Below are 61,079 nucleotides of genomic sequence, written 5' to 3'. Positions count from 1 at the left end.
TTGGAAGTTCACCTTCACAATCACACATAGAGATGATTAAAATAACTGGGATAGTCCATTCATAAAAACGATGAACATCTTTATTCTGGCCAGGATTGTTCCTGCTGGGATCATATGACTTTTGAGATTGCATGGATTGTATGGATTTTTGGCAAGGCTTTTTGCTTCACAGCCCTTGTGCTCTAAAAGGACAGATAAAGATTTATATCTTTCTACTGAATCTTTACCTCCCTTGAGTAACTGCAGCAGCTTAAATCCAGCAAATAACAATCAATCAAATTAACAGTGCGAAAATACAGAATTGGAGTAATGCTCGTTAAATTATACAATAAATTTGCCTTAAACAATAATCATTACTTGGCCCAGTCCTCTGGTAGACAAGCAGGTGTTCTGTTTGTCTTTTACTTGATTATATAAAATATTGGTTTGGTGCACCTTTCCAAATCATGGCTTGATGATAAATAGATAATAAATCATTGCTAATAAATGTTCCTCTCTTCCTTCCAATGTGCCTCATTGCACACAATCAGTTCAGTTCAAGACATCGCTTACTCATGCTACAATTCAATTTGATCTTATAAGATAAGATGAAGAGATGTGACCACTCAATGACCTCACCTTCTCTGCTGCACAGTGTACTATGTGAAATGTACAAACTAAACTTGCCTCCCTCAGACAATGCATTGGACCTGCACTGTAAATTGTCAGAACAGCCAATTAATGTCTTTTTTCGCTCCCTGTTCAGTGAGGCATTGTTATTCAGGTGCAAAATCAATTTCACCCTGGTGAATACAGTCCAGTTTGAAGAAAATAAGGCAAACCAAACCGCATAGATTGCGTGTCCAACATCAAGCTAGATGTTGGACACTCTAGATTTCTGTCATGGATTTAGGCCACATGCTATTCTCCAATTGCTTTTCATCGCCCTTGGCAAATTGCAAAACTTAAGATGCCGTTTGCCGGGTTTACCTCTTTGGAATAGACAAGGCACCGTGCCATTGGCATTTTGTTCTTTCCAAAGCTGGGGACCACACGTGCCGTTTTCACCCAGTTTGAGGTGGGAAGCGTAGCAGGGCTCCATCGTGCGCGATCGTGCTGATGGCATCATTTATCACTGCCACGGAAAGGCAGTTTGCTCTCCTCTGTGGAAAATAAGAGAACATCAGCGACGTGCCTCATTCCCATCGCCATGTATAGCTGTGTGCTGCAGATCCCATGGCTGCCAAGCTGTGGGAATGAATGCCTCATCTACCACCCCTCAGTTACTCTCTTAGCAATCCTGGGAGGCCAAGCCGAGGTCACAATTCCACCTGCACAGCTTACTGTGCTTTCCAAACATCCCAATTAGATCTACTGAAATTACTCTTTGACTGGTTCACTCATCAAATGCAAGTGTGTATATGGTTGTATGAGGAAATTTTTATAACGACCAATGAAATTACATTCACACATCTGGAGAAAAAAAATGTTCAGCAGACGTCTGAGTCTCAATTATATATAGATCATCCCTTTCCAAAACCCTAATCATATGCACTTGTATCATTGGATACACTGGAGTGATTGCAACAGAAGTAAAGTGAATGGTAATGCAGGGAACTTGGGGTAGTGTTACAGTTGTCAAGGTAGATCATTTTAAAATAAAATATTTAACATTTCAATGAGTCACCCACTAATACAATGTATGACATAAACATATTAGACATTGCTGTAAATTCAAATAACTGGATTACCACAATGCAGTTTGAAGCTTGGCATGTCTGAAGCTAAATAAGGCGACACAAATGCCTCAGCAATACATACTAAGTTGTTTACAATGCACAGTATTTTCAGGAGGGCTGAAAAAAACAAATCTTGTGATAAACAATCACATTTATCAGCTTGAATCATGATCTCTCACCGAGTGTTGCATTATAACATTTCCCACTGCAACTAATGCTGTTCTGGAGAGTATCCCCCAGGATTGTCCTGAAAGCTTTGAAAGCCCTGTGTCCTTATAGCGAGCCCACAAAGGTGTATTAACCATTTAAACAAGCAGGAAGGACTTAAGTCCCATGTGGAAAGGCATCACGCATTAGTAGATTACGTCCATATGGTGGGGAGTGGCCAGACATGGTCAAGTGAATGTCAGGGGTAGATATACAGTTGTGACATTTACATGACTGTGGGTATGCCTCTAGTGTTTACCTGTCTCTCCACTGTCATGCCATTCATCCTGTTATCTGCCGGCAGCGCTCTTTAGGGGCAGTGCGGTCTGACAGACAGTGTGATGCCCTTTTTGAAACTCCCTAGTGAGCTGCCAAAAGCCAGGGCAAGGGCAAACGCCAACTGACCTGAACACATCAATGTGACTGCTCCCAGAACTGTTCATGCCAACTGATCTGCCCCAAGCGATCATCAAGAAATGAGGGCTTCAAGGTTTATGAGCAGCATTTGTTCCACTCCGTGAACTTGTGAGCCCAGCTGCCCGCTGTAGGTGAGAAAAAATACTAAGAAATCCGAAAGAACACATTAATATTTCACCTCAACTTGAAAGTCATGTGGTGGTAACGTCCTTAGTACAAATACTGACCAGAGAACACACCATGTTAGACTTTTATCTCACTTGAAAAGACACAGTCAGCCAAATTCTGATCACAGGTCAGAACTGTCTGCCAGATTTTGGTTTAGCACATGCATTTCAAAAACTAAAAAAGAAACACTTTTAAACACAAGTGGGCAAACCAATCATGGCCTAAAAATAACATTATGGAGGAGAGCCGCTGATTCATGGCTGTTTTATACCATCATGTTTGAGGCCACAGAGGTACAACGCTTTACCCTGTCTTCACTCATGAGGCCAACTAATGTCCCCTAAGCAATTACCAAGAAAGTGGATTTCAAGGTCTGAATCCCACGTATATAGACATGTTTATACATGTGGGAGGTGCTTTTCTCTGTCCTATGCCATTGTACAGCGGCTTTGTATTACCTGCACTTTTAATACAGATTTAAGTTCAGTTCACATACAAACTGTACTCATGAGTGTCACTTGCTGACAGTGCCCAAAGGATCACACTGCCCACACAGATGTGGGAATGGTAAAGCTTTTGTTTTCTTCAGTATTCCAGCTTCAGTCTGCACATGTATGAATGTGCAGCGGTATGGCCGCAAGAGCGCTCACTTCTTCAAGGTGACATCTGAGGGGCCCCTTTTGACATCCCACAGTTGTAGTGTGGCTGACATTTGTTCCTCTTTTACCAATCGCTCATCTACATGTTAAATGCCCTTAGATGTTGCATTGAATCTTGGTATTATAAAGGTATTTTATTTTCTTCAAGCAAGCAAACAAATTTCAAAGAAATTCATTACTGCATGGTCCAGATCTGACATTTCCACACATACAACCGACTTAAAACAACTGAAAACAAAAAATGCAAGTTTCCACACTGAAAAGAATGGAATGCCCTAGAATGGTTATGGACCCATCTGACATATTGACTTGATAGAAAAAAAATCATATTATGGACCCATCTGACATTGATAGACAAAAATCATCTGTCTTGTTATTGTAGACATCACCAGTCTTAAAGTTATACCCTTGTTTTTGACACCTTTGCCTTAGTTACTGAAGGCTTTTGTTTGGCCCATTAATGAAGAACCACAGAATCTGCACACAGATAGGAAAAAACCAGGATACAGAACACCTCTGTACAATGATTACACACAAAAGTGCAAGGTCTTGTTTTTCAACACTGAACGCACAGTTGCCTATTCCCTTCATAGACAAAATAATAATGAAACACACCATGGTGAGCAGCTCCCATTTACAAAAATTGATTTGTATGTCAACAGCACTCAATAGATTATATACCATACACCTAAATGCTATTGTGTAAAAGATACATAGTTCAAGTGAACACAACCTGCATGTGAATGGCACAGGCATGAGGTAAGGTTGCTTGTATGGTTATTTTTTAAAATGTGTTTGTTTTGTGTGTGTGTGTTTGTGTGTGTGTGTGTGTGTGTGTGTGTGTGTGTGTGTGTGTGTGTGTGGGTGGCTGTCCTACCCCTTGTTGGCCTTTGCATTATGCAAATTTGGCTGAAAAAAATCCACATATACAGACCTAAATTTGCAAGATTCAAGTGATGCTGAATGTGATCTCCAGCTTCTAGTACTTTGTTTGGTTTTTAAGCTCTCCCTTTCATTCTTTTTTTATAAATCATAATAACACACTTTCAGCATTCAGACCTATACAATGACTCCTTTCTCACCTTACATTAAATGATACGACGTAGAAAGACATGACATGAAACTCACATGAAGCTTGCAAATGGCAAGATAACCCTTGCATTGAAAAAAAACGAGTGCCAACCCACCCCCCTCAGACCTCCTTCAATTTAAGGTAAGCTTACCTATATTACAACTATTATGTACATTATGAATACTGCACATAATGAATTTATTTGTTTCAAACAAGAGAACAGGAATTTTAATAAGCCTCCTGTTTGGAGACTTTCCCTCAGTCACAGCACTGCAAAACACCAGCAGATGTTTATGACGTGGACTGTTCTGATCTGTATGTAGTATTGTACATATCACAGTCACGTTGAAGCTATGCAGAGTCTGTGCACTGTTACTTGCTCCCACTGCTTGTTTATCTCCACACATACTTTTTTGTGAAACTTTCCCTTAGCCTCTCCAGACAGATCCACTGTGCATCCACAGACGCCCTCTTCTGGCCACATCTGGGATCAAGCTTGTGGGCACCGCTCTCTGACAGAAGGGATGTGCCTTCAGAGGACACACTCACATGTAAAATCTCACACACCTGAAGCATCCTGAATTGTAAGTTTTTTTTTTTTTGTTGCCTGCATAAGCCAGTGAAACCCACCCAGATCCACTCTACAGTTCAGAAGCAGAGAACAGTCTCCAGTATCTTCTGCGCAGGTCACTGAAGAACAATGACTGCTCTTGTCTCATGCACTCCAGTTAATGACAAACCTGTGTGGTCTGCTAAAGGCTTATTTCTGGGTATCATAAATTGTCACTGCACTGAAGCACACCCAGAATGTCCCTATGTAACCTACAGGTGACTTGCTCCAGGTATCCCATACACATTTAAAAGTACCGCATGGTGAAAAAGAAAAAAAGACATTACCAAAAATCCAGTCAGAAAAACCCAAATGAAGACAGGACATCCATGTCCAGTTTGCTTTACATCACAATGGTCACACGTCATTCTGATAAAACTCTTCACTCTATAAAACTTCCAGTGGAAATAGGAATCAAGGAGTCTGAAGATATTCAAATAAAAAAAAATGTGTATCTGCCTCACAGGCAAAGCGTCTGCATACGACTTGTGACCCCTTTTCCTCTTCTTGTGTTTTTCTATGGGAAGGGAAGGAGTCCTGCACAGCGTGTGCCTGACTGAGGGGTCAGCGGGCAGTGGGGGGACACGGGTCAAGAATGGGGATGCAGATACAGGATGGCACCAGAATCCTCCAGCCACTTCAGAGCCTCTGCCTCATGGTTGAGGTCATGGTAGGAATCCTGGGGAAAACCACGCCATGAAATCAAACTCAGACACTCCAAATCCCCCACTTCTTAAATCAAACAGATTAGCACTTCTGAATAGAGGGACTTAAGCAAGATGCTCCTTAAGCAAGTAATTAAATTTAATAGATGCACAGATTGATGGGATCACATGTATAACCTCCATCTCATTTCACTCGGTTACCTTCATGGATTTCATAGTGTCATATCCGTAGTAGTGAATTGGGTGCTTCTGGTTTTTTGTCTCTGGGTACCCGAATCCAGCGATGTGCACTACATCGCAGTAGTTCAAGGCAACATATATAGCCAGAATCCCTGTGGTGGGGTGTACAGGATTCTACAAAACAGAGAGATATAGATTTCAGGACATGAACACTGTAAACATAATTGTCCATTGAACCAACAGGTGGCAGCACAAGCACGCTATCTCAAGACATACTGAGGGCAGAACTAAAGCCTTCAAGCTCCTCTCCATTTCGGGCACTCTGGCCAGCATCACAAAAAACTAATGCAGTTTTCTCACACAACGTTAGACAAAGGGTTCAATGTCTCGACCTTGATCCTCTTTATAATACGTTCTCTAGGAAAGGAGAAGGGTTCTTTGGTTTGCTTTATCTTGCTACCTCTGTCAATGATTTCCAAATCCCGCATGAGGGTTAAGGACAAATTGTTTCCACATGAAAGCTGAAGGAGAAGCTGATGTAACCTTCCTCTCCTCTTTCCAAATACATTACAAGAATCACATTGCCCTGAAGTGGACCAGCTCTTGCGAGCTGTCAATTCTTGTAATCAGAGCATTTTGTATGGATTTGAGAAGGTCTATCTCAAAAGGTTTTGATCACTGCGAATGATTGATTATTTTGTCTGGGATTCAGACTATCGGCAACAGATCTTTCATTTGCTGTTTTAATATGTACCAGGTGTTCCACGTCCGTGGTACACAGTTAAAGCTTACAGAGTTGCTTGCTGTCCCTTCCTTGAATAAATGCCTTCTCATTGGCAAATTCATGACAACACCCTCTGGCAGAAACAACACAGTGGACAGAACAGAAAATTTTATTGAGTCTTCCACAGCTACAAGTTATGTCTGGAGAAACAGCCTGGAGTAACACAGCAGTGTTACTCAATAAACAACTTTGAATGCTGTGCCATTTCATATATTCTCCATTTTCAGTGAAGAAGTATGGCTGGGTTTGGAGCCTGCCTCACCTGGTTGCTCTTTGGTGGCAAATTGAGGGGAATTTTAAGCAGACGGCTGGCCGTCTGGCGCAGGAAGAAAGGATCCAGGATACGGATGTGGCTGGCTTTACCGAGCCATATCTGAGGTGGGGGTTTCCAGAAGCCCTTCCTTACCTAATAAAGATATGGAGGGAGAGGTGGGAATTAGATGGGCATTGCTACTCACACTCTTCCTCAATATTTCTCTGCAGACATTCACAATTGCCCTCCCCATCTGCAGCGACAGTAGTGCCCTACAGTGTGATCAGACTGTATTCACAGTACCCTTTTCTCGTCATATAAAATCTCCTTCAGCCAGCGCAGGTCTTGCTGCTTGAAGGGCACCAGCACCATGATAGTATCTGGGTCATTGTGGATAGTGGGATTGTAGGATGCAGATTCTGGGTAGAAGAAGCGCATGGTGGTCTTGTTGCCCACATCCTCCTCGTAGCCCCTTATAGGGGCATCATTCAACCTGCACGTGAGCAGAAAAGACTGAGGATCAGCTGACCTCCAACCCAAAAATCAGGTGAACCATACAGCTGCTGCACTTTTACAAAAAGTTCTAAGTGCTAACACTACCATAACAGACTGTCCCAAGGTAAAATAACATGTCTGCGATAAAGCAGGAGCACTGCGAGCCAAATTTCATGGTGTGACCTTGGGGGTTAAGCGAGTGTATCAAAACACAGGGGAAGCACCTGCGAAAAGAAAGCAATCTCCTGCTATTACAGTGAAAAACAAGACTGCAGACTTTTCCCACCAATATTACATCTGTATCTTCTCGTCTATGGCAGTCAAATTTGCTAAAGGAGTTCTACCTCTTTTGAAAGGTTTATTATAGAATCATTTTGCAGTGTTTTCGAAGCCGTCATCGGTTTTTCCTAGACTGGCAGATCGCACATCCTTTTAACACTTCAGCATGTGTGTTCTAAATATTTCAGCCAGGCCTCTGACAGTGACTTTAAAGCACAAGGATTTTATTATAAAATTATACTGCTTCATATAGTCTGCTAAATGGATAAACGTAAATGTAAATGTACTTGTCATACTTAAAACTGGAGAAAACGTTTTCAGCATCTTTTATTGCGAAGGTTAACAGTGACAAAACAGGGGTAACAAGCTAGCTAGCATGTGACCTCAGACACCAGATTTCAGCAAAACAAACAAAACATTTCTTGAATACTGTATCTATTTATCTCCTTTTCATGCCATGAGAGACAATTCCTTCATCAAAAAACAAAAGAACATAATTTGCCTCAGATGGATTGAGTGACTGAGTGGATATTTTCATACTAGATTTAGACATATGAAATATAACTTAGGCTAGTGGTGGAAAGTAAGCAAGCCTGTTCATTGTCATTATCCTCTGAAATATATTACCTGCTGTTAGCTATGGTGCCTTGCTAACTGACTGGATAACCAATGAGTTTCAATGTCACTCACTATCAAAGTTGCTAACCAAATTGCTATTACTTATTTGCCAAGAAGAAATTGTTTACAGAGATTTGACATGTTTAGATAACTAGATAGCCAATTAAGTGATGGCCCAGACTAAGCACAGTAGTCTCATGGTAAATGTAAGATCAGACCTTACTGTTGAAGACTTCAATGTCACAGTCAACAGTAGCTACATAAAAATGGCTAAATGTTAATGTTTTGACTTTCGTAATGCTTTCTATGCAAAATTCATACTGAGTGTGTTAATAAAAAGGACAATAACCAACCAGATAACTTGTTTAAATCATAGTGCACAGCACAGGGGGCCACATGACATGAGTGATGCTGGCTACTGTAGAATAGGCTGAAACAACCTTCCACTTAAGAGACTGCAACAATCAGACTATAAATGTTAAATGCTGAATCTGTGAACAAAAGGTAACAAACACAAACAGAACGAAAGAATCATTTTCTGTGTTTACCTGATCACCACATCATACTTGTTGATAGTGCCCCCTAAGGAGCTGTTCTTGATGCCAAACCCATTGCCAATGACTACGCAGGTTCTGCAGCTCAAGCTAAGGACAAAGCAAAAACAAAAAGAAATTAAATCTGTCAAAGAGGTCCACTCACTACAGTCATGAAAATAAAAGATTTCCTGTCCCAAACAAAATACCAACTAAGAAATCCACTCAAGTGTTGTAACACTTGAAGGAGCTGGATTTGCTTACAGCAAAAATATTTTCATAAATTATTCGGTTATTTGTTAACTGTTAGTGTTGGATGTCTCACTTACTTCTCAATGCTGGCTGGCATTTCATAGCTGGTCATGATGGCTAAAACCTTCAAAAGGTAAAGCTCTGGAAGGTACAGATCAGATCAGATCAGACTTCTGCACACTCAACACTGTACACCACTCCTTGAAGCTTCTTTTTAGCTTATCTACATTTGATCTGTCATTACACTGAGAAGAAAGTAGTAAGAAGTACTAAGAAGTGGCTGGAAAGAAGTGACGTGACATCACTGTTTGTAGAGAACATTCTCGAGCAAGGCTCTTGCGATCCACCCAGACATAAATATATTACAGCAAAGCACTGCTTAGACATGGAGCTAAGCACCAAGTCAGACTACCGGCACATATGGTCAGCAGGGACGAAGCAAAATATACATATTTAATAAAAGTGTCACCACTGGGGCAAAATTACAGCCATGAGCCTTGATATCACAACAAGAAAGTGGGGGAAACATACCGCTGCCCTTAATACCATACGGTAATGGCAAAGTTGACGGACAGTCTTTCCAAAAGAAATCTTCCAGTCTCAAGAACAGCCGTGTATTCCTTGTGACACTGGTATGTTATAGAGGAAAGACAAAAATGAAAGAATTATATAATTAAATATGTGTAAACATAGGCATAAATATAAATTATTTGATTTTATGACTTCAGATGACAAAGATGAACAATGTAGCCATAACTGACCTCACTTAATATATGATTAAACTTCAAAAATTACAAACTATATAAATAATATTAACAACACATAATTATGCAAGTGTTGACAACTTCTATACTTGCTTATTTATATAAACAATCCACAGAAAAACACAAAGAGATTTTACGAAACAATTGAACACTCACAGCATTTCAAAAAGAATTTAAGATGCCGTGAGGACATGACATCCTGCTTCAAACAGGAAATGTGCAGAGGAAGCAGCCCTATCATATAAATAATTGTGACCAACCACAGAACATTCCAGAATCAACGTGTGAATCTAAACATGCAGAGAGATTCGTGCATAACTCTTTCAATCCCACCCGGGAACACCCTGCCATGTTATTTCTTACTTAAAGCTGAGGTTCTCCCACTTCTTTGACGTTACCCATCTGTCACACACTGTTTTGCTGGGGGGTGGAGACTTGCTGGTTGCTGAATAGCTGAAAGAAAAGTAGACTCCAACTGTATCAGGCTGGCACTGACACAGACATTACTGAATGCAAAGGCCCAAATGGACAAAGCGGTTATCAGTTACAGCAGATATCTGCCTAGGCCTATTCTCTGGTTATAACCCATAGCCTCATACTGAAGAACTACACTGTCACTTACAATCAAACAGAATCTATAGCTGAAAGAGCATCTATCTGCTATAAATGCTATTCTTACATGACTATCTAATTTCTAAAAATATATTTTTGCACTGTTTGGCATATCAGCAGCACAATACTGCCATGTTACAATCATAGTCAGCCAGAGCTAGAGGAAAAAACAGTTTACATTTTTTTTGTACATACTTTTTTAGTTGCCAAGATGGGCAACAATGCAACATGAAATGCTTGACAAAACCTCTTCATCAGTGAATTCTGGTCACCTCAGGCAACTGGGTAACCATTAATGTCGAGCCCTGATATATGAAAGGCTAAAGGATAGCTAATTTCATAGCTGACTGAATTGTTAGCTAGAGAGAAATTTGGTGAACCTTAAAAATCACAGTATCAGGATTCTTCATGATACATGGACTCATAACTCATAATTTCCCCTAAAATAGCATAGCTTCCATAATCAGCATTTATTTTTACATTTATTTTCTTTTAGTTAATTTATTTCTAATAGTGGGAACGGCATTTATGACTGACAGAATACTATTTCAAATGCAGGTTTTCTTTCATTTTAATAGCATGCTGCTTATACATTTACTGTGCCATCACACACCCTGCCAGAAACCCCCTCCAGGGGTAGCCTGTTAAGGCAGTTTTCTGTTTATATCCCTAACAGCCCCTTCTACAGAGAGAAGAGAGCAGTTCATGGTGAGGAGATGGCAGCATAACGGGCCTTACCTTTGAAGAAAGACATGGGAGTAATAGAAGGATATGAAGAACAGGACCGCAGATATCAGCCTGATGGACCATGCTGCAAGGGAGATTGAATTGATTGAGGGTGATTAGAACGTGCAAATTCCTCTGAGGTGAGAGCAGTACCCTCTCATGTGACACAACAAATTTATTTTTTTGACAAGGACAGACTTTTTTGATCCAAAAATTGATTTAGTCCTTTTGATTTAGTCCTAAATTTTCGACCAGCGCTTTGCTGATGTCCCGGGCATTCCTCTGCTCACACTCCAAAATCTTTTCTTCCCCTTGCATCCACTTCTGTCAGAATTGTTTATGTCTCTAGATCTGAGAAAATACCTTTTTTTCCCTTTTGGCAGAATCAGCTATACCAGTGACTCAGAATGTCCTTATATGGGATTTTCATGGCATTTACTTATGCTAATCAGAGATAACATACACAAGAACAAAAGTGGGTATTTATGCATGTTTCACGAACCCATGAACATTTCTATTTTGATGAACGAGGCCAAAAATTTTTAAATAAAAAAAATCTCACTTCTCCTTTAACAGTCTTATCCACTTTCCACTGGTGTGACATGATGTGCTGTCGCATGACAATCATAAAGCAGTAACTGATGGTTAATGGACATTATGATTTCTCACTTGCTGTAATTTTGCAGACATCATAAAATGACATGTTTCTAAATTTGTGATCGTCACTGTAGAAATGACAAAAAACTTGAGACATATTTCTCAGCCTTAAAACCATTCCTCTATAAGGCTGTTAGCTCATGTAATAAGCGTCAAATGGTGTCCTCATTACTGCTCACAGCAATGATCTCAGTCCACCAGAAGACAGATGAACAGACATGGCTCTATTAAAAATAATGATGATTCTGAAGGAACTTGCTGGTAAATTACACAGCACATTTTCCAACAGATCTGTTCCAGGAATACAAAACAAAAACTGGCATTCAGTACTGGTTATTATAATTGTACCGATTTCTAGTACCAAAGCAAACATGACCTGCTCTGACCCTATGTTCCACCAACACTGGGGGAAGGGGTATTCCACCAGCCAATCTACAATTAGAAAACTGTGGCTTTATTTCTTATTGTGGCTTTATTAAAAGTAAGTCTTAGCCAGAACAAAAACACCAGTGATCAGAAAAAAGGGTAGTCCATGCAGTTACAACTAAATCATGTTGACCTAAATCATGTTCATATCCATGTCATGTCATGTGAAACCTTGGTTTCAATTTGTCAGGAAACTCAGTGCAAAGCTAAAGGCGTAACTTTACCTACCCTACCTACTTTATGTATGTTGTGTATGTTTCTTTATATACTACTTATAAAATATATATAAAACATACATACATACAATGTGTCTTTAAAGAAACATACAAAACTGTAAAAGTAACAGGCCTACATACATGTACCATACCTTCATACAAACATGAGATCGCTAATATACTAACATGAGATCACTAATAATACCATCATTAATTAAGAGATTTAATACAATGCAATCTGCCGAAATGTACCAAGGTCATGACACAATGCAGACTGTGAAACAATAGCACAGCTAGTTTGGGTTAGATTAAGAAGTGAATTGTATAAAAAACAGTTTCTCCTGTACCTACTCAGTTCTTTATAACGACACAGTGAGAAAGAATTTCATTAACATGTAGATGCATTTGACAGTAAAGTGGTACGCCACCCAACAATCACTAATCAGCGTTTGACCACATGGTATGCAAGTGTCATCCACTGAAAAGAGTACTTACTTTTCGCAGCCTTGAGGGACATCTTCACATGCTCCTTCGTATTCTTATCTCTGAACTGCACATGTTGTTACCCTGCAAAAATACAGGAACACATCAGCTTCAAGGACCAAGGATCAAGGATATCTTTATTATCCCCGAGGGGCAATTTGTTGTACAGGCAACAGTATGCACACAACATCAATTTATTTATTGAATACTAATACTAATATTTTTATTATTATTATTATTAATTTAACATTATTATTACTGTTATTTTTATTTGTGTTTATTATTAATAAACACAAAAATAAAAAACAACACAAAATCTCATATAAATCCCACTGGGTAAAGGACGATGACTACAACATAAAAATCACATTGAGTTATTTAGAATGCCAATGGCGGCTGGGACAAATGAGTTCTTAAATCTGTTTGTCCTGCATGTTGGCAACTTGTATCTGCGGCCAGACGGAAGCAACTTGAACTCCTTGAACAAGGGGTGGCTAGGGTCAGCCAGGATTGACTGGGCCTTCTTCAAAGTCCTGACCTTGTACAATTAGTTAACTCATTCAGGGTCATATCTGCAAATTTTGCTGCACACTTTGATGATACTCTGCTGCAAACTGTTTCTGTTTTTGAGATTAAGTGACCCGTACCAGCTGACAAAGGAGAATGTGAAGACAGATTCAATAAAACAAGAATACAACATTTTCATAAAAGTACTGTCAACATTAAAGCTTGCGATAAAAATACATACGCTGATGGGCTTTCCTACACACAGCATCCACCATTTTCCATCAATTTCAGTGCCAAGATATTTATAATGCTGCAAAAACTCAACAGTCTGGTCATTGATCACTACTGAAGAGGTGACCGAAGGATTTTTCCAAAAATCTATTGTCATCTCTTTAGTTTTAGACACATTAATGTCTAAGAAGGATGACTTGCACCGATCTGTGAAATTTGCCACTACTGGGCCATGATCAGGTCATTACTGCTGAGGTGAGACACGATCACCAACTCATCCACAAACTTAATGATATGGCGCCTCACATATTGGCTTTGGCACTCATTTACGTACAGCACAAATAATAGAGGTGAGAGGATGCACCCCTGCGGCGATCCAGTGGAGGAGAGAAGAATGTCTGATAAAACGCCATTAACCTTCACACGTTGCAACCTTCCTGTTAGAAAATCCATCAACCAACATATCAGACCAGGATCAATGCTATGAATGCTCGCTAACCTTCCTGCTAAAATATGAGGCTGGATGCAATTAAAAGCTGAGGAGAAATCAATAAAGATTAGTCACACAAAAGTGTTTGCATCCTCTAAGTGTGCCAAAATCATATTTAATAGGGTGCCCGTCCCATCAACCACACCCCTGCCTGACCTATATGCAAATTGGAACGGGTCCAAATTTGCCTGCACTGAGTTCAGAAGCGCATCCTTCACAATCTTCTCAAGTGATTTCATTAGAAGAGAGGTAAGCGCTACAGGCCTGTAGTCTTTGAGTTACTTTGGAGCATTATTTTCTGGCACAGATACAATGATGGAATCCTTCCAAAGACAAGGAACCCTATGGAGGTGGAGTGACAACTTAAATATAAAACAGAATATGTCTGCTAACTGTTCAGCACAATTTTTAAGAATGCCACCTCCAATGCCATCACGGCCGGGACTTTTCCTTTCCTTTACACCCCGTCATAGTTTCAGGACCTTGCCCTTATCAATGTGTACACTGTTCGGCCTGGGAGCAGCATCTTCGAAGACTGACCACTCCTCACTAAAATCATAGACATTAAAACGATTATAAAAAGTGTTCAGCTCATTAGAAAGGTCAAGATCAGGTCTGCCATTAAGGGAGACCGGACATTTCTTGGAGTGCATCCCTATCATAGATTTCACACCCTCCCATGCAGAGTGTGAACTACCAGTAATGAACATGCTCTCTACTTTGTCCTTGTAGTTAGACTTAGCAAGCTTTAATTCTTTTTTTACTTGTTTCTGTAATTCCCTGTACTGAGTCACATCCCCTTGATAAAAACTGATATTTCGCTGGATAGTTATGTTTTTTGACAGACTTGGCCAGACCCATGGTTTATTATTTGAATAAATGAAATTGATTTCCGGGGATGACTAAATCCTCAGAGAAGGTGATATATGCTGACACAGTCTCTGTGAGTTCATCAACATCAGCACAGAAATTTTTAAACAAGTCCCAATCTGTGCAACTATAACAGTCCCAGAGACATTGAATAGACTCTTCCGACCAGACCGGAACTAAACGTTGTTCCGGCTTCTTTCTCTGCAGGACCGGTTTGTAGGACGGAACCAAACACACAACATGGTGGTCAGACATACCGAGTGGAGCTCTACGAAGGGATTTGTAAGCTCCCTTGACAGATCCATAACAAAGGTCCAGACATTTCCTGAGTCGTGTTTGACAAGTCACATACTGATAAAAGTTACACAAGGACTTTCCTGGTTTGCAGTGAATAAAATCACCCATAACAAAGTTTGGTATGTCCGGCGCAATCCCTTAAAGCCGTTGCACTGTTTTAACCATAGCCTGAGTTGCCATGTCAACATTGGCCGTCGGGTGAATATACACAAGCGTAACAAATAACTGTGGAAATTCCCTTGGCAAATTAAAGGGTCGTAGGGATACAGACAAGAGTTCGGTCTTAGGTGAACAGGTTAGGTTAGAAACCACTACGCACTGCACAACTGCTGCTGCGTGTCACCACTGCCAGTGCCATGTGCACGCATTTCCGACCCATGCAAGCATCTGCGATCTTGCCTGTCTTCATGTGGTTTTTCTATCTCAAAGCTCATGGAGCAACACCTCATATTTACACAGAATAGCGAGTGACACATCGACTTGGACCTCTTTAAATACACATGCAGAAAAGGGACGTGGCATGGTGATGGTCACATGCCATACATCCAGGTCACTTCAATCTTACGCTGTCACACACAGCACAGAAGAATCTGCTTGCTTTAAATTCTGCTCTAGAAGATCCAACATTAGATCATGGATTAGATGGGATTATAGTGCCTTTGATGTCATACATAGCAGACGGATTCATACAGATTACAGTCTGGAATTACTGCATCCATTCAGTGGTTTTCCTCATTTACACAGTGCAGCAGTGAACTTCATCATCATTATTTACATAACAATGTTTAATAGCTGAAAATAATTTACACATTTTTTAACACCAGACCCCTATGTCTTTATATTAACTCCCTCCGTATCAATTTAGCTGTGCAGAGCAGATATGTGATACTATATGGGGCGCAACTTCAGCACCGTTCCACTATAATCCAATGGTGCTGCAATGTGGACTAAGAACAGCAATTTGACCATGCTTATTCATGGATTTTGCAGTTGCCTAAAAATAACCATTGATGCAGCTGAAAGATCCGGATCTTTGGATGGCTGTATGGTAAAGTATGGTATTACTGGTTAAATCATTAATTTTGAAAATATACTGAAAGAGCTGATTCAGTATATTGGAACCAATGCTGTATGTAAGTGGCTTTGAAAAAAACAAAAAGGAAAAAAATACATCTGGTGATCCTAATGAAGATTTATCCAAGCTTATCTGCAGTTATGCCTGATATATTAGTGAAACTCTGTGCGGGTGTGTGTCTGCGCGGACAAATAAAGACCTATACAGTCAGTTTTTATGAAAATTTTTTATAAATGTATATTTTCAACAAGAGATGTTTTGCTAACAAAATGTTTTGGCACAGTACTTTTGCTAGCCTAATTATCAATAAGCACTCTTCCAGCAGATCCTTGTTCACTTGAGTATCAGGGTAACATTGTTTATCAGATATGAAAAAAAAGTTTCAGTCTGACAGCAACAAGTTCACAGACACAAAAATAACGACGCTGCTCTCAATGTTTACTGATGTAGACTTTGCTCTTACTCTTTACTCTTATTCTTACCCTCTGCGGAGAAACCACGTGCAAGCGCTGCAATGTAAAAGCAAACCATCGGGCTACTTTAATTTGCAGGCTGTCGCTGAATGCAGGCTGCATGGTCTATCAAAGTGACCATGAAAAATCTCTGTGGATTTAACCCTGTTTCTGCACTGCTTCCTGTCAGCCCTTCCAAAAAATTAGACAAAAAATACAAATGCAAATGGTTTCATTTTGAGAGTATCTGGGAGGTGAACTTTTCTATTGATTAAGCTGTAGAAATCAATGGCAGAGCTCCAAGTCCAGTGTGAGAATCTGATATACATCTCTTGTACTAAAGTGCACGTAATGATTCTCATGTAACAGGTACAGTAATTCAACAAGGACAAAGTTTTATTTAACTTTAGCCCATTAGTCAGGTCAGTGAACCCATTTTGCAAATAAGTTTGACTCACTTCACCTTTAATGTCAACAAGGAGTTTATGCCCTGCCCTAAAACCTTCTCTCCACTTCGTGTCTGACCTTCTGTTAGAACAGCTAATTAACCACTCAAATATTTCACTGGGAGAGTGATTTTTCCACGTACAGTCATTTACTCACTCATATTCTCTGCTGCCAAGAACTGCACTCAGGAACTACAATCAACATGTGCACAGAATTAGAATTTGATTGTATGCCTGAAGTAAACTTTTCTGTGTGCACACATGGATGGGCTGAAGGAATAAACTATGCTTATTTGTAGTTCTGTGTCAAATTCAGAGTTCTTCACATAAACTGTTGTGTATGTTGTACACTACAGTGTCGTCATTAATTTGTATGCTAAATGGGGTGTTCACTTCACATCAAATGCTAGCACATCATTTGGTAACTTAAGGCACATCAATTTTGAGTTGTTACTTCTCACATATACTTAGTACACTGTCCATGCCACTGCCCATATGCTTTGGGTGACCTCACTTAGCATGCAAGTGTCCACTTTGCAAATATGAGTCATGACACATGTGAACATTCACAGCTAGTGCGTTGAACTACTACCTCAGAGACGTCAAAAATGTCTTTCTTCATGCTTGGAGTGTCTCATCACCATGCTCAGGTTGTGTATTTTGTTCATGAAAACAAAAAAAAAATGACTCAACAGAGGAAATACTTCCATTGTGTTTTAAATTCTTCCAGGCTGTACAGTTTACAGGGATTCAACTGGCCCCAGATTTGTCAAACTGCAGGACAGTTTCATAACATAATTTGGAATTAAAGTAAATTACTTTAAAGTAAAGAAGCTTACTGCGTGGGAAGTTCTTACAAGATCTGTTAAATACAGAATGTCAGTATTAAATAACTGCATCTACTATAAAGTCAACACAAGTAAACTTCAGTCCTGTCTACTACTGGTTGTGAAATTCCCAAGACACTGAAGGTTTCAGACAGTCCCTTCATGCATAGGTAGGCACAACAGAGACCAGTTCGTTCAAAAATGCTGGGCTGACTTAAGTATCAATGTGAGGTGTGTGAGCTGATTGTACTATGAGAAACCTCAGCTTTTATTCCATTCAGCTAGTACCTATTGGTACTGCCATCCTATACCACGAAGCCTAATAACCTATGTAAGAACATGCCTATGTTTATTTTGGTTCCTCCAAAATGTAGATCAGGGACTTTATCAGTGGCGGTGCGTAATACCACTCTGCTCTTCCTTTTCTTAGCCCCGAACTAACACATTCTGAACAGTGACAAAAACCTCTGCTCAACTGTGGTCTACATCAAGTCGCCACTGCAGCCATTTGACAATGGAAGATGATTCTTCCGGCACTTCAAGCAAATCCTTCTCCTAGGGACATTTATTACTCGTTGATGCACTTTAGATGACTTTGCATTGAGCAGAGTTATTTCCTGGTCAAAGACACGCAAATTAAGATTCAAAAAGTGTACGGAGGGTCGCCTCATCTCCCCGACGTCATCCAAGCAACTCATAGCCGGGATGAGTGGCATGGTGCCGAGAGCGGAGCAATGAAGGAATCCTGGTCAACACACTCTGCCCTATCTCCAGCAGAATGACATCAGCCTGTTCTGCCACTGTGGGCTCCTGGTCATTGACAGCAGATGACGCGGCTCGGATCACCCCCAGGCTGTATGCCTAAACCTGGAATAAGCACATTTACTGTCTGAGCCATTTTGGAGCCTGCCTCATTTTCTCTGAGCATCACAAAATTAATGCAACCATCACGGTATTAACTCTGAATGCATTAAAAATGAAAAATCACCTCTAAAAGTTTACGGTGTGCTTCATTCTACTTTGAAATAACTCTGTCTGAAAATGAAAATTCCATTTCCATAAATCAATTCCACAATCCTTTCGCTGACTCCGCCATGGTGGAAAAATAGAGCTCTAGTCTGTTTGAGAGTGAGCAGGGACATGATTGCTGCTGTACATTCTTTTTTCATTCTCAGTGTGGAACGCACGGTAACCTCTGCGAAAGCAGATCTGTAAACCTATCCTTAACCAGCACATGTCACATGCCTTAATCCCCCACTGAAAATATGATGTAGACTCTGCTCCAGTTAAACATCCTTTTGATTGAACCTTAGGGGACTGAGACTAACCATCTGCCACAACGGCGTGTTCAGCTGCTGAGGAATACTAAACCTAATTATAGAGTGTGCTCAGCTGTTTCAGAGCATTTGAGGCCCATACTCACACCCTCACATGTCTTTGCCTTTGGTCATTTCCACCTCGCCCTGGAACCCAGGCGTCTCTCTGACCCTTGTATCTTCCCTGCAGATAGGAGTCACATCTTTAAAATGGAAAACAAGAAAGAGAGTCTCTCTCTTTCACTGAGGTATGCGGTGCAGATGTGGTGCAGATTGTAAATAACAAAAATGTTCTCAACTTGTAACGATGAATCTGTCTGAAACTGGGGGTTGAGGAAACACTACATAATCCCCTAAAATGTGACCTTAGTGGCAACATACCGCAGATTACAAAAAGGCCCAATGATTATACTATCTATGGTAGAATGACCAGAAAAAAAGGAAAGAAAAAATATGCATTTACATATGTGATATAAAAAAGGAAGGAAAAAATAAACATAACACAATTTTTTTCCAATTCAGGAATGGCTATGTTACTGACGCATTTTGCCATTCTGGCAACCCTCCTGATTGAGCTCTGATGTGTGACCACCAAAATGGAAGCTTGTGAGCATACAACATACCCAGGCTTGGGAGGGTTACTTTTAACATGTATTCCACTACAGATTACAGAATACTTACCCTACAATGTAATTTGTAACTTATTCTGTTAGATTACTCAAGGTAAGTAACGTAATCTAAACACTTTGGATTACTTTCTGAACACCGTGTTTTTAATCTTTAAGGTTCTGAACAGTTATTTTTAGAATGTTCACTTAGCATAATTGTGGCTAACATTTTGGCACCCCCATGTTAAATCTATGGGCATTTCATCGCAATTTCTTCAGATTGTAAATGTTAAAACTGTCAAAAACTGTACATTACATAAAAACATGAGTTAGAAAAGGCACAAGCCACCCTAAATACATTGTGAGTGAGAAAGGAGTAACTTAACAATTTAAGGTGTAATATGCATAGTGCAAAATTGTTGGAGTAATCGCAGTTTTCAACATGTGAAATTTCACTTGTTTTGTCACTGTATCTACTCGTTAGCTAGTTATCTTTAATACTATACCTACTAGCCTACTAGGTAGCTGAATAGCTAATCCAGTGCAGCCAAACTATGTAAGATAGCTAGCGATCAATATTATCTTAAATAATGAAAAAGAGAACTTACTTCAAGATGCTTCTTCAGGTTAGAGGTCGACTCTTTTGAAGCGGATAGCAGTTTGGTTGCTGGCAAACACAGCTTGCATTGTACTGTTATGTTGTGACCTTTGCCAAATTTGAAAGTAAAATGGTCCCGGTATTTCCATGACATAAACACGTTGCGCTGGTTGCTTTCTGTCTCACTTTCCATTCTACTATCCTGTGCATCAGGCAGGCTGCATGCTTTTTTCTTCTTCTTTTTTTTTTTCATGAGGGGGGATATACACCCCGGAGTTGCCTATCATTGGATACATTTTCCAACTGAATGAACATTAAATGAAAAAAATTTATGAAATTAAATGAAAGTAATCAAAATATTTTTTAAAAGTAACTAATTTGATTACCATCAATTTAAATGGTAACTGTAACGGATATTTTGTATTTTAAATACATAACGCTGTTACATGTATTCCATTACTCCCCAACCCTGAACATACCCATGACAGACAAAACCACATGTTCATGAAGGAAGCACAGGCATCCACACAGCATTGTGGACGTGGAAGCAACATGTCTCTGGCATTTGGAAAACATCTGAAATTCAGAGCGGAGACAATCTGTCATTTCAAATACTTCTGCAGCTGTTCCTGGACACACACAGCCTCCACCTTCCTTACAGGTAAGCATCAGATTTCCTCTAGACTGTGGTGCTTTAACGCCACACTCCACCGGGCTAAAAGATGAGTGACACTCCATAACAGACAGCTACTGCACAGTAACAACTTGTACGTCACACTCACAGAACCAAGTAAGCCATGGTTCAGTAATGCTACTCTGCAGTGTAAGTGCAATGGAGAGAAAAAAAAAAACAGAATGCAAAAAATATAGCATTATACCTACAGCAAAGACAATGTCTAATACTTCAGTAATGAGTGCTATTCGGGACATTGATAATTAACAGGACCAAAGGCCAGTTCAGACTCTTGGTCAAGTACTGGGCAGTGAAGTCCCACATGCACATGCTGTGTATGCCCTGCAGAGATACATTTATCAAAGCAAAGGACCACACAAATTGTTCCTCACAAACTACAGCATGGAATCAGTGGTAATGCATTTAGCTTGCAAGGACATCCTGCAGAATCTGCATGCTATATGCTGGTAATACAAAAAAAAAAATAGCAGCCATATCACCTTTCCAAAGCCCAACTTTGGGATTTGTGTCCACATGAAAATTTAGTTTGACTGTCTGCTGAACAAAAGCTTCTAATATCAGGGCTCGCACTCTAACAGCAGGACCACTTACAAACTTACTTAGAAGATCGACTCCTTGTCTGAGTCCGCACTGCTTGAGGGTCAGTTTGTGTTCATTCACAAGGTACTTCATATTAACAGATCATCCAATCTGATCTGTTCATCCCTACCATGACAGTCCCTGTTCTTTTTCATTACCCCATTTCATCTATGGGATTTTGAGCAATACAACATGAGGCTTGACTGTCTGAGCAGACCCATGTAATGGCGAGAGTCGCGTCTGGGGTTGTGGCAGCAATTTTGGAGGGGGAGCAGAGAAAGGCCCTTTATAGGAAGCTACCCCTGCACCCCCTACCCCTGTGTGACCTCACATTTCCCAGTGGACTGAAAATGAAGACCTATGCACATGCTCGCAAACACACACGCAAATACCCCAAAACCCAACTCCGGCCTCCATGAAGGTAACTACAGAGTCTCAGATACAAAATGGTGCTGAAATCTACAATTTACAGCAGCTATTAGTTAGTCACCATTCACATAATTTTACATAATATCTGTTACTTGCACAGCATGACACCTGGTATATTTAAATGGTGGGGAGAGCAGAGCCAAACAATTATGTGAAGTGGAAACTGGCAACTGGTGGCAACTCGCCTTAAACGCTTTTAAACTAATAAATATATAAATACAATAAACACTCTTGGACTCTTGCCTCCACCATGACAGGACTCAAGCCTTAAATATCCTGCCAAGGCTGACTCGACACTTCTACAATTCCCACAAGGGCAGCTACCAGCCTATAACTCCAGATTCCCTCCTCATGCACTTTCCATGACGCGAGGCCTTTGAATGCTTCATTCAGGGAGAGCTAACCAGCTCCACATGCTCCCACTTGAGGAGGAACGCTTACCCGGAACAACAGGTACAAGCCCGTTCACAGTGACCGGCTTTGTGGCGTGTGGCTAGCCATCATAGAGAACAGAGTGTATGTTATTGCCTCTACAGTAGGGTTGGCAGTTCTCCAAGTCCGTTGGCTGTGGAGGAACTCCTGGGGTCCACCTCTACGGCTGGGAGTCGGCTCGGGCTCCAGTTCCTCAGCTGCAACTGCAACTCTGTGCTCTGTGATTATAGGGATGGATCGAGGTCCTCTGGAGATTCTCTCTTTTTGTCATAGCTTTACACTCATATACATGGTGCAGACTAATTAAAACAGACATCACCTTCTGCTGAGACTAACCCATAAAATGTTTGGGTGAGATGTGCTCTAATAATAAAGTGTTCTTTGGTCTAGGGCCGAAGGGAGAGGGCAAAGGAAGCTAGCAAGATTATGAAAACACTGATTAGCTGATGTCATCTGTAATGTTGCTTTCTCATGGGCCATGCTTCAAAATAACAGTTCATTTCCTTGGAGGAAATATCAACCATATCCAGACACTAAGGATCCCAAGTGTGTCATGGCTGATTATACCAGATGATTCTAATGGTAATTTCACATTTCACCTTTGATTGACTTCTACACTACTACCCTCTACTATATCACCAAGTGACTACAACAAGGTGTGAGATTTTTGTTTATGTTATTTATTAAATCAAAAACAATTGTTTTGGAATTTGGAAATGTAATTCTCTTTAAACAATGTGATCTAAACAGTTTTAAATTATGTTTGTGAAGCACATCAGACACTCCTAAGTATATGGCAATCCACCATACATGCCAGAAAATATATATTTTTTAAATGACATAAACACAAACCAAAGAAGACAAAAAAAAAAACTGGCACATATGGCCAAGAGAGGCAGTAGTGTCTTCATTAATAGTCAGCATTTCCTCCCTGGGGATGTCACGTCACACTGCCCAGATAAGGAAGATGGCTGTTCTTGACAGTTTGATAAATTTTACACTGCACAAGCCTTTTTTATTTAATCAATGCCTTCGGAATCAATTTTAGTTTAATTCTGCTTGAAAAAAAATTGTACAATTAGTTAGTTTAGCGACTACAGCAATTTTACTCTAATTTACAAGAAACAAACCCCTTGATTTAATTAATAATTGTCCTTCACAGTGACTTCCAAACAAATGCAAGTGATACTTATTTCTTAACAAACACAGTGTGGAATATTCAGCGATCACTAAAATTAATTTAAATAAATGTGATTGTATTTAAAAAGTACCACTTGCATTTTTAAGGTAAAGTTAAGGACAAATGTTGATTGAATCCAGGGGTAAGCATTGGGCCTGCTATTGTGCTTCTTGCCAACTGGGTGGTTTGCCATTTTGGACCAATTTAACACAGTGAGCTGCGCTCAGTCATGAAGTTATCAACAGATCAATGTAAACACTATACTGAACAGTTTTACCAGTTTCACCAGCAAACCAGTCAGCTAAGTACATACAGCATATCACTTTATGTTCCAGTACAATACTTCCTCTATGTAATTATTTGGAAAGAAGATTAAATCCCGGAATCCAGTCAGACATTAAGGGAAATGTGTCATACTAAATACACTTCAGTATTTGAAAAGTTATTAACAATGACTAAAACTATCCCACCTAAAACAATTCACTGACATGATGGCCTACATGAACACGAACATCACACAACTAGAAAAAATTATCACAGCGGATTTAGAGCAGTGACAGCCAGGCAATGGCATGGTATGAACTGTGCTTCAAAGAATAGCTCACAATACTGGACAAGATGTCACTGGTGTAAGTTTCTTAATCATGATATCTAGAAAAAAAGTGCTGGTATTAATTTAAATATGTGTATTTATCATTTAATCAGTGATCTGCAGTCATGTTGTGTACTACTTTCAAGACCAAAGAGGAAGTAGTAAACAAAGTATTTCTGTTGTGTCTGCCTGCCAATAATGCTTAGAGCAGCCTTCTGATAATCCTTTTACCAAAAATGAAGTTAAATCTGTTCCTCTGTGGCAGATTTGTTATTAACCCCTGATCTGGCTCATGTGCCAACTTTCCACAATAAGGTAATATTTTCGTGTTAAAGCAATGTCTATTAAACCAGGTAATGACTTAATTACCAAGCCTATTTTGAGTTAAAAGTAGTAGTAGTTAAAAGTATCCTTTTATAATGACAACATAAAGAAAATGTTTGACATATTATTGTACATATATCAGGTTAGGAAAAAGCACCAACATTTTTTGGTGATTATAAACTGAATTTTTTTTTTCACTTTTGTGAAAACAGCCTATCATAGTCCAGCACTAACCATTTCAGCTACATTGGGCGTAACAGGTTTCTAATCTTACAAAAACACCTTATGTCTTAAGAGTGCAACAGCCAACCTGGTTTAAACAGGACCACATGTGATCGCCTTCTGTATTGCAGTACACTCTCTGATTCAGCAAACCGAAGACTGATTTCTATTATTCTTCTTTACTATCACTAATATCATATTTCTTTCAATCTTTTATATTTTAGGTATTTTTTTTACCCATTAACTTTTGACACATGCCAATATTGATTTTTTTTTCCAAGTCACTTTACCCTTGCCCTGGGAGCCTCTGAGCAAATGAGGCTGGAAAAACAACTAAATGGAATGGAAATGTTCAAGATACTAATTTATTCAATTGACTATCATTAGCAGACCTTCACATTTATCATGACACAATGCTGCAGTTTCATTCCATGTGCAGCAACGGAAGGTATGAGATAACACTCCTCTCTCTCCACGACCCCTCTGCAGGGGATAATTAGAGGGAAGTAGTGAAACCTGTGGTTTCACTCTAATACTGTAACTGAAAGCAGTGACATTTTGTGTCTGAACCATCACTGCCTAAATCTGTCACATTCCGTCCCATGGAATCTTCACTGATTAAGAAAGGATGCACGCTACAAAACAATCAGAAGCACTAAAGAGGATATCTGGGAGCAGGAAATATGAAAGTAACAAACAGCTACACTGAATCTACCAGTACACTGAACAAAACAGGAAAACTACAATATGAGAAACTTTGCAAAAGCATATCCACACGAATGCAGCCAACACGTTTAGATGATGTGGAGACAAATACAACCACTAAGTATAACCCACCTTTGTAGTATGTATACTGTACAGTCAAAGGACATTTGGATCATTCTATGTATTCTCTCCTTATGGAGCTGCAATATTTATTTTGAATGAGCAGACACACAATAAAGTCACAGAGAACGTTATTCGCTGCCCTGTGTCGTTGTAAGTGTACAAACACAAAAATTATGCCCTCTGTTCGAGTCCCAAAGCAGGAACTAGGCGATCACAGGTTGTCTTGTTTTATTTCCCATCGCATTCTCTCCTTACGGAGCCACGGTATTTAAAAATGGTCTCATGCCCCTCCAGAAGCAAAGAAAAGCTTAGCAGCATACAGCAAGAATCCTCCCAGAGTGAGAAACTATATATTTTACCCCTCCTCACATCACTGGTGCTTTACAAGCATTGCAAATAGCAATTTTGTTATCTCTTTCAGATATTTCAAAAAACAGCTGACGTGTTGAAGCTTGTTGCTTGCGCTCATAATAAACATTTAGCATCATCGCGTGCCCATTGTTACGTGCTGCGCACTGGGCGTGTGGAGTCTGGGTCGCCTGCGTCTCGGTTCCCCCCCCCCTTCCGCTCTCTCCCCTGACGCAGGTATCGTCAGGGGAGAGAGCGGAAGGTATTGTAAATATATCGTGCTCCCCTACATTGCTCCCATGTCTGGTTGTTTCCTTTTGTGTTGCGTCCCACATACATACCCCTGGACGCCATTACCCACCTGGGACGTAACAGCGTAGTTAACGCATCACCTTATCAGTCAGGCACATTGGCAGAAATTTTCATATCTGCCGATGCCAATAATTAACTTGTTAAGTTTTTATCGGCCGATACCGATACCATGCCGATATCATTGTGCATCCCTAATTCTATGCAAAGTGTACAACACTGGTAGCCAGTACATCTCAGATTTGGAAAAAGGAAAACAAAAGTCATACTGGACTTTCTGGACATTCTGAATTCAGTAATCATGTAACCAAAGAAAGGTTGCACCAAAGTACAGTTGTGATCGAGAAAAAAAATGACCAAATGTGCAACAGGGACCAAGTACAAAAAACACCTGTTAGGCTCAATACAGACTCCTCACATGCATCACCACACCTAGCTTTTTGGAAAAACTAACCCCCTGCATCTATGGCACACATTTGGGGAACTGCAAGATGTTGGGTCACCTGATGGGTTTTTCTTTTCATGAGAAAAAGGTGAGTCAGAGTCGGTAACACTACATCATGCCAAATTCTCCTCTGTGGCCCTGTGGGTGGCGATGTCTGGCACCATGCATCACGCACCACCTGCACACACTGCCTCCTGTGGGTAGACAGAGGAGCCTTGAGGGTGGGGAGACAAAGGTCAGGCAACACGTGGAGGGTCTTGTGACTGCGACTCTCACCACTGAATGCAACACTGCTGGTCCTAGGAACTTTTGCCTGGGAAAACTTACAAAACACAGAGCAGGTGCATCAGAGAATCATCTTTCACACATCTTTATCTGAAATTTTATGACGCTGTTTCTTCCCTCAGATTGCGACATGGTTTGTTTCTTCACATAAGGGAAGAGGAAATATTAATCTCTGAAATATACTCTATTGAAATATCTGATGACATCAACTTTGTGGTGCCATGAATTTGGCATGTGACAGAACCCAAATCAAAGAACTGCCCCCATTTACCCCTCATTACAAATCCAATAACAATACCTAAAATTACAACAGTGATGATAACATTTGTACACTCAGAAATAATCAACACATGGAAGTTAACCAGTAACATTAAATGCAACATAAACTCCAAACGCTAGGCTGTGGGCAAACTTCATCATCCATGTGTCAATCCAAAAGCATTGTAGTGCAGTCAGTCTTTGCATGTAACTTAAGAAATAACCCTCATTGTTAGTCACAGACGTGCCATTTATCAAACCAGCTCAATACATTTAAAAGCAGCCATGCATTTGCTCGTACATGGCGAAAAATATCGCTTCACTGTGGGGGAATTACGTTTTACATTTACATTTTACATTTATTTATTTAGCAGACGCTTTTATCCAAAGCGACTTACAAAAGTGCATACAGCAAGTATAGCGGCAGTACGGGGACAGGATGTGTACAGTTCCAGTTTGAGGCGTTTTACGCCTCAAAATATACTATTGCTCTAACTGATGACGATATTGTAGTCATCAATATAATTAGCAGAACCGGACATGGGAGTATTGCTCGTTTCATACTATTATGTAATGCCTACACAGAATTTCACCTTGCACTACCTATAACTTGTAATAAGTAGGGAATTCATCAGTAATTAACATCAGTGTGAAGTAGCTGAAGTTGTTTTCATGTGCACAAACCAACAACTTCCTACTCAGCAAACAGCTAGCCAGCTATCAAAGTAGTGTTGGCTCTCGTTAAATGGGAGTCCCACACACACACCCAAAAATATGCATTTTAACGTTACCTAAATCGTCATTATTTGCCTTTTTTCTACGATAGGCATCCAGCTATCCGATTCCTTTCCGATTCAATAACTAGCTCGCGATCGCTATTTAGTTAACGACCGTTAGATAGGCGCAACATGTTGTCTCATGGGATGTGGTTTTCTTAGAATGGACTGCATGTAACTTAGTTTATTTTGTCTCTAAAAGTAAGGTGGGTTGTGAAAATGTAGCTACTCGTCCGCTATCTTACTCAAATCGCACAAAGGGGTACGTAAAAACACATTTTAGGAAAACCAGCTTGTTGGCCAGCTAACTATTGCTTCACATGAACCTCACAATAAAAAGAACACTAGCGAGACTACTAGTTGTCCAGCTAATTTTAGTTAGCTAAGACAGCTAGCGAGCTCTTTGGGCAAGAAAGAGGGTGGATTGTTCGCTAGGTATCTGTCTATAGAGATAACGTTAGTCGGCTACATTTGCCTACCAAGCTTGGAAAAAATGTAGAAACAAAATACAGCCTCACATCAACAAGACTGAGATATTTTGAAATGAATGCGGTGCATCACAGAAGATGCAAAAATGTACTGATATGATGGATCGCAAAGAAACGACAATATTTAATAGTAGCCAATAGCTAGCTAGCTAGAACACTGTCTGGACTTATCTGCGATACTGTTTGCTTGTTACTAGCTATAGCGCAGTCTAAGTCCTGACAACGTGAAATAACATCGCCAACTCACCAGTGATTTGTGACTAGGGCTACCATCAACCAGCTAGTTGCTTCTCATACCAGGGTTCAGCTGTGCCAGATGAGTACTGGTGGCTTTGTTGTCGGTAAGACCTCCTCTGTGATACGCTGTGTTCAGTTTGGGTTGCTTCTTCTTTGAAACGACAACCCTTCCTGGTGAGAACGTACGAGAGAAAAATTGTTGCACGAACCGCCTCTCATCTCTCACAACTCGCGATTAGAAGGTCTGTTGGAACGTACCTAACGTTACTTCGGATTTACGCCTTTGCCTATAGACGCATGCGCGTGTGTGATAAAGGGATGATTTGGCACTAAAAATTCTCTTGATGAAGGACCAACTCATACACTGAAGGGAGTCCTTGTGAAAGATTATACTGTTCTTACATGCTTATACAATCTTAAAATTCCAAATGATCTTTTTGTCATTCGGACATAGTAATTACTTAGCTTTTTCTTCCTACCACCATACACCAGCTAGTCAGCTATAAAAGAGGGCAAGAGAAAAGAAGAGCTGACACAAAGCAATGTGAGAAGCTAGAGTAGCAGAGTGGCATATCTGTTGAAGGGAATAGACTTGTAACCAGCTGGTTGTAGGTTCCACTCTCAGATGGGGCTTTGCTGTTGTATCTCCCTGTGAGGGACTTGGATATCCTGAATAAGGGTGTCTGTTTAGCAAATACTGTATATGAAAAGAATTTTAAAATGTAGTACATTTACCAGCTTAGCTCTCACCAGCTTGGACAAATTAATTAAAACTGAAATCACTCAATGTCTTGAAGGAAAACTGTATTAGCTGGCAAGCTACCTATGCATCGGAAAAGAGTTTTCCCCCAAGCCAAACCCCCTGGACAGTTGACTTTGTGTTAGCAATAAGACTTTAAATAAATCCAGAATCCAGAAAGGCCAATAGATATTTTTCTGTGTTTCAGTTCCAAATACTTGTAAGTACCGAAAAATGTGTATCTGAGAATCTCAGCACAACCCTTTTCTATACAGCATTATCTGATAAAATTCAAGGACAATGGTTAAATTCTTTATGATCGTGTTACTTTGCATGATCATATGGACTGGCATGTTTGCAACGTTGTGGTTTAGTTTTCATTTAGACAACAGTGGGTTCTCTACAAAGTGGACAGACATGTTTTCTTATTGTCCATACAAAGAACTTCATATATCGAAGTTCAATTGCTAGGTAGCCAAATTCTGGATTGCATTTAAATTCTTAAATAAAATGACTGCTTGCTTCACAGTTCAAATAAAGTCTAAATGTTCTAAAACTAATGTCCTTAATTTATGCAGATAAGGAAAAGAATAAGTTCAAACAACAATCCCTACAGTACTTCTCATTAGTCCCTGATAACATGTGAACTTATGGTCAATACTAATAATCCACATTGAAGCCAATTCGATATAATGTTAAAATAACTCCTTAATTCCTGCCAATTTCATTTTGATAGTGAGACACCAACATAGTACACTGATTTTTTTTGAAAATCTAAATAAGTCCAATGAGTAGACACATTTCAAAGCTTCCTTGAAGTGCATGCAATTTGTTACACAGTATCCAAAAAACCAGTTCCAAAGACAATTATGGTCCTATACCAGCAGACTGCAAAAACCTTACATGAATTACATGTAACAAACATTTAAAATTTTAAAATTAAATTAACTCGCCTGTGGTTACCTGTGTATTAATGGATCAATGCATCACATCCCTTTTATTGTTATTATACTGCTTTGTTTCCAATCACCAAGAGTCTCTCAAATTCAAACAGATTTTCTCAATTTTTGTTTATGGATCATACACAATCTTTATGCAAACCCTGGGGTGAACTGTCCAGAGTTTCACAACATTCTTAAGATCTGCGTATGGTTGGAATATTATCCAGACCTAATATATATTCAGTAAATCAGATTAGTATGGAGCCACAGTAAGTGTGGTAGTTTTATTCTTCACAATTTAAAATAATTTTAAAAATAACTTTACACATTCAAAGACGCTGACAGTAGATCAAGTGAACAGTAGCTAAAATATAGCTAATGCTCCATCTACAGACAGGATGTACCAGACATCACCATGCAATGTTCCTCTCAACTTCATATCCTAGTTACCACTGAAATAAAGTTGTTACACACTACACATGAAACATGCAGTTACCCATTTGACATAATTCTATAATCCTCCCCTTTCATTAATTACTATTGGGTATATGCCATCAGGACTTTCTCACTTACTTGCTCACTAAATTCTCCAATGCTTTAGTCTCCCTTTTTTCTTGTCATCAGATGGAACCATAGGTGTACCGATATCCTCATTTGTGAATGAGTAAATCGGCAATATTTTTGTTATAAACCAAAACCCTTTTGCTAGTTCAATACACTTAAACTGTCATGCAAGTCTTTTTCTAAAACTATAAGAATGTATTAGGATTACTGTGCACATTGTTCATAGTTCCATTTTTCCATCCATTGATAAACCAATTTTTTTTTTAATCAGCTTTATTATAAAACAAAATGCCTTGTACAGAAGTTACGTCTGGGAGAAATGAAAGCTGAACAATACAACTGTTTATTAGATACCACAGAATCACATTCTTGTTATTCTTGGCAGCGAGAACTGTTGGCTCTACAGCCTGCCTGCATCCTTGAATCTGCTGAGGAGACCATCGTCTGCCCTTAAGGGGAAGGACAGGGTGCGGGAATGGTAGTACTGGGGCTCATTCTGCAGGTTTTGGATGACATTGGAAAGCAGGTGTGCCCTCTCCACTCCACAACCAGGGGCATCATAGCTCAGTGATGTGAAGTGGACGTGGAGGTGGTAGTAGGACGGCTGGTAGTGCAGGTACACCCGCAGCTTGGTGGCTGGGAAACCATAACGCTTCTGAATGGCATCCTAGACACAAACATAACATTTTCGGTTAGAAATCTGATAAAATCAAATCTGGCAATGCCTAATCCGTCTGCATCTGGATCACCTACCAATCCTGACTACTGACAAACACAAAATACCTATAATTCTGACACAAAGTGCTGTATATGTTATTTCTCTATTGCCATGTTCATACCTGTATGTTGAAGACATCAATATTAACAAGTGGATGAGCAGTCAGCTGATGGGGGGGAAAGCCTAAACATACATACAGACTGTCCCAGCTTATATCCTTGAGCACCATAAAACTTACCACATGAATAATATATTTCAAATGCACTGTCACCACTCACCTATGCAAACCCTGGGGTGAACTGTCCAGAGAGTTTCACAACATTTTAAAGACATAACATATATTCATATAGCATATGTTCGACAAGTCATATTACTATGGAACCACAATAAGTGTGGTAGTTTTATTCTTTATATTATATTAACAGTACAGTCTCACACAGATCTACAAGTGAACATCTCCATCGCCTCACTCACTGGTCGCCATTCAACATACACTAAAGTGCATGAACTTCACAGCAACAAACTTAAGCTCACTACAAGTGTAACTGAAAATCAGAAGTAGGAAGTCATTACTGCAGTCATAAGGCAAAACAGGTTTGTGCGGTAACCCCAGAAGTGGCTTCAAGCCACAAAACTGCTTACCTGCTTAAGTGTGATCCCTCTATCCAATAAGAAATGTAAATCCACAGTAATACCAATTATCTAGAGGTTCATTTTCTCTTGGGGATAGTTTTACAGATTCTTACAAAGATGCTGACAGTAAATCAAGTGAACAGTAGTTAAAATATGCCAAGTGCTCCATCTAAAGACGATGTATCGCAGACATCACCATACAACATTCCTCTCAACTTCATAATCTAGTTACCACTGAAATAAAGTTGAACATGAAAAATGCAGAAGTTACCCATTTGACACACTTCTGTGGCCTTACACAGTCTCAAGACCAACTAAATGTAAACAGAGGACATATGCTGATGGAACATTAGCACCGCATCCTGCTCTAGGGAAGTCAGTGACACAATGCTTTACTAGTTAACCTTTAATGGCTATCATAACAGCAACAATGATAAAAATTTGTTTACTGAATTCCAGGCTCCAGAGGCTAAAATGTACATAATTGTAAAACTGAATGCCTACATGAAAGGTATTAGATTGTGCTCATAAATACCAGCAAGGTCTTTACTTATAATAGGGTGGCAGTAAGACATGATATTAAATATCATGGGCATGGAACTGAAGCAGTTCAAATTGCATATTGCTATGCATTGTCAAAGCTCTGTGTGAGATTGGTTGAACATTTACCACACTTTATTTCTGGAATGGTTTGAGTTTCTAGATAACTGTGACACGCATGTCGTTTTAAATGGAGTTGAGCAACATTCACTGAGAATATGTAGGACAGGAATGGACTCAATGGTGAGAAGGCAGAGGCAATGTGTAACTTCACATTTGTTCTGAACCATAGGTACACTGTGCAGATAAGAAATGGTTCAAGATGTGATTAAAAAAAAAAAAATTACTTAAAAGCATTTGATTTAATTTTAAACAGAGACACCTCACAGGTAAAAAGGGCTTGAGGCAAAATGTAGTTCTTAGATATATCCAAAATAACTGATTGTACCTTAATTGTCATTTAGTCCTCAACTGTCATTTAGTTAGTGAAACTGGGAAACTTGTGTAAAATACACTGGGGAGAGGTTAGTTCTTAAAGCAACTCATCTCACAACCAAATCAGCACAGGCTTTCCCCAAGAGGAAATTACTTCTATGCATAGGCCCTTATTATATTAGGCTCATAAAAAGCATACAGAGCAAGGCAAAAAATGTTCCCTAAGGATCAAAGAATACTCTGACAACCAGGATATTACAGCATGGTAGAAAATAAAGCAGCAAATACCAAACTACATTTTACAGTCCAGTCCATGTTTGTCAGTGCTTAGCCAGCCAACTTGCTTTCATTTCAAATTTTCAAACTACTACAACTGTATACATAGATATACTTTTTTCAGGGTTCATACACATTTTCCATTTCAAAATTCCATACTGTTCCAGACTCAAATTTCCAGACTTCTCTGTAGATTTTTCAGACCATATTTGACATCTGAGGACAAATAGCTAGATGTTTATTATGTAAAAAAATGGTTTTAAAATCCAACTGTTAACATGTATGTTACATTCTGACTATGTATGCTATTATGTTGCTAAATAATTGCCAGAAGATTGTAGCTAGGTACTGTAGCTCATACAAATCAATTAACACCAAACCCAGACAAGTCCAATGCACAGCATTTTATTTAAGCTGCAATGCTAAAACAGTGCAATGTTATTCAGTTTGTGTCATGTAAATTTAAATAACTGTATACCTTCAACCCCTTCAGTAACAGAAGGGATGTTCATGTACAATTCAGCAGGGAACTAGAAAAGAAGACTAAAGTCCATTGAGTTTGCTTCATTGGCTGTTAGATGAAGTAAAACATAAAATATACTTGTAAACACTGTTTAACAAATAACTATAATTAAAGTCAAATAATTAGTAATTATACATTAAAAGAATGCCTTTTGAGACTTTAACATACATAAGAACAAAATGTAAAATCATCAGTCACAAAAAGTTTAAGAATACTCTCCCATTGACAAACAATTCTAATGCAAAACAAATATGTTAGTTATTACTTAACTTGAAATGTAGTGGGTATAAAAATTTCACCCTCAAACTCCACTTGCTCTCTAAAAATACAAAGTGCTGTGTGAACCACTGTGGGACTGTGAAGATGAACGAGATCTTGTCAGCAACTTCTGCTTCAACTGCAAGTTCATTTATGCTGGTCTGAAGCTTTCTTCTCTTGGAGCACCCCACAAGCCTTGCCATTTCAGAGATGCTGTGACCCAGTCGTCTGGCCATCACAATCTGGCCCTTGTCAAAGTCGCCCCTGCCCATTTCTCCTGCATCCAACACGTTGACTACGAGAACTGATTGTTCACTTACCATCTAATCTACCCAGACCTTGACATGTGCCCTTGTTTGGAGATGATCAATGTTATTCGGTTCACCTGTGAGTGGTCATAATGTTTTGGCTCATCAGTGTATATATGCAATTCAAAGATATTGCCACATTTTCTTTCAAACTAATTTGGTCACGGATGTCTGGATTTGGTACAGTTAAAAGGCACTTGGGGCAGAGCTGTTTTGCAGGCTGTGACGTACAGGCGTAGAGGCAGCTCTGCGTAGGAGTGTGCCTTCAGTCACACGTCATACTTCTTGCCTCGCTTTCAACGACATCAAGCTCATTCTGGCCTGTGCTCTCTCGCACAGTGGTAAACATTTTGGCTACGATGGCTGCCTGCTCCAAATGCAATGAAAAATACTCTGCTTGTATGATCAATTTGTTTTTACAAATTCTGAATTTTATATTTTAGAAAACAGATTTGGGGCAATAGTGTGGAAACACAAATATTTTTCCATATTCTCTTTTCTTTTTTCCATACTTATCCAGACCTGGAAATTACTAAAATCAAACTCCATACTTTTCCATACTGCATAGGAACCTTGTTTTTTGGAAAACAAAATTTTCACTATTTTCAAAACACCTTACTTTCATGCCCTTTGAACACTGAGTTATTGACAAATGACTGACCTGCACGTGGGCCCCATATGACCTGTCAGCAAACTGAAAATACAAATAAAAAAACATCCCAAGAGATAAGTGCTCCATACTGCACCACTAAGTACACTTCCAGCAGGTCTTGCATCCAAGCACTGATGAGGGACTAATAAATTTGGGATGGGTCAAAGTGCTGGGTGACCTCCCTTAAGGAGTCCCATGGAACTCTACACTTCACAGTAGACATCTCTCTACCGATCACAGCAGGTAAGTCTAAAGTGCAGGGCTGGTAACCCAGAGCCTGCCAGCTCAATTCCCAGGTGTGGTATGGCCATTGTACCCTCGAGCAAGGTACTTAACCTGAATTGCTTTAGAAAATACCCAGCTGTACAAATAAATGATATTTAAGCCATCCAAGTGACTCTGAACAAGAGCATCTGCTAAGAAAATAAATAAAATAATAAAAACTGGATGCATCACTGTCACCTTGCATGAGAGTAATTTATGATATAATCCAGCCAAAGTCACTCCCTCCACCCAAGGGCCCAGGAACTAGAAGTTCACCAAGAGACTACTCCCCTACTCCCCTGTTTCAACTGAAACATCACAAAATACTAACACCCCTGTAAAAAACATAAATGGCTTAATTGGTCGAGGACTGCCAACTGAACATGCTTTGAGGGCAAACTCATCTGAAATCAAACATCTACTCTACACTCTACTTAATATTTATGTTAAAATAACTTGAAATATGAATATTCTACGAATATTCTACATTGATTGTTTTGTAAACTTAATTTACATACCACTACATACCAAATACCACTACATTGTAAGTTAAGTAATAACTAACATATTTGTTTTGCATTAGAATTGTTTAAATATATGAGGCCTTTAAGAAGGCGGCCACCTGGGGGTATGGCAGCTGATAATACCAACTTGGACATCCCAACTTTTACTTTATCACCAAATCAGGTGATAAATTAAAAAATCGCCGAGATGTGAACACATTTAGAGAACAATAAAGTGATTTAAGTAAATTATGTAAATCAGGTGTGAGATGTTGTGTGACCATGGGCTCCCATTCCTCTTTTAGAAGCTACAGTTTAGAAGCAAAGACTAACTGGCTGAAACTTCCACTAAGACCATTCAAGGCTTGATTTAACAGCATAAAACCAAAGGAACGTTTGATCCCACCTCTCCCCGCCTCCTGATGTTGCACAACAATGGAATGTGTTCTGATGTGAGATCCCTCAGACTTTTGATGTCCTTTCGGTGAACGATGGCAATCAGATACAGGTCGTCGTGCTGGAGAGGAAAGCATGGGGCAACATGGGAACAGGTTAAAATGCTAATCCATGCCAATCATGATTACTGACCACTGAAGCATAAACTAAAACTGGTGCAAACTGGCATACAGTTTAGCTTCATTCTGGGGCCGTCAAATGGCTGCTCACTATCCTTGTTAAATGAACAAACAAATAAATGAATAAATCTACTGCTGATTCAGAACAAAAACCTGTCAAATCTATCAGCTTTGAAACAAATTCTCATCCTACCAACAAGGCATGATTCAGGTAGTAAGAAAGAGCATGACTGCAAAATGCAAACTGTGATCCACTTGAGCTGTTTGAAAAATCGAAACTGTGACCTCATGGAGGAGTACGTAAAGCAGTTGACTGATACCACTTTTTTACGAATGCAGCCAATGCAAATTCACCCTTGCACTCTCACGGTATGGATACAAAGCACTATTGTTTTTTGTTTAAAGAAATAAATAATTTGCCCCTCCCCTGTCTTCTTGAATAATGTTATTTTTAAGGTTTCGTCTGTAAGTGTGGCATTAAACAATGAAGTGGACGAGGAAGCATGTGTGAACTAAAATAATAAACATGTCATATGCATTGCCTGGTGCTCAAACAGTTTTCTGAAAAGGGATGTGATCAACAAACAGGTGAGAAAATGCAGGATCAAACACGCTTTTTTTGTGATCTTGACTTGCAGTGATCCTCTTACCTGCTTCTGGTCCCACTTGAAATCTGGGAGCAGGACAAAGCCAACTTCCGGGTCTGGATCTTCGTAAATGATACGATCAGCTTCGGCCTTCTTTTCCAGTATGTTGTACACCCACTGTAAGATCCAAGCACCATCAACAACAAACATTCTTCCACACCCATCCACCAACTGACGCTGACGCTGTGGTGCCCTGGGCAAACTGCTGTGTGAAAAACAGTTGGGATGGCATGCGAGTGTAATGGAGGATTGCAATCACCATGCCCCACACTCCTGCTTGAGTCCAGTCAAGGCTTGATCCACCAAGACTTGTACGCAGATTACATACATCTATGATATTGATGAATGATAAAATCTACTGTCAATGTTCTCTCTTAGACATGCATGATGTCTTTACAAATTGACAGTGCTGTCACAGTATGTTACTATACTATTTTAATACCAGATTGACCCTCTAGCATACCATTTTTCCAAAAATAAATAACCATGTGTCCCAATCCCCCCCATCATTTCACATGATGATGTGAAAGACAATCCAACAACCCAACAACATTCAAGACTGACTGAACGTATTTAGGAGGAATTAACACCACATGAAAAAGCAAAACTGAATACACTTGGCATGAGGTGGGCAACATTTCTGAGGTTATTCAAAAGTTAGAAAGCCATTTTCTCCCATCTTTACGCGCTGTTGGGAGTTTGGCCTGTGACATTACGGCTGGCTGAGAGTGGAAGCAAACACACCTGCAAGCTGAAGCTTTGACTCTGGATGAAGGGTAGGGTGATGGAGCGGTAGTCCTCCCCCGTTTCTTCAAGCAGGAATGTCTCCTGGAGCAAGTACTTCTTAACATGCTTCTCTGTGGCAGGACACACCACTGTGGTTTTGATCTCTGTGTACCAAGCAAATAACGTGGAGTCTTGTTATCATGTTCGCTTGTTGTGAAAGTAATACACATTCATTTTAACCCACACAGAGGGTGAAGAGGGTGACCAAAAAGGATGACTTTTTGTTCCAAATTAAAACTCTGACTTAAAATGCTTAAGCATTTTTAAGTTAGGCAAGTTTAACTTAAATTCCTTTAGATCATGGGTAAACAAATGACTTGCCCAGCAGGTTTAACTTTTTCATCATCCTTTCTAAGCAGTATGAGGTGAAAGTCTGATAGACTGGCTCTACAAGTAACACACCTTTTCCATACACCCAGAATAAATTCAATTTTTCAAAGGCACAATGGAATTCCAACAAAGGCACTGAACCACATCCTCACAACTGATTATACTGCTGCAGTTTTTTTAATAACCATGACAAAACTAAAATGGATGGAAAAAAGCTCAACTTCAGTTAAAAATAAAAGCAACCAAACAACTTCAGTTTTCATACAATGAAAATTCATTTTTGGGGCTGAACAGAAAGCATCCCCTATTAGTCACTCAAAATCAAAAGTACTTTCTGCGTACTGCCAGACGCCTGCACCATGATCATGGAAGCATCCTACAGCTGAGAGCACTCCATATTCAGGGGCCAAAGAAGGCTGGTTCTCGTTTAGATTGGCTCTCACTTCAGGCCTGCCTGACCACAGACTCTACCACAGCACAGAGGTTTTTCTATGACGTAGGTGGTCTCAAACTGGCCACCCAGCCATCTTTTAACCAGTCGTACTGTGGTTTCTCTGTCTGGTTTGCGCGTCCTGTATAACAAGGACATGTGGCGTACCTCTCATTTGGGGTTTTTGAGCTTAGTCTCCCATTTCCGACCTTGCTTCAGGGAAGATTTACTGCTCAAGCATCCAGTTCTGGAGCATTTGCCTCTAGAGCTGTTAATGTGTATAATTAAACAGGAAAATATATACACCCACATCAGCCTATATCTAATCAAGTCTCATACGGTGTGTTACTTCATTTGTTGAGAAAACAGACTGCAGCACAACACGCAACATAATTTTCCCTTCTGAATTTCTGTTGAATTTCTTCTGAAAGCCCTATTTACCTCAGACTAGTAATCCTGAACTTTTTTGTTGATTTTTATTCTCTTTGGTAAGTGTGGTTTCATCTGAATTTTAAAATCTATTCCAAACCCTCATTGCTGAGCGATACAAAATTAAATATTTGGTGGTCTACACTTCTTTGTAACAAGGCGCATTATAGCCTGCCCACTGGTGTTAAAAAAAGAAGCATCCTATTGTAAAAGAAACGTTTTAACATCAAAAGCCTTCCAATGATCAGCTTTGCAATTCATTTTGTAAAGCTGGCCTGGTACAACCGATCCAAAAGGGCTTTTATGGAATGCTTCAGAGAGCTTAATTTTTAAGGGCTGGTAATCGGGACAATGACGTGACGCAAATTTTTTTTGTGTCCATATGGTTTAGTTAAATTTAAAAGGGTTAAAATTTGAAAATAAACTGTTAGGAGACAGTTTTGTGGAATGGCATGGCGTTTGTCCCGGAGACACGCGATGTGTATTCGAATACAAACGCTGGAGACAAGCGATGTGTATTTGAATACAAAGCGATGTGGCTACATCCGACCGGAGCCAAATGGCGCCTCTTGTGAACCCTATGGAGCCAATTAGGTTACAGGGCTCAGGAAATACCCAATTAGAGAGGGAGCTGTTTAGCTATGCACAGCTCCGCAAGACCAATCAGAAACAGCACCCCTGCTGGTTATCATAGCTCATATGCAAATGTGACTGCTATTAACTGTATAAAAAATGAACTGAATTCTATACCTGTTGAACTTCTGCTCAATGCTGATGTTCCCACGGCCGGCTGTGCTAATAAACTTCCTGTCTTTTGCTACGAACATCGAATCTGCTTCTTGTCGTAACGAAACACTTTTTGGTGTTCCGGACTTCGACTAACATAAACTTACAAATTACTTGCATACATTCTTTTTTTGAGGACCTAGTCTAAAATTTCTGGTTTTAATCAATTTTGAGAGAATATTTGGGGGCAAAAATGATGGCAAAAATGTTAATATGGTGTAACCTTTGTACCAAATAATTAAACTTGCTTAATAAAAGTGAAATTCTCAATAAAACACTATCAACTAGTTTGGCATAATCTTACATTAGAACTATTTCATAGCAAATAAAAGTAATGGAACACCATTGTTCTGAATATTATAATTAATTTGGGGAATCATGTCAGTCAAGTCAACTTCCTGAAGTGTCAAGGTGGTGTACCCACCATTCAAGGAGCCATTTTGTTAACGCTGTGCAAGAAGACCATGTGACAGGAAATGATATAGAGTAGGAACCCCGATGACCCTAAACTGCTGCACTAACTGCACTAACTAACTAAAATATTAAATTTGACATTTTTAGGGTATGGTCAGGTATGCTTAGGTTTACATGTGAAATGGTATGACCCCAGGAAAACATTGATCATACATAATTATAAAAATTAGTATTTACTTTAAAAATTGTTTGAAATAATATGTTTGAAATATCACACCAAGGTCATTTGCTTACATAGGTGTCCATGATAATGCCAGTCAAATTTGATTTTAATTTGAAATGTCAAATGGTGTAACCGGTTACACCATTTGACTCCTATTACAAGCCTTTCTGTTAGAGGTCAATTTTGTCAAATATCAGTAGTTTATGATGTTGATTAAAGATGTAATATTTACATTACATCTTTGACACCTACTGCTGAACAGCAGCTTTAAAAGACCTAAAACTCCAATAATTCAGTGATAGGAGGAATGTTACTCAAAGATTAAAATTTACATCTGTAAAATACAATTTATTACATTTCTGCTACTTCATAATTAATTCAGTTGATCTTGTTGACTGTCATGCTTGATTTTCAGTGTCAATTTCTTCAACAAACACTGGCCTTTGACTGTAGAAGCAATATGGTCAGGTGGTGTAACTGGTTTGTGTCGATTGGCATGACCAGTATTTTTCATAAAAATATGATAATATACAGGGAAATTAATGTGGAATAAAATGTAATCCTCTATTGCAGTGTAATACCATGTTTAACAATTTTTACATAGTTTGTCAACGATTATTCACAAAACAGGTGTTTTCTGCATATGACCCGCTCAATATTGCAAAAACTCATAAAATTTAAATTTAGAGATAATCCTAATAAAATCTATTTTTATTTTATTTATTTTAAAATGAGGTAATTATGTTTATGAGTACACTTACATACACTCTAGGTGGATAAAATATTTAATATTTCTCATTCTTTTGTGGTTACACCCAGGATCAGACCTTTAGGGGGGCTCAGCCCCTAATGGGAATGTGACATGCATACAGTGCCTTGCAAAAGTGTTCAACCTGTGTTAACATGAGTTTTACACCACAAAATATTTAAGAAAATTAAAAATGGAATATGCTGTTTGCAAAAGTATTCAACCCTACTGAAACTACACTAACATAGCCCACTAACTAGAAATTTCTAATATAGCCAGCTACACAGTGTCCGCTTAGCTGGTGAAGTGGATAACATTACATTTGATGGCTTTAATCTACGTCGTACTCATTTACTGAAATGAAATTGAACGTTTCCATTTATTGCAAAAGTCTCCAAGTCTCCATTCTTGCCAAAAAGGTTAAATGTTATTTCTGAGAAATTCTCCATTTTAAGTGGCAAATGTCACAGTGTATTTGCGATGTCGTTGCTGTTAACTGTAACGTCATCTAATGTTATTACAATGTTGCCGTTATCTTCGGTTGTAAATGGAATCTTCAGTTAAGTCGAATGAGCTTGCGTATCAGTTTCGAACGGTGATAAGGCCAATTTCACTGGAACTACTTTATAGCCGTGCATTATTACCATGCATTTACTGGGAAATAATGCATTCACTAGTGACCTTCAAAGTTGCATTGAGATTGCACATCAACAAATTTTACTGCCACCATATTCTACTCATGGAGCTACCGTTTGCCAAGTTAACTTGAAACATTATTACTCATTTCATGTATTTATAATTTAACGTTTAGCTTTCCAGCAGGACTTTGAAAGCACATACCTAAGAAAGTCAACTCATATGGTACATCTTGTCAGTATAACCATTTTTTAATTAACAAATACATTATAATGAGTGCCCTCAAAAGCCCTCAAAATGTGCTACATTCAGTTATTGTTGGAACATCACTTCAGAGCAAGAAAAAAATAAACTCGTTGGGTATGTTTCAGTGATTGGCACTAACCCTGTGCTCTCCTGCTCCTGCCCAAGTCTGTAGGCTAAATCTTAAACAAAAAGAATGCTCACATCAGACAATGACAATTTTGGCTGTGATCCAAAGGTTCTGCTCAATTTTAAGGATTTTCCAAAACTGCTCCACACAGTGTCTGGACCATTTTCAGTTGCTATTATGCTTAATGTTAACTCACTACAAAGTCATGAGGTGAAAATTGGCCGACTACTTTGCTTTTTCCAGAAGTCAGGTGAAAATCTGCTGACGATTGGACTGGTTTCAGCAGGAGATTTTGTTAGTTGCCAACTGAAAAGTAATCCAATGTCTTGAATAATTTTTCAAACACTGTGTGATGCTTGTATTTGCATGTAGGAGGCACGGACTGGGCTTCATGTTTCTCACAAAAAGGCCTTGACATCTCAAGCCAGCACCATTGCAGCTGGAGTTGGCTGTTGGTAATTCTTAGATAACTTCAACAAATAGAGAATACATGCTGAGGATGACAAATTATATTCAAAGCACAAAACAGTTCTTAAAAATCCTACCTTTTCAAACCAACTGCACTGAGGCAACTTGCACGTTTCAATGCACATAATACTCACAACTTTGGTATTTAAAGCAAAATAAGGAAGTTCACACCCATGAGTACACTAGCGAAAAGAATTAGAGAAAAGAAACAGAACAGCAGACACTCAAATGGCACCAACTACATATTTACAGCACCACGTCATTATTTATGTACCCTCACCAGGGTGAATTTGAAAGCAATACCAATATTGAAAGTTTTAGTAATCGCCTATGCAAACACACCTTATTAAGTAGGAGAGATATGTAGTCATAACTCAATAGCTGTGTTCAGAGAACAACCTACAAACTTACTAAATTAGCAGTAAACTCAGATTAGTCACTACTAGAGTAGTAGTGAGGTACTCCTGCTAAAAAAAAAATCAACTTAAAATGTGTTCAATGCTAAACCTTAAAATTTGTGAAAACAGTAATATGCAAACAAGGGACACATCCTTTCCTTGAATCCTACAATGCTAAACCTTAAAATTTGTGAAAACAGTAACATGCAAACAAGGGACACATCCTTTCCTTGAATCCTATCCAGAGTCTGTAGACTTTATAGAGGTAATACAGAGTAAGCAATATACATTTATGAACACAAAGCACATGCTAAGGAGGTATGCATTCATAGCTGGACAACTACATTACTAGGCAGGGAGGCAAAGAGAACTGCTCTCTGAAGTGGCCTGGCAAAGTCAAGATTAGCAGTATATATAATAAATGTAATTGTTCCCAAGAAATATAATCATATGCATGACCTTATTACATTTCCAGGACTTACAGGTATGATGCAAATTCTCATTTCCAATGACTAAGAAACTATCAGCATTAATATGTTGTCTTTGTCACCCTCTGCAGCAATCCTGAGAAACTGCTTCCCCCTTTTCCTTTGTGTCAATTTACCTAACCGGATGCTTTTGCAACTGACCAGCAGCAGTAACCAGGTCTGCCTACCATGGATGAAAACCTGGATTTTGCAGTACCTTTGCTAAAGTGAAGATTTAAAAGCAAAGATTTCTTCACCTCTGATGTGTGTTCCCATGGGCTGGGTGACATTGCCAAGGTGCCAAAGACTGGAACGGATTCTGGCACAGATGACCGTTAAGAACTTAAATAGTGCAGAGTGTTCTTCAGCCCAAATGCTACGATCCAGTGACACTATCCTGAGCACCTCTGACCTACCTCTGATGTGTATGTACTGCCTTTACTCAAACCACTATGGTGGTTCAACTGAAGGACCCCCATCTATTTCTCAAGAACCCTTGATCCCAAAACACATTTTGGGCAGAACTTCTCTGGTACCACCTACAACCATCTAAATCATGTTCAAAAAGACCACCATATGACTGTAGTTTATATTTATATATTCTGATCTAGAACAGCAGAAAAAAAAAAAATATGGTGTGAAAATCTATGATATATAAGCATGTTGTGCCTAACAAGGAATAATTATCATTCTGTCACTCTGGCATTGGTATTTTCAATAAACAAGCACACATACTTCCACCAGAATCCTGGGCTTACAATCCCCACAATCCATTCAAATAAGCAAGATTAACAGCTACCAGTAGCAAATTATTTATGAAACAGTCCAGCATATTTGATCAGGGCCACACTGATATTCAAGCCAGACTGCAGTCTTAATATCCAAGCATTGCCTAAAATGCTGCTTGCAACTACAGTTCAGGAAAACTCTGTATGAATAAAAAATGGTAAAAGCAGCACATTATTCTGCAAGAGTAGCAGAACAAAAATATTTAGAAATAAGGACTTAAACAGGTCATCTAAAATTAATTTCTCATAAATGAATTGTTTCTTCATGTACAGCCAAACCAATGAAACAATGGCAGTCATTGTATACAACGAGACAGTGGCAGTCATTTAAGCATAACTTCTGACAGAAGTCATGACCATAATGAGGAACATTACCCTGAGGATTTAGGGCAAGTGTGTGTATATAGGCTACATATATAATAACAGCTAAGCAGAAACACTCAGGCATTTACCATTGAGGTGAGGGGGAGGATGCAGGTGGTAAGTACTGTAGATGTCATTTCTCATTTCCAGCTTCAGGCGGGAGTTTTTGAAAAGTTCAGAAAGACTGTCCTCTCTGATTGGAGTCTTCTCCAGAATGACCACTGCCTCCTGGTCATCTATCTGAGAGAAGAATGTGATCTGCTTTTATTCATATGTACGCAGTTCAAGCATCAAACATTTAAAGTCGTGGACTGTATTCCAAAATCTTGCACAATTTATTTGTAATTTGATTGTTCCTGAACAACAGTGAACTTGACTATATAACCTAATGCATTCATATTAATGTCGCCGAAGAAAACAAACATTAAAATCAAAAGATGTTACACGCACTGTTGTATGGGACAGTATGAGGTCGCTAGTTAGAAAAAAACTGGTTTGTAACAAGTGCACGATCTTGCCGAAGCTGTTCAAGTATCTTAATTTTAGTTTGTTAACTTTATAATAACAAAATCTGCATTATGCTAAAACGAAGTTGGTTACATTAGCTACCTGGCTGCCTTTTACACTTTGCACTGTATATTCAGCCGATTGCTACCCTTTATTCAGTTTATTCCAAGCCAGCCCGCTAGTTAGCTGGTACAGCTACATTAATGTTAGCTACCTTGCCGTGAACGAAAATGTTCTTCTCCCGCGCCGAGTCACGCAGAATCGCTTTTGTTTCGAAACCCGAGAGCAGAAATTCAGAGGCCACATCATCGTTGTCTCCTGCCTCATTGCAGACAGCGTTTTTACGCGTTTCCTCTTGTCCCTCTGTCTCACTGTTACCATCAACTACCTCTCTTTTACGTTTTCCCGAGTCCGCCATCTTTGTGTTCGAATGCTACAAATAGCCAATGAGAGATGCGTGCAGTCCATGAGTTACCTCGTTGGTGCATTCATATAACAGTAGAAAGCAACTACATCTCTATATCGCCACCTACAGTCCTGGTTTATAGGTTGCACTGGGGAAAGAAAAGAACGACCTATCCTCTGGCAGTATCTCGCGTCTGCTGATTGGTTACTCAGTGGCCACATGTGTTTTACAATCAGGTGTTTTGTAACTAAATGTACTGTGCTTACGAAACGCAGACGAGTGGATACATATAGCTTTGGAAAGAAGAGAATTACAAAACAGATGCGAAAGAGATACCGGTATGTACCCCGAGCCTTTACTTTCATCACTTTTATGTAAAGTATTCAAGGCTAGGAAAGTGGGATTTGAACCCCGTTACAGGTTTATGCAGACAGTTTAAATGCTTTAGTTCATGTTTAGTCGTAATTTGATATTTCCATGTGTTTTGATAGCAGGGTGTAAAATTAAGTGTGGTGGGTTACATTTTAGCGGCGTCACGTCAGATACATTTAGATACATCAAAGTCTACATCAAAGTCGGCTTCTCAAATGTATCGAAAAATAGAAGTCCCTATCTTTGCGATTGCAGCCGAGAGGAGTTACGTGTGTCTGTATTGGAATCTCGGGTGCAGATGAAGAGATCGAGCCTCATGTCGGTCTACGGCCAATCTGTTAACTCTACTGTGGCTAAATTTAGATTATTTCGGACAACCTCTGTTTCGAACGAATCGTGTATGGAGGGTATGTCGCGATTACATTCTCATCGCGTTCTCATATTGCATCCTTGGAAGTGAAATGAGGAGAGTGAAATTAGGGGTGGAAACTTTGTAGTCCTGTTCTCATATATGTAGCTGCACGTTACAGTATGGAATACTTGAGTACTTCGAAACTGCATTGTAACTACTAGAACTGGTGAGTTTGTGGTACCCTCTATTAATTCAGTCAAAATACTGACTATCTTAGTGCAATCCCTCCATTATGAGTAGGCCAGGTTTAAATTTTGAATATAAACTGTACTCCACTGTTGCAACACTATAGCATATTGATGGTGGAGTGTTCCTTGTTTGGATGTCTCCTCTAATTCCTGCTCATTTAATTGGTGTGTGTCTGATGTCCTCATCAGGTTGCCTGGCAGACATGAGGCACATCACTATCCACTGGTTCCGCAAGGGCCTTCGATTACATGACAACCCAGCTCTGCTGGCTGCATTGCAGGGCTGCACGGAGATATACCCTGTGTTCGTCCTGGACCCCGGGGTTCCTAACCAAGCACATGCAAGCATCAACTGCTGGAGGTTCCTCATTGGAGCCCTTGAAGACTTAGATTGCAGTCTGAAAAAACTCAACTCCAGGTTGTTACACTTTGCATTGGTGGAAAACTTTGCTGTGAATTTGATAGAGATACAGTGTTCTAGTTGTGTTATGCTCAGACGGCAAGGCTTGTAGAGGGTGAACAGAGTGAAGTCACAAGTCAATTTTGTTTTTGAAGGCTCTTAGTTTTACGAGGGAAACCTGAGGAAGTCTTCCCCAGACTCTTTCAGAGGTGGAAGGTGACCCGGCTGACTTTTGAGGTGGACACAGAGCCTTACAGCCAGCATCGGGATGAGAAGGTGGTTAAATTGGCAAAGCAGCATAATGTGGAAGTCATTCAGAAGGTCTCTCACACACTTTATGACACAGAAAGGTAAAGAAGCATTAATGCAATGTCTTTTGCCTATGTTTCATGCAATTTGTGCATTGCTTAAGTTTAAATAAGTGAAATAACTCAATGAAAAGAATGGAATGAAAAGAATGGAATGAAAATGCTTACCACTTTTGGGGAGTTAATACTTTACCCATTACTTCAGCAACTGAAGTTTTCTGTTTAAGGATACTTAATAAATGGGATACATACTGCCACCATTAACAACATGTTGTCATCATAATGAGTGTTACTTTAACTGGCAAGAATCATAATATATAAGATTTTAAGAGTTTATTTTTATTTCACCTTTAGTTCCAACAATTGTGTCATTTGGGTTTGAGAAATTCCACTGTCCTCTGTAAGGATGTCTTCTGTGCAACGGCTGCAGTCAGTATGGATGTGTTGATCTATCTAATATATCCTGAAGACACTATCTTAGCAACCCCATCATCCCTTTTTCCAGGATAATAGCAAAGAACAACGGGAAGCCTCCTCTGACCTTCAACCGGCTGCAGGCAGTCGTGCAGAGCCTTGGAGCACCGGAAAAGCCTGTCCCTCCACCAATGTTGGAGGACATGAAGGGTAAGACCTTCAGCTACCTCAGTTCGTGTATGTGATGACCTGTTGTTAACACTCAAGAAATGACTTAATATACCTTCCCCAACAAAGGTGTGCGCACCCCTTGTTCAGAGAAAGATGAAGAAAGTTACAAGGTCCCCACTCTGGAGGAGCTGGGACTGGACCCTCTGTCTGCAGGACCTGAGCTGTACCCCGGAGGGGAGCAGGAGGCTCTGCGTAGGCTGGATGAGCACATGAAGAGAACGGTACCTCTCTCAACCTTCTGAGCACCTGAGCTAGGACACAACTAAATTTGTGCTTGTCATTTCTTTTTGTCAGTTTTAACTTGTCAGTTTTATATAACACGGTAGTTCCCTGTATAACCGATAATAAATAAGAGTACAGAGTGTAAAGCGAAAATGAACTCAAGTATATATAGTGGGGATTTATTACTGTGCCATATCTCTTATGCAAATTTTTGCATATCTGTCACTGTAACTTTGTATTGTTTTGGGCCTTCGTCCAGGGATGGGTGTGCCATTTCCAGAAGCCAGAGACCTCTCCCAATGCACTGAGCCCGAGCACCACCGTACTCAGTCCCTATGTCAGATATGGCTGCTTGTCAGCACGCACCTTCTGGTGGAGGCTGACTGATGTATACCAAGGGGTGAGAGTCAGATTCAGTGTCCACTGTACAGCCTTACATATTCACCACTCCAGAGTCACACTGACTGTCAGTTTCCACATTACAGAGAAAACACTCCCAGCCTCCAGTCTCTCTGCATGGTCAGCTGCTCTGGAGGGAGTTTTTCTACACCACCAGCGTGGGCATACCCAACTTCAACCGCATGGAGGGCAATCCTGTATGTTTGCAGGTGGACTGGGACAGAAACCCAGAGCACTTGGCTGCCTGGAGAGAGGTAGGCCAACCTGAGGTTATGTTTCTGAACTGCTGCTACTGTATGCATCAAACATTTCTGGTCAGCTCCTTCAGCTTCCACAATGTCAGTATAGAAAAAAAGTTCAATCTTCATATTTAAATATGCAAACACGTTTGTGTATGCTAACCTTGGTACACACAAGCGTGATTAGTGTGAGTTACGAGGTTAAGAGTTCTGTTTGCATGTGTATCTGTGCAGGCCAGAACAGGTTTCCCTTTCATTGATGCCATCATGACCCAGCTGCGTCAGGAGGGCTGGATCCACCACCTGGCCCGGCACGCTGTGGCCTGCTTCCTCACCCGTGGGGACTTATGGATCAGCTGGGAGGAGGGGCAGAAGGTACAGCAAACATGCGGGAAGCAACCACAGCTCAACTCTCATCGGTGGATGTCAATGTGAATTTTGCAGTAACTCCAGTTCAGTCACTGGCTGGCAGCAGGAAGTTCTTCATGAGGCAAAAAATAATTCAGTAAAAACTGTCATACAGTTCTAGCCTACATTAGTAAATCAAAGCTAAGTTTGTTGGATCGAGGACTAGCCTCCAGTGTTTTATGGTGTTGGCCTGTTGTTGATAGGTGTTGTTTGTCCTCTGCAGGTATTTGAGGAGCTGCTGCTAGACGGAGACTGGGCCCTGAATGCTGGGAACTGGCAGTGGCTCTCAGCCAGTGCTTTCTTTCACCAGTATTACAGGGTTTACTCCCCCATTGCATTCGGGAAGAAGACTGACAAGAGTGGGGAATACATCAAGTAAGCTTCCCTGTGTCATGAGTTGAAGGTGCCATTGGTCCAGATAAAAATCAATTAAGTAATCATTGAAACTTAATGCAATGTCCACTGCATATTGTATGCAGTTGTATGCTTACTAGTAAGCATGTGACAAAATATTGTGGTATTGAATTTTGTGAAAAATGAAAGTGACAATAACACAAAATCAAATTACTATGTAGCTTAGAATAAACCTGGCCACATTATTGTAGTTTTATGATATACTAAGGTGGTATTACTTTTTTCCCTAAAATATCATGTTAGTGGATTTTTTACTTGGTTTATTTGCTCTGTGCATTGCTCTTCTTTTGCTATAACAAAAACTATGTTAGAAAATGGTCACTTCTCATCCATTACTGGTCAGTTTGCCATCCAGTCTTGAAAATATTCACTCATATACTCTGGGTAAATATAATCTTTGAATGTCATTCTAATATTATTGTACATTGACAAACATAAATGTAACTTATCCACTCCACATCAATAAGAGCTACGCTAAGTTATTAAAGATGGAAACCATCTCTTCTAAGAAGCAAGTGGTTATTGTAGTAAGCCAGTGATTTAACTCTGTTGTATGACATTAATATGAAATGAACACAGATTTCTCAAAAGTCAGCTTGTAGCTTGTTCACTGGCATGCAGAAAAATTCAGCTGCACCTTTAGGAACACTACAATTAGCAACAATGTCATAACAACCTAGATACTAACTGCACTTGCGGATTATTTGTTACTCATGCATTACCTGTTCACTAAATTACTTATTCATTGTTATTTTGGTTTCTCTTCTTAGTACATAGATAAATAGCTGCATGAACTAAGAAGGAAGTATCATATTGTGAGCTTACTGTATTATATCAAGCCAACCTATTAGTATACTGAACGTTTTATACATTTCAAATTCTTAAATAATCTAACATTCATGCATAACTATTTGTTTTAGGAAGTACCTTCCTATCCTGAAAAAGTTTCCCGCAGAGTACATATATGAGCCATGGAAAGCACCACGCAGTGTCCAGGAGCGAGCAGGGTGCATTGTGGGAAAGGACTATCCCCGGCCCATCGTGGATCATGAGGTTGTTAGTAAGAAGAACATGCAGAGGATGAAAATGGCCTATTCCAAGCGCTCCGAAACCTTTAATGAATCAAATGGCAAAGCAAAAGGTGAGACCTGTCTCATGCTCGACCCAAAATCTTGAGTGTATAAATAAGAGGTAACTTACATGAATGATGGTGAGTTTGGGTTGAATGTCTGCTATACAACTGTGACATCTATTTCCAATGTAAAGTCTAGTTCAGACTAAAGATTGAAGAAAAGAAACTATATTGCAGGGTGACTGAACAACACAGAACCATTAAATCTTAATTCACAGTTCAAATTCAAATCAAATAGCTAGCTATATATGTAATAATGTATATATTATTACACATCATTCAATATAAGTTCAACCAGGATGTGCAGGAGTAGCATTTAAATGAATTTAACCCTTAGTGTCAGTGCTGTGCTATATTTGTGTGACTGTCAGTGGACCTGTCCAGTTCATTGACCTCTAGACCCTGAAGACTTAAAAGTGTTGTAATTGTTCCTCTCCACTATGATCAATAGTAGCCAAAATCAAATTATTAAATCAGAAGTTGTACTGGCAAGCTATCACTGCAATGAATCCACTAACCTACTGCAATGGTCTTTTTAGGTGAGAAAAGGAAAGCAGCCTCAGTGGTTGATATGCTGATGAAGAAAAAGGTCAAAGTGAACTGAAGATGTGTCTAAGCCAAAAGAACATTTATCCAATGCTGAGAACATTTGTCCAACCATTTTCCATTTGTATTCCTTGCAATACAGTGGAGTAATTTACATTCCACAGAAACACAGTGGTAAACTTTTTCATACTGTTAATTTTGAAGGAAATATTTCTTCTTGAGGGAGTAAGGGAATATACTGTATGGGAATTTTATTGTGTTATTGTGGGAATTTTATAGTGTTATTTTATTGTGTTATTGTGGGAATTTTATAGTGTTATTTTTAAATGTAGAGATTTTATATACATGGACAACAGACCACAGAACAAGAGAGAGCAATTGTAAACATACAAGGTTAGTTTTGATGTCAAGGGAGTCTAACTGATGAGGATCAACGTCAAACCATGTGCAGGTATAGGTGAGACATTTTGTATGTTATCTTTAATATTTGTCTCCTCACGTTGCTCTGCCTGTTTGTTCTTTTTATATATTTGAACATCTTAACTTTACACAGTTTCTTCCCATTATTGCCTGCCTCTGGGATAACTAGAAAAAATAAAAACCTGACAAGGTGTAGTAAAACATTTTCTGTAATTAAAATTTTACTGTTGACAGTCTGCTTACATTCTGCTGTTTTACAGATGTCTGGTATTATAAGCCATCACAAGAAAGGAAATTTGGGCAGTGTGAAATCTCACAAGAAAAATAAAACAGTACCACAATATCATAGCAATAACATTACTTATTCCTGAGTGATTTAAGTATTAATATATTGTGTTTAAAAATCACTTCAGAATTCAAGGTTTAAACACAAATTGTTTGAATATGTCAGTTTTGACATTTCTTAATAATATGCATTTACCATTCCTATGAATTCACATGAGCTCGTTTACTTAAATTTGTAGATTCCTTATATGCATTTATTATTATTAGTTAATAATTATAATTATTATAACAAGGTGACTTCTCACAGTCAAGCACCTTACCCGTAAGTGTAACAATTTGCAAGATGCTATCCTTAGGAAAAATTCTGACCTCCAGCTCTGCAATATGGACTGGATCATTCAAAGTAACCGCGGCCCATAACCCTGGTCATTTGATTAGAGAGGACAGTGAAAATGCAGCTGTGACTTATTCTGTTTTCATTTCCTCCTTAGCAGTGCCTTGTACTCTCCTTCCTTCTTTCCCTCCCTTCACAAAGATGTACATCCCCCTCCAGAAGCTCTGTCCCAGCCATCATCAACACTTCTCCGTAGCTCCTTCCTGGAGGCTACCCATGGTGTTCCCTCTGCAGCACCGGCTGTTCCATCTCCTTCCTTGCACTCCCATATTTCTCCAAGCCTCCCCTGTCACTTTTTACACAATGTTCCTCTCTAGAACAGGCTGCTGGGAGAAGATGCGTTGGAAGCTAAGGGCGTTAAGGTTGAGGGTCTTGAAGTTTCCGTCCAGGATTAGCTCAGCTATGGCGCGGCCGGCAGCTGGAGACTGCTGGAGCCCATGGCCACTGAAGCCTGTAGCGAAGTACATGTTGTTGACCAGAGGGTGGATTCCCAAAATACCATTCTGATCAAAGGTGTTGTAGTCGTAGTACCCTGCCCAGGCACTTGTTACCTGACAGAGACAAACAGCACAGCACTAAGAACTTTTCTGTGGGGGGTCTCATTCTCGCATTTGATAGCCCCTCCACTTTTTGTGCATTTAACTTGGATCATTTGTTGGGATAGTTACATAACAAATAACAGAGTCAAATAACTCAAAAAAGAAAAAAATACACAAGACGGTATTCCGGTTACATGTACAATATGGAATGGAGAGAGTATCTCATACTAGTTATGCAAGGCTTGCCATGTCCATGCACCACACCCACTCTCATATTTACCCTTAAGACTGACCTACTTTAAGCTCTTACCTTGAGACTTTCAAATGCAGGAACACGATGGGCTAACAGGGGCCAGATCTTCTCCTTGAAGAACTCATGATCCACCTCTAAGTCACCAGTGTCTGGCTCATCTTCCTAAATTTAAATGAGTTTATTTAGACTTCCAAGAAACACTGGTACTGCTAAATCAATCAAAAATGCCACTGTTGCTCACCTCTTCAGGTGACATTCCAGCAATATAATTTCCACCCAGACCCTCCCGTCTGAGGTAGACTCCGGAATAGTCAATCAGAAAAGGTGTGTCCAAACCAGGCCCATCTGGACAGTGAAGCACATAGATGTACCTGCAAGTTGACAGATCTCAATGACACAGAAATTGCACATGCCCTGATGTCAAGCATGAAATGCCACGGTGATGCTCTGAGCAGGAAGGGAAAGGAAAAGAGGGACGTTGTGTTAGAGATCTGGTTGAATGTTCACAACATATAAATTGCCTTATAACAGTTCTCACAGGTTCAAAATTTAAGGCATTAGCGTTGCAGCATGCCCAAAACCAGACAGTGAAAATTTCAAAAGCTCCACTTCGTCAAATACCCTACTAAAGCTGTAGTAAGTACTACTTGTGCACAGGTAGATGATACATTCATACATACCTCTTCCGAGGCTCCACAGGAACTGGGATGCCAGCCATTGTGTCTTTGGGCCCAAAGCCAATACCTGCCATCTCAGCCACTTTCCCAGAGTTGGCACCTGCTGCATTCACCACTATGGCACACTCCACAGGTTGGTATTCCATACTGTTGGGCATCCTGACCTGATTGGGAGACCAAGGCATCAAATACCATTATCCTCCAACCCAAAACAGAAACTATGTAGATGCAGCAGGGGAAAAGGGCAACTCGAAGACAGTTTATGGATTACTCATTTGATACACCAGACGTGATATGTTTTAATCTGGAGCCCTGTGTTAACTTATTATGTCCTCAAAATCCTAACATGTTATTGAAAGTATGTAATCATTCCAATGGTGACTAGAGGTTCAATGTTTCCTCTTAGGTCTAACTTCATCCTGCAGAAACTTTTGGGAATAAGAACTTCAAATGAATAATTGAATAACTATGAAAAAGACTGGGCATGTGTTCATCCAAAAGGTAAATATAATATCAATTCATCTCTAACCATCACAGAGACTTATACTTAAAAATATATTAAGTTTTTAGACATCACCACATTTATGCTTACATTGACGTATTTAATCCTCTTCACATCTATAGAGTCACCATCTGCTGTAACTGGATGTGTTGAATACCTAAACCCTGAAACACAGAAATGTAAGAGTTTGCAATGTCATGATAGTTGTACTTTTAGTTCCATAACACACGCTTTATGCATAAAGTAGTCATCATCTGTTTGTGTGTCTAGTGCACATTTAATTTAACAAAGTCAGATAAGAGAGGGTATAATGAGAAGACTATCATTACTGCATCAGTATCATCCCGTGCAAAAGCTGATGGTGTGACATAGACACAACCCAACCTGTGACCTCTCCGTTGCACTGGTACACTCCCATCGACATGGCCTTGCGCCTGAAAGCATTCAGCAGGGTCCAAGGGTCAAACCACCCCTCATTCTCCAGGCCTGGATATACATGGGACATCACTGTCATGGATACTACAATCACTGTGACCTATGTTAGTGTGCCAAAGACAAACTTTATTCCATAGAGGCCTGTCCAACTAATGAAAGAGAAAGCAGTGATAGGCATTTATCAATTAAAATTACTTGTGAACAACTCTAATATTGCAATTTATAAATCCACCTTGAGTCAAATCAGCTTGTGAAAGACTTGTTAATCAAACGACTAATGCCAGAGAGTCATGCTTACCATAGGAAGCTAAGGCCACTCCATCAGTGTTGATCCATGGGAATTTCTCCTTGAGTTGTGTCGGTGAAAGAAGGGTGACTTTCGCCCCAACATGCCTAATATATAAACACCATGAAAGTACATAACTCCTGAACAACCCTGAAACAGTTACCACTGACCTGACCACTGGTAAATCAGTAACAGGGTCATCAAAAACAGGGAGAATTCAATCCTTTTAATCTGATGTGCAATGCCTTCCAATTTCTTCTGAATTTGGGGCAGACTGTACATGATTTTATGTAATAAGCACATTTTGTCCTATGAACAGCCTGGAGAATGAGATTTTCATACATGGTTACACGTGTTAACTATGAATGAACAGAGAAAGAAATAATTCTGCTTCATCCAATGGATATTTTAACTAAAACATTTATAGAAAGAACAATATTATTATACACCATTTGCTCCCTAAAGCAGATTATTTTGGTGGTTCACATGTGACATTTCGTCAGAACAAATTTGCGACACAAAGACAGTTCAATCTTGGATCAAAACTTTACATATGTAAAACAAAAAATCAAATTGCTTTTGGGAGTAAGCAGGGAGGACATTTGTTTTTCTTAGCTATACTTCTTTCTGGCAACCATCAGGAAAAACAGTATGCATATGCTTCCTTTGTATATCTAAAAAACTCCAACAGCTATTACAGTCAATTCCTGAACAAAACAGAGTACATGTTTAAGCCCAATGATAAAAAATGGAGTGGCAAGTAGACTCAAAACAAGTCCAATTTATTTTAAAGGTTAATGTTTCATGGTTTTTCTCTTGCCTTACATTCTCACCTCTGGGTGCTGTAGTTTTCCTCCATGATCGCGGCTCCATTTTCACTTGCTAGGAAGAGATATCCAGAGTGATTGAACTGCAAGTCCACTGGATCCTCATTCAGTACACTGAGGTGCTCCTGGGGAGATACCATAGCATACACAGTCATGAAACAACACTGAATGACATAAAATGTTTACCATAATCAAGACCGTAGCAGAAAGCATCACTTAATAAGACAGCATGAAGTTAGAAAAGTATGGCTGTAAAGTTAAGATGTGCAGAACAAAGCTGTAAAAGGAGCTGACTGGCTATTCCAGTGTCACACACTCTTTCACCGTACATTGATGTTCCTCATAAATTCGGCAGACTCCATGGAGAGATAGATGTTTTCAGGCAGTGAGAACTGTTGTCGAATCCCTCCAGCGGACAGCACAGTGGATGCCTGGGAGTACTGAGGCAAACAGAGAGCCAGTGAGATTGTGGGCACTGCACAGGTAATGTGCCCATTACCTGCTGAGGTTGGATTTAACCCCACTGCAGAAGCCCGTTACTTACTGTTGTATCCTTCTCTACCACCACCACTCGAATCCCATTCCGAATCCTCTCCTTCTTCTTCAGCCAATAGGCAATGGACCACCCCAACACACCCCCACCCACAATCAGAACATCAGTTCGCTCTGGCGGGAGACCAGGTGTCAATTCCACAGGGTTCCAGTCACTGCTGGGCATGGCAGCTGCGGCCTTCTGTCTGAATGCCTTGAACTGTGCTTCCAGATCTGTGCCACAAGAAGAAGGAATCCCTCTGAACCACCATTCCACAATTCTACAGTAGTGCTGTGCAGTATGGTTTGAATCAGGCTGAGGAGCTGAGTGAGCTAGACTTCTGAATGTGGAAGCATTTTCATCACTTATCTAGTGGTAATTCATGGAGTTTATGTATAATGCTAAAATAAGTAATGCAGAATTAAAGCCAAGCCAGTGTGCAGACCACTTTCGAACCAACGTTAAAGGGAATGTCAGTGGCTTTGTGAAATAAATAAATAAATAAACGAGAGAGATCGAATGCATGGTATACTATTTGATACTTAAAACAGCATGGAACTGTACATACATGCAATGAGAGACATTCCTCCCTTCATAATTCGCTCCATTTAATCTAAAACAGGTTAAAGTGTAAAACAGTAACACGTGAAGGAAAATAAGTAGGAGTCACCTTTATAAAAGTCCGTGTGCAGCGCTTTGCCGGTACTGAAGCGTCGGCGACCAGATGAACAGCAATAAGAATGCTGGACGATGCTTCGCGACGACAAATTAATTCCAGTATATACAACACTGGCGGCGCCAGCCAGCACTCTCCGCGTGGTCATTTTGCCTTTTTTCGTGCAAGCGAAGTAGCGACCTAACTAGCTAATGTCAAAGCAGTACGTCAGCTAGCTATGGCAAACAGAGGATTTTGTCCCTCATGTCATTTTATACTCTTCGGCAAGCAAACAGCAGTGCCTACACCGATCCATTGCGTCTTGTCATTGGTGCAGCAAGTCAAGGAAGGTGAGTTAGACTCCCCTGATCATTCATATTTCCTAACAGTTATTTTATATATAACTAAACATAACCAGGTGTAGCAACTTATTACACAGCGGTCAATGCCTCCTTTCGACAGTAAAGGAAAGGCGGAGCTTACTCCTGGTCACGTGACGGGGGTGAGCGTTGCCGAGGAAAAAACGAGCAAAGACATTTTATTTCCGAAAGACAATCACCTCCTGTCTGGCAAGGCTCTGAACCATTTCCTACCATTATAGGTAGGAAACGTGCACAGTTTAAAATGCACATATTAAGTCTCAGATCAGGCAAATCACAGTTCTGTTAGTAACATTTGCTGAGAATAGCACAGCGTTGTAGTATGCATGTCAGTGTGATGTACAGTATGTGGACTGTAGGATTGCTGCCAAGTCTGTCTGATCTGTGACTCTGTGGGAAAGAAATAGGAGTGCTGAGCACCTTCACCAGTGAGAACTCCTCTCTGTCCACTTTAACAACTACAGGCACTGGTGGCATCTAAATGTCACCAGTTCTGATAAGGCGATAGCCTATTTTGTGTCTTTTCCTGTGAGTCTGTGGACTGATATATTGTGGAGCAAGTGAGATTAGAAGTTCCATTACCAGAACACAAGTATGAATTGAGTTTTTTGATCAGTTCTGGCTGTTTCAGTGTCTGACTGTTCACTGGTGACACCTCTGGACATGTGCAGAACAGAACTCCTGATCACTGTCTTTATGCTGAACTGTCCACTGTTGATGGGTGAGGTGTTGGTCAATAACAAGGTGATGGAACAGTGAGAAAATTATCCCCTTTCTCTGGATTCAACATTTACCAGGCACTTGTAACTTCATCTCAAGCTTCACTTTGGTGCCAAATTAGGTGACAGATCTTTTGAACTTTATGCTTGATCTAGTTCTCACTGAACACAATACCATACTTTTTCTTCTTTGGGAAGCAATCACTTATTGTTCAGGCCCGGCTGTGTGCATGGATCATGTCCAAGATCGGAGGTAAGCTCAGACAGCGTGATTGTCCAGCAGAGGGCGTGCTGTTTTTGTTATGCACTGACCAAGGTTGTGTTGCACTGTCTGTCAGGATTTCTTCTTAACACAACTTGGTGTATACAACCACAGCTGTATGTCTTTATTTAATGTTTTTGTATTGATTTTTACTATTTTTTAAACTGGTTGAATAAGAATGATCTTTGTTTGACCAAGCACTACTGACAAGTCCCTGTCTAACAAATGTCTTAATGTCATCAATCAGTTTTGAAGTTTCAAATATTCACAGCCACCATACCTCCCTTGGCAATGGCTTCCAATACTACCATCTAAGTGAAGAAAGGAATAATGAACCCTGGGAAAGTATTTAGTCAGATGCATCATTTGACCACCCTGGCATGAGTCCAGTACTACATAGAGCCTAAAAGCTATATTTTCAAATGATAATTTCTTAAATACACATTGACACGTGTATCTGTTGTGAAAGTATTGACTGCAAAGACATCCCTATCTGCTGGTTATAAAAAACATTGATTTATTTACATATTGCCCTAAATTTCCTAACTGCAATGCAGCAGATAGCAACCTTGTCTTGCTTCACAACACAGACCACTACCCATTGCTTCACTTTAATTTTGAAAAGATATTCTTGCTACTCTGGCTTTAAAATCAGATTTGAAAATTGTCCATACTCCATTACTGTCAAATGGCCATATTCTATTCTATGATAATTGACCTCAATCAGTAACAGCCTCCCACATCAGATTTTCTCTTTTGTATAAAATAACATAACAAAAGTCAAGGAATAACAAACAGACAATATTTATTTAAAATACTGTATAAATACCTTGCACAATGAAATTATTCCATAAGACCCACACAAGGAATACCACAAATACAAAAGCTTACCAACTGTATACATGTACATTTTTTTCAGCACAGAACTGGCCATGTGGTAATGGTATAATGCATTGGATGGTACCGGTGAAGAAATTAAAAGCTTGATGGCTACTGAAGTGTTACACCTTCTGTAACAGTGGCTTTGCTCCACAGAATACACATCATGATGAAAGGGATTACCTAAAACTCATTCCAGTTAAGAAATAAACATTTTCATCTGCAATGACAGAGGAGTCATATTGGCAAGTGTTGACACTGCAGTTATTGCACCAGTGTAGCAGGTGGCAGCAGTGTTTCATAGTGGTAAGGAGCGGGGCTTGTAACTGAACGGTTGCCAGTTCAATTCCCCGCTGGGGCACTGCTGTTGTACCCTTGGGCAAGGTACTTTTTTCCATTTTCTCCCCAATTTGGAATGGCCAATTCCCCGAATTCTGGAATGTCCAATTCGTCATCATCGATGTTTGGTCCCATTGCACAACTATTGCACAACCCCCACTGTCAATCCTGGAGATCGTGGACAAGCACGTGCCCTCCGAGATACGTGATGTCAGCCGCTGCTTCTTTTCGCAGTGTGGTCCACAAGCTAAACTAGCACAGAGATGAGTCAGAGGAAGACATGCAGCTTTGGCACGTGGACCACAGGCGCCCAATCGACCAGTAAGGGTCGCTGTTGCCAATGGGACCAAAGCCCCTGCCGACGTACCCACCCCTATCCCCAGCGGAACAAAGCCAATGTGTTCTGCCTGTGAGCTCCTAGTCACTGTCGGCTAGTGACACAGTCGGGTTCAAACCCAGGCCGTAGCGCTCAGTCTACACTCAGAACGGGTGCTTTTACCGACTGAGCCACTTGGGAGCCCACTACTTAACCCAGAATTGCCTCAGTAAATATCCAGCTATAAAAATGGGTCACATGTAAATGATTACAAATAGGTCTATCTATAAGTGATATTTGTTGGAGATGTTTTTTTTTACTTTGATGTTTAAGTTTAAGCCAGTGATAGTAAGGCATAGAAATAAGTCCCTGGTAGAGCACGCAAATCTGGAACTTCTGGTCCTGGACACCTTTGCTGAGCTCACCAGGCAGCTGGACAGTCTGTACAGACGTGACTCATGTCCACTGAATGTTCCTTATCAGAGATGATCCGCATTTTGGACGCATTCCCCTGAGCCACAAGGTATTTCACAATCACTGAAAAAAGCCCTTTTCATCTCCAACCTTGCGGCATCCTTTCCCAGCTGTTCTGTTCCTTTTCGTCCTTTTCCAGTCTGAGTGGGAGGCGAT

At 39.8% G+C, this 61,079-nt stretch overlaps 5 protein-coding genes across 8 annotated transcripts in view; 1 reads left to right on the top strand and 4 right to left on the bottom strand.

Moving 5' to 3' along the window:
* Nucleotides 1-3,242: 3,242 nt before the first annotated feature.
* LOC118773940 (CMP-N-acetylneuraminate-beta-galactosamide-alpha-2,3-sialyltransferase 4-like) lies at nt 3,243-29,250 on the bottom strand. 4 transcript variants are annotated; one of them, XM_036522977.1, is made up of 12 exons: nt 29,195-29,250; nt 28,947-29,107; nt 12,806-12,877; nt 11,025-11,097; nt 10,038-10,127; nt 9,442-9,539; nt 8,988-9,051; nt 8,674-8,769; nt 7,037-7,226; nt 6,743-6,886; nt 5,718-5,870; nt 3,243-5,530 (listed from the first exon to the last, which is right to left on the bottom strand). In XM_036522977.1, exons 3-12 carry the CDS (start codon nt 12,825-12,827, stop codon nt 5,441-5,443), a joined length of 1,020 nt encoding a protein of 339 aa, XP_036378870.1. In that variant the 5' UTR covers nt 12,828-12,877; nt 28,947-29,107; nt 29,195-29,250; the 3' UTR covers nt 3,243-5,440. The 4 variants fall into 4 exon arrangements, with proteins under 4 accessions (XP_036378870.1, XP_036378871.1, XP_036378872.1 ...); XM_036522978.1 differs by lacking the exons at nt 28,947-29,107; nt 29,195-29,250 and adding an exon at nt 26,951-26,988; XM_036522979.1 differs by lacking the exons at nt 28,947-29,107; nt 29,195-29,250 and adding an exon at nt 19,412-19,722.
* A 2,226-nt stretch (nt 29,251-31,476) lies between these two features.
* Nucleotides 31,477-46,086, bottom strand: dcps (decapping enzyme, scavenger). Its single transcript, XM_036525493.1, has 6 exons — nt 45,873-46,086; nt 45,241-45,391; nt 38,257-38,402; nt 37,516-37,629; nt 36,697-36,807; nt 31,477-31,847 (listed from the first exon to the last, which is right to left on the bottom strand). Exons 1-6 carry the CDS (start codon nt 46,074-46,076, stop codon nt 31,581-31,583), a joined length of 993 nt encoding a protein of 330 aa, XP_036381386.1. The 5' UTR covers nt 46,077-46,086; the 3' UTR covers nt 31,477-31,580.
* Nucleotides 46,087-46,335: 249 nt separating this feature from the next.
* On the top strand, nt 46,336-52,606 carry cry5 (cryptochrome circadian regulator 5). The gene is made up of 11 exons (XM_036523681.1): nt 46,336-46,402; nt 47,226-47,454; nt 47,592-47,786; nt 48,250-48,368; nt 48,456-48,610; nt 48,871-49,011; nt 49,097-49,264; nt 49,484-49,624; nt 49,881-50,032; nt 50,992-51,212; nt 51,743-52,606. The coding sequence occupies exons 2-11, from the start codon at nt 47,240-47,242 to the stop codon at nt 51,805-51,807; spliced, it is 1,572 nt and encodes a 523-aa protein (XP_036379574.1). The 5' UTR covers nt 46,336-46,402; nt 47,226-47,239; the 3' UTR covers nt 51,808-52,606.
* On the bottom strand, nt 52,605-58,006 carry foxred1 (FAD-dependent oxidoreductase domain containing 1). The gene is made up of 11 exons (XM_036523682.1): nt 57,570-58,006; nt 56,912-57,132; nt 56,697-56,807; nt 56,374-56,492; nt 55,553-55,647; nt 55,204-55,305; nt 54,910-54,983; nt 54,321-54,481; nt 53,882-54,011; nt 53,698-53,802; nt 52,605-53,399 (listed from the first exon to the last, which is right to left on the bottom strand). The coding sequence occupies exons 1-11, from the start codon at nt 57,721-57,723 to the stop codon at nt 53,145-53,147; spliced, it is 1,527 nt and encodes a 508-aa protein (XP_036379575.1). The 5' UTR covers nt 57,724-58,006; the 3' UTR covers nt 52,605-53,144.
* Nucleotides 58,007-60,384: 2,378 nt separating this feature from the next.
* Nucleotides 60,385-61,079, bottom strand: part of LOC118775068 (protein FAM118B-like) — a 6,888-nt gene continuing 6,193 nt past the window's right edge. The window contains exon 8 of the mRNA XM_036524775.1: nt 60,385-61,079. This exon is cut by the window's right edge and continues 232 nt beyond it. The gene's annotated coding sequence lies outside the window, so the exon portion shown is untranslated.

The sequence above is a fragment of the Megalops cyprinoides genome, chromosome 3, assembly GCF_013368585.1.
Source record: "Megalops cyprinoides isolate fMegCyp1 chromosome 3, fMegCyp1.pri, whole genome shotgun sequence".
NCBI lineage: Eukaryota > Metazoa > Chordata > Actinopteri > Elopiformes > Megalopidae > Megalops > Megalops cyprinoides.
The sequence above is the reverse complement of the archived record's forward strand: the minus strand, read 5'-3'. Positions and strand labels throughout refer to the sequence as shown.

Bases quoted from the DNA above. Each gene is read 5' to 3' on its own strand.
- LOC118773940 (XM_036522977.1), bottom strand. From the start codon at position 12,827: ATGTCCCTCAAGGCTGCGAAAA. The intron at 10,128-11,024 runs GTAAGGCCCGTT...CTTTTCTTTCAG, and splicing joins TCCCATGTCTTTCTTCAAAG to CTATTCAGCAACCAGCAAGT. The intron at 6,887-7,036 runs GTACTGTGAATA...TATCTTTATTAG, and splicing joins TTTTATATGACGAGAAAAGG to GTAAGGAAGGGCTTCTGGAA.
- dcps (XM_036525493.1), bottom strand. From the start codon at position 46,076: ATGGCGGACTCGGGAAAACGTAAAAGAGAGGTAGTTGATGGTAACAGT. The intron at 38,403-45,240 runs GTAAATGCCTGA...CTTGGTACACAG, and splicing joins TCCTCCCCCTCACCTCAATG to AGATCAAAACCACAGTGGTG. The intron at 36,808-37,515 runs GTAAGAGGATCA...TTTCCTCTCCAG, and splicing joins TCAAGTGGGACCAGAAGCAG to CACGACGACCTGTATCTGAT.
- foxred1 (XM_036523682.1), bottom strand. From the start codon at position 57,723: ATGACCACGCGGAGAGTGCTGGCTGGCGCCGCCAGTGTTGTATATACT. The intron at 57,133-57,569 runs GTGACTCCTACT...CTTGTGGCACAG, and splicing joins GCACACGGACTTTTATAAAG to ATCTGGAAGCACAGTTCAAG. The intron at 53,803-53,881 runs GTGAGCAACAGT...ATTTAAATTTAG, and splicing joins CTGGAATGTCACCTGAAGAG to GAAGATGAGCCAGACACTGG.
- cry5 (XM_036523681.1), top strand. From the start codon at position 47,240: ATGAGGCACATCACTATCCACTGGTTCCGCAAGGGCCTTCGATTACAT. The intron at 49,012-49,096 runs GTGAGAGTCAGA...TCCACATTACAG, and splicing joins TGACTGATGTATACCAAGGG to AGAAAACACTCCCAGCCTCC. The intron at 49,625-49,880 runs GTACAGCAAACA...TGTCCTCTGCAG, and splicing joins GCTGGGAGGAGGGGCAGAAG to GTATTTGAGGAGCTGCTGCT.